The sequence below is a fragment of the Humulus lupulus genome, chromosome 3, assembly GCF_963169125.1.
Source record: "Humulus lupulus chromosome 3, drHumLupu1.1, whole genome shotgun sequence".
Classification (NCBI taxonomy): Eukaryota; Viridiplantae; Streptophyta; class Magnoliopsida; order Rosales; family Cannabaceae; genus Humulus; species Humulus lupulus.
In genome coordinates this window covers 30,949,555-31,021,643 of record NC_084795.1, presented here as the reverse complement: position 1 = coordinate 31,021,643, position 72,089 = coordinate 30,949,555, and the positions used below count along the sequence as shown (strand labels likewise).

The following is a 72,089-nucleotide window of genomic DNA, read 5'->3' as shown; positions in this document are numbered from 1 at the left end:
ATAATAGATCTTGATTGCAACATTTCGTAGCAATAAACATTAAAATTGCTTTAATTACTATATCTGCAAAGAGTAGGGACTTATTTAAATTGTTAACCAATCACATTATCTAATGTTTAGGTGCATATTTCAATTATATACATATCACTACTCATTTGCAAACCTTATGAAAACTCACGACTTCATTCTAGTAATTAGTACTATAGTGTACATACACATGTGTGCATGCATATACGCTGGCTAAGCTAGCTCTGTGAAATGCTATAGATTTTAATTGCCCAGGAAAAATCATGCATGACAAACTGAAATTAATCATATTTGTAACAAAATATATAGGAATAGTTTTGGAAATTAAGCACACAAAAAAAACACATGTTTATCAGTACAAATAGAATTATTTTGAAGTACGAACTGTTGTTCATAATTATTTGTGATTGTATAACAAAAGAATTCAATATGACAGATATGATTTAAGTATAGCACTAAACCCAGTTAGCTGCCATATTAGTTATTTTATATGGTTTGTGGATTAGATAAAAAAAGTAAAATAATAAAAGAAGTGTAATAATTTACATACTACGTACCACTAACTGATCTAGTACTAGTAGTATATATATCATATGATTAAACTAAGTGAATATATTATATATCTAGAGAGAGAGAGAGAGAGAGAGAGAGAGAATGGATTAAAAGGAAGTAGTGTAGATTTGCATCTGACTCAAGATATGCTCAAAGTTATCGGTTGACTTGTCGATGGTGTGGGAATGCATGCCTTCATAAGTAGTCACTACAATCCCTTCGTCTTTCGTTAACCTCTGCACTTGTTTCTTCACGTTACAACCTTGATGCGTGCACCTATAGTAGCTTCTGCATTATCATCACATAATTATATCATCCTTATAATCTCTCTCAAAGTTTAATGATCTATAGAAAAATATGAATGGGGTAATTAAGAAAAATTTAGATCATATTTTTAGTAACTTATTCTTAATGTTTAAATATTGCTAACACTCGACATTATATCTAAAATGTAAAACTTTGCATTCATATATATATCAAACAAATACTCATATTATTACTTTTCAATACCCTTATATCTTGTTCGGTAACACGCAAATAAACAGTTTTATGTTTATTATTTGAATAAAAACACAAGAACAAAATGTAAAAATACATTTGGTAAGTTTATTTCTTTTTTTTATTTTTCAATTAATTTTTATATAATTTCGAAACCAACTTTTTCTTTCCTTCCTCATCAGTTGTTTTGTATCAAACACATTTTTATTTTTTACCAAACAAAAACAAAAAAAAGTTACCAAACACATTTTTATTTTATAAAAATAATTAAAAAAGAATAAAACAAAAATATTATTTTTATTTTTGTGTTTAAATAATTAAATTTTTTTTTACCAACAGCAACCTTAATTAAATCTCTCTCAAGGAGATCTAATTGGGTAAGAAAATGTCTCCTGAATACATGCATAATAATAATTATTTTTCATTAATTTTATATTGAATATATTATTTTGGTCATTTCAGTTTTAGTTAAATATTAAAATTAGTTTTTATTTAAAAAAATTATAATAATAATATTTGTCTTACAAAATTTATTATAATTAATCTTTAGATTAATCAATTTTTATTTTTAATGACTATTGTATCTTGAAGTGTTATAGTAAAAAAAAAAACTTGATCCAAAATTTGAGTGTAGGGGTTAACTTTTATAGATTTTAGTGAAACAAAATATTGTTATTGAAATTTTATAACAAAAATTTAGGTATTATATTCAGCTAAGACTGCTGATCATGATGACATACAAAATTATACATTTTCCCTAATTTGCAACAAGTAACAATAGATATTATAAACAAAAATGAATTTATCATGAGGCTCATACTTGTATGCCATACATAGCTAGTTGCTAGCAAATTATTAAAGCAAAGAAACTATCTCATATAATACACTCTCACAGTACTTTATTCCAGCATTTTTAATTGTCCTTTAAAATCCTTAATTTGTTTACACAATACATGATATCTAGGATCAATGGAGTATGTAAATAGTAGCTAGATTACAGCTAGTTTAGCTAAATACAATCAATAACAAAAACCACAGTACATATCAAATTTTCCAGATATATATAATTAGAGGAATTTTTTAATAAAATCCTAAGAATAAGAATTCGGCACCAACGAAAGAATTCGGCCTGATCCACTATACCAATTAAATTTCATTAGTTTATAATTAATTAAATAGTGTTGTGAAATTATAATAAAAAATATTAAATTATTATTACCAAATTAATCAAAGTTCATTTGTGGTATGAAATCATTATTGCTTCATTCGATGGTATCATATCTGAATATAGCAGAAATTAGAAATACAACGCCCACTCTTACATGATTTCTTACCCTGTATATATATATGTCCCAATCAAATTCTTTTTTTACACCTAATTAACAATTATATTCCAAAATCATTGCCATATATATATATAATAATTAATAAAAAAAAAAGCAGAAAAATATGAACGTACCTTGGAAATTTGTTGTTCTTGACGGCCTTTTGGCCGTACTTCCTCCATCTATAGCCATCATCAAGTATATCAACTTGGCTTCTGGTCTGAAAAGCATACCTAGGCTTTCTTGCTTTCTTGTTATTACTATTATCTCCTTTTCTCTTCTCCGATTTCATAACCTGACCATTACTGTCGGAGCTCTGATCAATCTGAATCTGACGATGGCCATGATGATCATCATTATTGGAGCTAGCTGGGATCTCCATCTCTGACATCAGCCCCAAGAATCCAATATTCGATGAAGAAGACTTATTATTGTTACCTTGATTTTCTGTGTTGTTGTAACCTTGATTATTACTACTATTATGGAGATTAAAATCCACAGCTGGGCTTAATGACAGGGTTGAAGAAGAAGCTGGCGGTGAAGAATTTGATGCAAATGGAAGAAATTTAGATAGGTAATTCTCCATAATCTATATCTAAAGTATGGCTAGAGAGAGAGAGAGAGAGAGAGAGAGAGAGTATGAAGTAGTATGAATTATTTTTTATGTGGCGGTAGCTTAAGAAAGGGTGTCATATAGTTTTTTTTTAATTATTTAAAAAAAAATTAAATAGTAATAATAGTTATATATATATATATAAAGATAATATGATAGGGGTATGGTGGGGGAGATTTGATTGAAATTAAAGACAATAAGGCGGCGGCTTGGGGGGGCGATGGCTAAACAATGGGGCCTATATTCCTTATCCTACACTCGATGTCGTAAACGGCACGTAAATTAGTGATATTAATATTAGTAATAGTAGATTATTATTAAGTGTACTTTATGGTAATTAAATTACAATAATTAAATTTTAGAGGTAATGAAATGAGCGACGAAGTTTTGGCTAATACAGTAATTGGATGCCCAATAATAATAATAACTAATTGGACGCTCGTCTATTATTATTATTATTATTATTCTTGGTTGGTTTTGACCAAACTTCAGATTTCGTACTGGTTATACTTTTCTTCTATAGTTGAATTATGGTTCTTAGCTAATTATTTTAATATATAATTTTGAAGACATTTATTTATGCTATGCTAGCCATATGGCCCATACACATATACACTCACTTTAACTTATATGTGCCACGTTGTAAAAACCAATTTGCTTTCATGTATATTTATATACATATACATATACATATACATATGGTATTATTATTATTGCAACAGTTTTGATCTTGGTCAAAGTTATACGTGTTTGCAATTATTCTTTTGCTTTCTTATCTTGAATTTTTTATACAAGTGTTTATATTTCATGTACAATCTTTTTGTTCTTTCTAGTTTGTATAAATATTATTATACATAGATTGTGTACGTAGGTACTTATACGTACACATCCCATGTATATAAATTTACTTCATTATTTTTGCCTATATAATGTTTTCATGGGCTCAAAAGTTTTCTTTATTCTTTTCTTAGCGAACATGTTTTCAAGTACGCATGTTATGTTATATGCTGGTCAAATATATATACATATATATAATTATATATTATATATGTATGTAATTATGATTATTTTATTCGATTTATAAGAGATTCAGTGTATGTGGAAAATGTTGCTGCAAAAAAAAGATTTTGTGGAAAATATACAAGCCACATATGCAACTGTTTCTAGTCCATGCAATTTGACTAATATGCAGAGAGAGAAAGTTTATATCATTTTTCTAAAATCTATGAAATAATAATAATACATACATACATACAGTAACTATTGTTTTATTTTATTTTGTATAAATTTATTGATAATTAAGTCTGGTCAGAGTAAGTTTTACTAGGAAACAATTATTTCAATGCATGTGTTTCAACTAATACATATGATTTTGGAGAGAAAGAGATAGAGAGCAGAGAATTCAACATGTTGGGTTTGAATATTGTGAAGAAGCAGCTGGGAAATTTAAAAAAGAACACATGTTATTAGCATAAGGTTTGAACGGGTTGGTAGTGGTCGTCTCTCACCAATTAAAAATAAAAACCACTTAAATTCATCTGGTACTATATTTCTCTCTCCCTCTCTAGATCTAAATAAATTTATATGTTTATATAAGGTATCAAAAGTAAAGACTAGTCTTATTGAATACCTACTAAACATTATATATAGTAACGTAGTATTATATTTTTAAAATAATAGATCTTAATTTTAATAAATATAATTGATTAAGATAAATTATCGTGTGAGTATCTATTTGTGTAATATTTATGTGCATATAGTTATTTTGAATCCAAATATCACTGCTCATATATTATTACTAATGTGGCAGTTAACTTGTGTAAACGTAAATATATGCATAATTAAGTACAGAATTATGTATCTATGATATCTCAATATGTTTAATGATATGCTTTCTGTCGGTACCACTCCTACCATTTGGAAAGAAAAAAAAATGGAGAAGGGTTGATCTGGTTATTATAAAAAAATAAGCAAGCACACAAGTTTGACCACGTGTGCATGAGCATGTACAAATTTGACCCAAAGACTGCACCTGAATCAGATACCATACATTCGTTTAGTTGTTTATTTTTACAACCAATTCCCTGAATTTGAAAAACAGTATGTGAAATAATTAGTTGTAGCACGAACTGAGTGTGTATATAAATATAGTCAAATTAAAATTTAAAAGATTGGATCACATGCAAAAAAAAAAAAAATCTACTTACTTTTTACTGGATTGAAGAAAATTTTGTATTGCAATGATAAAAAATAATTTTAGTGATAATTATGAAGTATAAAATTAAAAATAATGAAACGTTGATGGCCGCCCTATCATAATTAAGCTTCTCTTCGTTATAATTAGTAGACAAATTAATGATTTATATCTTAGAGTGTAAGTGTGTGTAAATCATTTGTTCCAATAATTATATCCTTTCTATAAATATTACATTGCTTGATTATTTGATTAGTACAAACATGGATGGATAAAAACTTTGGACAAAGAATTTCCATTTTTTCCCATGTCCTTTTCAATGTAAAATTACGTTTTTAGTAATTACCAAATTATTAAACTATGCGAATTAATTAAGCTGCAGAATGGTAATTAAATATTGAAACAGAATTCAGATCTGTTGGAACAAAATCCGAACTTGTCACGACAGAAATTGAACACAATAAAACCAGTTCAAAAACAGAAAAGAACACAATAGATTTTTACAAGGTTCAGAAACCCTTTCAGATAACCTACTCCTTGGGGCCACGCCCAGAGAATATAAAACCAATTAATAAAAAATCACAAGTACAAAATATTGCCTTAAACAAAACAAGACTCCCTCTTAAGATTTGCCGCAACTTTGTTGTACTTCTCTACACTAATCTGATTGTGATTGAAACACTCAACCACTTGAACTCCCTTCAATGGCCAACGAGTGCTTGCATCCTCCCAACACAAGACTTGTAAAAATCCTCTCCCAAAGACTATAAAAGTTGTGTTCAAATTACAATGTGTATTCACTCATGAACATGGTATAAACTCACCACAAATACTAAACACTCATTTTTCTACAAAGATCACGTGAATACTATGATCTTGAATACAAATAAGGAACTCTCACAAATATTACAATACACTCACAAATTATGCACCAACGAGTTCACTTTTTCTCAATGCCTTAGAAGCCTATTTATATAGTCAATTTCGTGCTCAGAAAGGCTGAGAAAGAATCTCCTAATAAAGGCAAGAATAATTGAAGATATTCTTGATTGATGAAAAATTGCCTTTTCTAGAAGATTCGGATCCAACAGATTCGAATTCGGTGGGGACAACTAATACCTATGTCAGATCAAATATCTCAAGATAGAAATACCATTAATTACTTCAAAGATTTAGTTTCCTGAAGTTTATTACCTTTAGCTGCACGAAAAATAAAAGACAAATATTCCATAAATGATTTTGAGTAAGTACAAAATATTTTCTTTATATAACTAAGATACAACTTCCTTTTATAATCACATTGTGATAAAATCAAGCTAAATAAGGAATAATATGAAACTTAATATTCCGAAAATCAAAAGAATGGGAAAGTAATATTTCAAAAATTACAACAATGAGAAAGTAAAATTATCTTTTAAAGAAAAAGATATTTCTATAAAATTTGCCAATTTTAGGATTTACAATCTTCCCCTTTGGCAATTTTATAGACAAAGCATATCTATTTTTTTTTTAAAAGATCCTGCATAAAACAAGTGAGTGCTTAAATTCACAAGAGTCTCAAAATGACTCCCCTTGCCAAAAATAGCCAAAGCACATGACAAATACAATTAACGAAAACAATGAACAACTGCACGTAAAAAAACATAATCAAAGCACCAAAAATAGAGTACTCTCTTTCTCCCTCATTGTCTAAGAAAATTCCAAAGAACAAATGAAACGAAACAAAAAACAAAGACACATTTAGTGTTATTTTACATTTATCAAAAGAATATAAAACTAGATAGAAAGGAATGGTATGTTGGGGTTTTATGCCCTAATTAAAACGCAAATTCTTTGTAATCTCATTTTATTATCAATAAATGAATAGAAATCATTTTTTTACTTGGTCAATCACTTTGCTCACATGTTTTATTTTCATGATTATTTGTTTAATATAAACTTCTATTAAATCCCGAGCATATAGCTAATCATATTTATAGTGACGTAATCACAGTGGAATATAAATATGATTATATGTTTAAAATAAGTTAGTCCTAAGATTAGTCAGTGCACAAGATTTACAATGACTTGCCAATCTACGATATGATCTAATTACACATTACAGTATTATGTTCTTTCCAGAACATTAGCAAAGTAGATAAGATCGGATGTATTTGTTACATCGGACTAGACCGATATTGACAGTTGATAAGATAAGTAAACATACTGTTATTAATAATTCTAGTCATATCATATAGTTGACCATAAGTCAATTCAATCTCAATTCTGAGTGGTTAGTATTCTAACTGATTGTATTATTTGAGTTCTTTGACTTGTTCGTTACCAGCTTACCCTACGGACTAGCCCATACTTACATCTTGGGAACTCGGTAGTATAATTGAGTGGGAGTGTTAATCATAGATATGAACATTTATAGCTTCTGATGAAGAAGTGAAACGATGGTTTCTTTTTGGTTTGGTTCAAGGTGTTAAATTATAGAAATATCATTTCAGTAATTAAATTAGTTTACTGAAATATCATTTACAATGAACTAAGTGTCTTAAGGATAAAATACAATGAGGGGTAAAACGGTATTTTACTCCTATCTCATTGTAAACCGTCTATAGAGGATTGCGTAACAATTATGGTTGTAACAATGGATAATTAATAGCGTACCTATATTTGTTATAGAGTGTTCTATGAATTCAAGAGTGCAATTCCGAGTCTATAGTGGAGTCACGAGGAATTAATAAGTTAGTAAATTTATTTGTTAGATTTATTATAACTTATTGGAGCTTGATTTCATAGGCCCATGGTCCCCATTGTACCTTAGATAAAATCATCTAGATAGTCTCAATTAATTGATTTAATTATCAATTAGAACTATCAAAGTTGAACAGGTCAATTTTGGATAGTTTCATAGAGTTATGTAATTTAAAGAAGAAAAGATAAATTATGGCAGATTTATTAATTAAGATAAATTGGTATCTAAATTAATAAATAAGTTTAAATCAATGTTCAAATTATAAATAATTAATTTGATAAAGGATTTAAATAATTATTTAATTAATTAAATCAATAGAAAATAATATAGGCCTTGATTTTAAGTCCAATGGGCTTATAATCAAATGAGAAATTTCACGGGCCTAAAGCCCATGATAATTTCGACCTACGGCTTCATATTGGCTATTATTTTATTGATTTTTTAATTAAATTAAATGGCCTAATTGAGTCTATAAAAGGAGTGCTTAGAGAGAGTTGAAAACATAAGTCTAAACATAAGTTTAATCACTGGTTTTCTGATAGTTTTAGATTCTCTCTAAACACAAGTCCTTTTCTAAGCCTCTTTGATTATTTTCTCTTCTTCTCTCTGTATCTATCTCATGTGTTGAGAATTGCCCACACTAGTCTAGGTGATTCTAAGGATACATTGGAAGACTGTGAAGAAAATAGAAGATCGGTTCAGTTTCTTGATAATACTCTGCGACAGAAAGGATACAAGGGTTAGAGAAACTGAAGGAAGGACTCATTCATTCCGCTGCGTATACTGTAAGTATTCTTATCTTTGTTTCTCTTTGAATTCAATTTTAGAAACATGTTCTAGGTTATCTCATATTAATTTGTTTAATATTAGATCTACATGAAAATAAATAAAGATCATGTATAAGTTTTCCTAACACAGTAATCGTCATGGAGTTGGAGTGCTAGATGCATTGATGATTGCCAATGAATCCAGAATTTGGCGCTGAGTATCCTCCATGGCAGTGAACCGGTCGGAGAGACTTGCAATTCTTGTCTGGACAGAAGCGAGAATAGTCGAGACAGCAGGGGTGTTAGGCTCGAGATCTCTAGACCCAGAGCCAGCCAAGTTAATGCCTTTGACCTTATGAGCTGTGGTAGAAGCATTGTCATCTTTGATCTCTTTGACAGTGTATGTAGGTCCAACCAAATGAGAAATCAAGGTCTTGTGTGACTTCTTCAAAGGACGTTGAGATTCCAAACGTTTGTAAATGACTTACGGAAACATCAAGTGTTGACCCTTGCGTTTGGCACCACTCAAGGACATGATTTGATAAAAAATAGCAGCAGCAAGATCGACAATGACACTAGTCCCAATTTTAAACAATAGAAAGGCCATATCGTGAGTGATGGTCGATGAGTGAGTGGTAGGCATCCAATTAAACATTGCAAATTTGAAAAGTGCACCATAATAGTGAGTAAGGTCCGAGACACGAAGAGATGCACTTGGTTCCCATCCCATAGATTGGCATGTTGGGAATTGTGCCTTGAAAGCATATGTAGTAGACATTGTTTTATGAAATAAATATATGAATTGAATTTGTTATGAATATATTTTATGGACTATATTATTCTGTGATAATATTATGTAAATATCATAAAAAATTCCTAAGTTCATATATGTGATCTCAAACACGTATTGGTACGAGAGGATTGTGTTTGAGATAAATGAACTTGAATAGTTCGCAGTAAAATAAAGTTATGGAATCTTTAGATTAATTACTGCAAATACGGTCCACTAGTATTATGAATACATGTGATCTAGATCCGGATCACTAGTGTGGTAGGACACTTTAGTGGATGTGCTTTATATATTAGAGAATATATAGAACTGGACCAGATATGTTTATTAATACTTAGTTAAATACCGTTTTGAAGTATTAATTAAATATATCAACTGATAATCATATACAAATAGATCTTAATTCTGAAGTTACTATGAACTCCTGTTTATGTTATATGAGTTCTTTGATTCACTCGTTAGGGTCTGTCAGAATGATCAACCTAGAAACTTTTGTTTTGGGAACCCATTAATGTAGATGGTTGGGGACATAGTATACAGATGTGGAATCTATGCCTTCTCGCAAGAGATTGAATGATGGTTCTCTTAAGGGTTGACTTTTGGGACTGAAAGGTTATTGATCTCAAATTCATAATTTAGTTATGAATTAACATTCACTAGTAAAGTCAATAGTACTTAAGGAACCAAGAGATAATTAAAATGGTAAAACAGTAATTTTATTCCCGATTAATTATGAACAATTATTAGAGGGTCAATTTGTATGCAATGATTATATCAATGGACACTTTATAATTATAAAGTACTCAGTCAATGAATGTCTAGAATTACAAGAGTGCAGTCTTATATTTATAGTGGAATAATCATGAGATTAATAAATTAAGATTATTTAATTAAAGAGTTTAATTAATAATCTCAAATTTATTAGAGCTTAGAATTATAGGTCCATAGGTCCTTATAGCGACTTTATCAACACTATTCGAGGTAAGAGTTGATATGAAGGGAAAAATAGTTTAAAGACATATTTATGAAGAAATTTGTTCTTTAGGCCAAATATGCAATTATATGATAATAGTGATTAATTAATTAATTATAAATTAGTTATAGTTAAAAAAAAATAATTAATATTTAATTATTGTATAATTTTTGAAATTATATTAAATAATTAAATTAATTTTGAAATTTAATTAAATAATTAATCAATTATAATTTTCAAAATTATAATGAATTAAATATTTATTTTCGAAAATAATGGATTTAATTAATTAGTAGAATTAATTAAATATCTTTATTTGAGTGGGAGATAATAATCTGCTAAGTTCAAATTGGATTTGAATTTAAAAGATTAATATTTATTCAAATAATTAATTATATTTGATAATTAGTTAAAAAGATATTTACTTTAAATTTGAATTAGTTATCGGGTTGTTAGATATTATCTGATAAAATAGTTTGAATAATAATTAAATAAAAATTGAAAAAACCAACATCCCTAAAAATAGGGATGCTACACGTGCACACATAGTCCATGGACTGTGTGTGGCGTGTATTGCTATTTTCAGGGATATGATTTTTATTTTTACTTATTTAATTAATTAATGGATAATTCAAAAATTAGTTTTTGGATATTTTCATTAATAAAATAAATAATTAATTAAAAGGTAAATTGTAAGTTTGTTACAGATTTATTTTTTAAAATTTGAATATTTTCTTTTAAGTATGACTGATTAGAAAATATAAAAATAACCAATCTCAGAAAACTGAGTCTAAGATTCGCTCTGTGAAAAATAGAACGATAGTTTTCTCTCCCTGAAAAATAAAGAACCAATTTTCAGATCTATTATCTTGATCTCATGTGTTGAGTACATCAAGTAGAATCACAAATAAACTATCCTTCATTCTCTAAGTGCCCACACACTTCTTGAGGTGTAGAGAACGCTTTGGAAGATCTTGGTGTGAGTACCTGGGAGCGGCTTGGATAGGAAGATCGTTCTAAATATGAAAAGATAGCAAGGACACTTGATAAGCTTCAAGATGTATGAATTCTAATCTTAACTTGCTTATGATTAATGTATGTATATTAATGGATCCGCATATTTAAAGGTAGTTTAAATATGTTACAAAATTTTTGTTGTACACTGGGCCAACCCCATCACCATTCCGCTGCGTATTAGGAAACTCGTTCCTAACATGGACAACTAATTCAGACAAAACTTGATCATTTGCAAACTCAATAGAATCATCAATCTTAATAGGAACGAGATTGAGAGCCTTAGCAATTTCAGTAGCTATACCAATGACCCCTAACATAAACTTTATGAAACATAAAAGAAGTCTGATCTAACAACTCATCATTCAGATTTGCATAAAATTCCTTAACTACTCGAGGCACAAACCCATCAAAGCTAGACAAAGATCGTAACCAACCCCTTTCCTCTAAAGTAAGTAACACCCCAAAAACACGATGAAGAGCAAAAAGGAAATTACGTTCACTAATAAAGTGACGATGCTCATAAAATTGCATATTTTTCTCATTACCATTAAAACATAAAGTAAGAGAATGAGCTTTGAAAAAGGAACCTAAAGTACGGACATGGGCACCTTTTTGTTTAGTGTGTTTGGTAGTCAATTCGGGAAATGCCAATGGTGTGGTGCCCTATGGGTCAGATGCAATAGGAGTGGTTTCTGATGGGTCTTCTTCTGATTCAGTCTCCTCCTCCAAATCTTCATGAGGTTCTTTGGGAATTGGCTCGGTCAAGGAAGGGTCCAACTCAGGCAGTAAGTCTTCCGTTTCAGGAGAGACATCCTCCGAGGAGGTGCAAGGTGGTGGGTTAATTGTTGCCTTCAATTTGAATTTGAATAAAGGAGATGAATCGGAGATGGAGCTAGTACCTTTTGCTGGAGCCACTTTGACCTTCTTGGTTCTCCTTGATCCAGCAACTTTGGATTTGCGTTTGCCCTTTGCCTTGGGTGTTAACACATCAGGGGATAATGATGCTTTAGAGTCATGTTCAGACGGATCAAACACGATTTCAGTGGAGATAGAATGTGCAGGGCTTGTAGTCAAGGCAGGTTTGGATTTTACTTGACCTTCGAGTGAGGTGAGTGGAACCGCCGAGGCTTGGTTTTGTTGTGTATCAAGGTTGGGAAATGTCACTCCTTTACTCGTAGCCTCAATCAAGTGCGATCCTTCAGGACCCGGAAGAGCAAGGACTTTCTTCCTTGTTGTGGTTTTGGGTTGACGGTCTGTAGGAGGCGAGATAGCTAGTATTGATGCTGGAACAGGAGGAGAGGCAGAAGGAATCGTCTCAGGAACTGTCTCCTTCTGAGACTTTACAGGTTTGGAGGTAGATCCAAGGCCTCATGGCTGCTAGGAGAGAAACAAACAGAGACACACAAAGAACAAAACCCTAAACAACTTGGTTACAAGTGAGCAAGATAGAAAAACAAGAAAACACTTAGAATTAAACAGCCAAGGTGAATCCGAATATATAGAGAATTTGGTGCACAAATGAGACAAGTTTGAAAATGGGTAACCAAAAATGGGTAACTGAATTTAATGTGATAAATGTAAAAATAGCTTATTTTTAAAACAAATTCTTTCACACCTCAAAATTGAAAACTTTTGCATGATTTTGAATATAATGGGATAAAACAAATAAATTGCATCAATTATTTATCAAAATTGATTTTTTAGTACTCGGTCAAAAAGATTATTATTGTTTTTTTTTATTTAAAAGAAATTGTCGAAAATAAAAAGATAAATTGTCATACCATATGTGTCCATGAAAATTCCAAGTCCTGTTCAAGAGAAACAAGATAACCATTTTTTTTTTTGACAAATTAGAATAATGAATTATAATTAAAATACTAAGTGATAATGATAACCATAATTCGAAAAAGAATATACCAATCACAAAAAAATATTTTAATCAATTCACTATGTGTATGAGTCTTACAACATTCTTACACAGTCTAGTCAACAGGAATATGTGTGTGCATGTGTAATCAATTTGGCGTTTCTTTTCGGCCTTTTAAAGCTAGGGTCATTGCCCATTTTTGGCAATTGTAGCATTTTCAAATTGTAACCATACTGGAGGCTATAACTCTTATACTGATGGTAGCCATTTACACTGGTAGAATATCCTCCAATATAATTGCTAATTACCTGGTACCAACTTACTCAGGGTCAGCTTTCACACATGAGTATAGATAGCTATTTTCCAAGACGGAGCCTGAAAAAGAAACTGGATTACGGAATGCTCATACTAAAACAGACACAATGATTTGATCAAATATAAATTGGATGGTCTATAATTTTTCAAATATGTTTTTTTTTGTTTCTCACAAAGTATAAGAATTATAATGTTCATTTTCTAAAAATTGAAAAAATATGGTCATCAAATTTCTTCCAAACAGGACAAAAGATTTACACAATCACATATGCAGGGCAAGACAATCAATTATTGGCAATTTCAAATAAAACAAAACCCAATGATTTCCTGAGGGAATCAAATCTGACCGTGTCTAAAGCTTTAGTAAAAATATCTGCACTTTGTTTGTTAGTCTCAACATATTCTAAAATCATAATTTTGTTTTCAACAAGCTCCCTAATAAAATGATGACGAATGACAATATGTTTGGTGCGAGAGTGCTGAACAAGATTTTTGGAGATATTAATAGCACTTGTATTATCACAAAAAATGGTTAAAGTTTTAATATCAAACTCATAGTCTGCCAACATTTGTTTCATCCACAAAAGTTGAGTACAACAACTTCCAGCAGCTATGTACTCAGCTTCGGTTGTTGACAAGGAGATGGAGTTTTGTTTCTTACTATGCCAGGAGACCAAATTGTTTCCTAAGTAAAACAACCACCACTTGTACTTTTGCGGTCATCAGTGTTTCCTGTCCAATCTGCATCACTATAACAAACAATGTTAGAGTTTAGTTCTTTGGAGTAGCAAATACCTAAATCAAGAGTATTATTGATATAACGAATAATTCTTTTAACAGCAGTCACATGAGACTCCATGGGGTTCCCTTGGAAGCGAGCACACACTCCAACACTGTAACTGATGTCTGGGCGACTAGCAGTGAAGTATAGGAGACTGCCAATCATACTTCTGTAAAGAGTTGGATCGAATTTCTTCCCATTCTCATCTTTAGATAGTTTGACAGTGGATCCCATAGGAGTTTTAGCAGGTTTATATGCATCGAGCCCAAATCTCTTCACCAAATTTCTGGCATACTTGCTTTGTGAAATGAAAATTCCCTCGTCTGACTGCTTAACTTGGAGTCCTAAGAAAAAAATTAGCTCTCCCACCATGCTCATCTCAATCTCTTCCTGCATTTGTTTCACAAAGTCCTGTACTAGAGAGTCATCAGTAGAACCATACACTATATCATCAACATATATTTGAGCTATCATAATATTCGTATCAACATTTTTGATAAAAAGTGTTTTTCTACTCCCCATCTCTTGTACCCATTTGAGACAAAAAATGAGTTAGTCTCTCATACCAAGCCCGTGGGGCTTGTTTCAACCCATACAAAGTTTTTTGTAATTTAAAAACATGATTAGGACAGTAAGGGTCCTCAAACCCTTTGGGTTGCTCCACATAAGCTTCTTCATTCAAAAATCCATTTAACAAGCGGATTCGACATCCATTTGGAATAATTTAAAACCAAGAACACATGAAATAGCTAGCAATAATCTTATGGATTCAAGTCTTGCAAAAGGGGAAAATGTCTCATCAAAACCAATTCCTTCAACTTGAGTGTACCCTTGTGCAACTAACCTAGCTTTATTTCTTATTATGGGGCCAAATTCATCAGTTTTGTTTTTAAATATCCACTTTGTACCTATAACATTAATATGACTCGGTCTAGGGACAATGATCCATACCTCATTCCTTGTGAATTGTTCTAGCTCTTCTTGCATAACATTAATCCATGATTCATCATTTAAGGTTTCCTTCATGTTTTTTGGTTCCAATGTAGAAATAAAACAAACAAATTGAACCAAGTTTACATACCTCTTTCGAGTGACCATACTATCTTCAAGATTTTCCAAAATGAGATCCGAAGGGTGATTCCTTTTTACTCTGGTTGATGATTCGTTTTGAACGATGTTAGAAGAAATAACTGGATTTTCCTTCTCTGTTCGTTCAGTTGTTGTCGCGACAGAATCAGTGTCTGATACATCATCAGTAGCTGTTGTCGCTTCTGAAGGTTAATCTGTCAAATCTTATATCCCTTTATGTTGCTGAACATCAATGAACTTGTCAATTTCCTCCTCATGGGAGTACTCAGAAAAATCTTTTAGATCATCAACAACCACATTAACAGATTCCATAACAGTTTTGGTTCTCATGTTATAAACACGATAGTCCCTACTATTGGTAGAATATCCAAGAAAAACTCCCAAATCACTTTTGGCATCAAATTTACCCAGATTCTCACGATCTCTAAGAATATAACAAAGACACCCAAATACATGAAAATAATTGACATTGGGTTTTCTACCTTTCCAAATCTCATACAGAGTTTTATTTGTACCTGGACATAGAAAAACACGATTAATTGTACAGCAAGCAGTGTTAATTTCTGCATCCCACAATTTCTCTGTGAGTGTTTTGCTATTCAACATAACTCTGGCCATTTCCTGCAAGGTACGATTTTTCCGTTCCACTACCCCATTTTGTTCTGGGGTTTTGGGTGTAGAAAATTAATGCAAAATTTCAAAAGATTTGCAATATTCATCATAAACAGAATTTTCAAACTCCTTACCATGATCACTTCGTATTCTTACAAATTTTCCAATGTTACATTTTTTTTTCAACTCTTAGTCTTGTACAAAGAGTTTGAAAAGCTTCAAATGTATCTGATTTTTCTCTTAAGAAATCTACCAAAGTAAATCTAGAAAAATCATCCCCATATACAAAAATGTATCTCTTACCATTAATACTTTCTACCTGTATAGGACCCATGAGATCCATATGTAATAATTCCAACACAGTTGAAGTATTAATATCAGATAGTGCTTTATGGGAAACTTTCAACTGTTTTCCCAATTGACACGATTCACACTTACCAAGTGATTCTTTACCCAGCTTGGGTATACCATGGATGAGTCTTGCATTAGAAATCTTTTTCAAGTTTTTGAAATTTATGTGTCCAAGTTTTTCATGCCACAAATCAATATTATTAAAACTTGATGATGACGCATGACATGTGAATTTTTATGTGAGTGTGTAACAATTATCCAAAGAACGAGAGCCTTTAAGAACAATGTCACCACTTTAATTTACAACATTACACTCATCATGCGAAAAATTAACAAGAAAACCTTGATCACATATTTGACTTATGCTAATTAAGTTAGCTTTTAGCCCATCAACAAGAAGAACATTTTTCAGTTTTGGTAACCCTTCAATGTTTAAAGTACATTTACCTAAAATATTTCCTGTCATTCCATCCCCAAATGTTACTATACCACACTTCAAAGATTTGAAGTTGGTGAGTATGCTGGCATTGCCAGTCATATGTCTTGAACACCAACTATCAAAGTACCATGAACTAGATGCATGTATTTTATGACATGTAAAGGTAGCCAAGCAAACAAAGTTATTTTTCTTGACCCACATTGTTTTTATTTGGAATTTTTTTTGGCCAAGAATTGATTCATGCTACTAAAGTGTTTAACATAATTCTTTTAAAACAAATTCAACAGAGAAAAACACTTAGGTCTTATGTGTCCTTTCATACCACATAAATAACAAAATGGTACAAATTGTCCAATGTTTCTCTTTGGAGAAATTCTTTCATTGTAGATTTGTTGGAATAGATGACAACTGTGTGATCTCCGAAGAGTCACTTGTTCCTGCAAAACGGTTAGTTGTCACAACAGACGGATAATTCACAGATTTTACAAAAACCATGTTATTAGAAGATTCAGATCCATTAGATCCCAATCCACTGTAATCACCAACCTTTTTTCCTGCAGAGAGAATATCATCCAATATTACAGATCTTGGATTAAACATTTTGACATCTTTTTGCATAAGATCAATTTCTTTACTCAAAGAATTAATTTCATCATTTTTGGAAGCAATAATCATCTTAAGTTCTTTAATTTTTTCAACAAATTTTTTATTATTGCTAGCCATTAATCGATTCTTAGAGAAAACACTGATCATACATTATTTAATAAGAAACTTTCAATGACTCCTCATCTAAGTCAGAATCATCAGAGTCAGTATCAGATTTTTCATTATTTTGAACAAAACTATTAAGACATACCAAATCCTTGGAATCAACTGAAGAAAAAATCATACCTTTATGAACATAGGTTAAGGCAACACTATAGTCTTCCTCATCACTCTGTTCAGAGTCTTGATCACTCCAAGTGGCTGCCATGACTTTCTTTTTCTTTAAGGTATTTGCACACTCGGATTGAATGTGTCCAAATCCTTCACATTCCCTGCTTGGGAAAGCCATCTCATCGTCTTCATCATCCAAACTTTCCATCTTTTCTCTGGAAGATTTAAAGGCAATAGATTTCTCATTGATTTCTTCTACTTTACCTTTTTGTCTGATTTGTTGATTTAGTTCAAAAGTTCGAAGTGAACCCATCAATTCTTCTACTTTTATTTTATCCAGATCTTTTGCTTCTTCAATTGTAGTAAGCTTAGTTTGAAACCTGTCAGGGAGAACTCTAACAATTTTTTGAACCAAAACATTATCTTCAAGTTTCTCACCAAGAGCAAAATATTCGTTAGTAATATCTGACAATTTCTCATAAAATTCAGTGAATGTTTCATTTTCAAAATTTTCAAATTTTGTTGTGACCATAACAAGCCTAGAACGCTTGAAATCAGCAGTTACTTCAAATTAGGTTTGAAGGATTTTCCAAGCATCTTTGGCCGAAACACATGAAGAAATCAATTTAATGTAACCTTCACCAACACCATTAAAAATAGCATGTAATGCTTTATTATTGTAATCAGACAATTTATCTTCAACATTAGTCCAATCAAGTTCAGATTTTTCCTTAGTTACATCATTGCTTTCTGCTGGAGGAGTCCAACCACTAAAAACAACTCTCCAAGTCTTTCATCTTGAGATTTGATGAAGGCTCTCATTCTAACTTTTCAATATGAATAGTTAGAATCATTGAGTAAAGGGGGGCGAGTTATGGAACCTCCTTTTGTGAAAAAAGATATTGTAAGAACAAGGACAACAAGTGGAATAAACCAAGACCACACTCAGAAATGAGTGACCCCCTCTGATACCAATTGAAATTTCATTTTAGTAATTACAAAATTAATTAAACCATGTGAATTAATTAAGCTGCAGAATGGTAATTAAATGTTGAAACAGATTTCAGATCTGTCAGGACAGAATCCAAACTTGTCACAGCAGAAACTGAACACAATAAAAATAATGCAAAAACAATAAAGAACACAACAGATTTTTACAAGGTTCAGAAACCCTTTCGGATAACCTACTCCTTGGGGCCACTCCCAGAGAATAAAACCAATTAATAAAGAATCACAAGTACAAAATATTTACTTAAACAAAACTAGACCCCCTCTTGAGATTTGCCAAAACTTTGTTGTACTTCTCTTCACTAATCTGATCTTGATTGAAACGCTCAACCACTTGAACTCCCTTCAATGGTCAGTGAGTGCTTGCATCCTCCCGACGCAAGGCTTGTAAAAATCCTCTCCCGAAGACTATAAAAGTTGTGTTCAAATTATAATGTGTATTCACTCATGAACATGGTATAAAATCACTACAAAAACTAAACACTCATTTTTCTACAAGACCACGTGAATACTATGATCTTTAATACAAATAAGGAACTCTCACAAATATTACAATGCACTCACAAATTATGCACCAACGAGTTCACTTTTTCTCAGTGCCTTAGAAGCCTATTTATAGAGTCAATTTCGTGCTCAGAAAGGCTGAGAAAGAATCTCATAATAAAAATAAGAATAATTGAAGATATTCTTGATTGATGAAGAATTGCATTTTTTAGAATATTCGGATCCGACAGATACGAATTTGGTGGGGACAGCTAATACCTATGTTAGATCAAATATCTCAAGATAGAAATACCAATTAATTACTTCAAAAATTTAGTTTCCTGAAGTTTATTACCTTGAGCTGCACGAAAAATAAAAGACAAATATTCCATAAATTATTTTGAGTAAGTACATAATATTTGCATTATATAACTAAGATACAACTTCCCTTTATAATCATATTGTGATAAAATCAAGCTAAATAATAAATAATATGAAACTTAATATTCTGAAAATCACAATAATGTAAAAGTAATATTCCGAAAATGTAATGCCCCGAATTTCCTAATAAGGGTTAGGACCTTGATTAGGAGGCCGGGAGGGCCATAATTGATTTATTATGATACTTAATGATTATGTGCATGTTTATGTGAATTATATTATAATATGATGTTATATACATGCATGTGGGTCCACAACTGTTTATTAAACTGTTTTGGCAATTTGGGCCGTTTAGAGCATAATTGTGTATTTGGGTGCATTTTGTGATTAGTGAATGAGATCCCATCATTATGGAGATATGTTCAAGCCTTTCAGCAGGAGACGATCATGAAATGTAAGTGTTCGGTCTAGTCATAACGGGTTTAAGATCGGGGCTCGGGGTGAGTCTCGGGGTAGTTTTAATGATTAGAGCATTACCGGGAATTAAAGGGTAATGGGATATGGATTATTGGTGTTCGAGAATATTGAGAATATCGGGAATTGGAGATTGTTAATTATGATTAACGAAATAGGTTCGAAAGGACGGTTTTGCCCTAGGTGGCTGTTAAGGTTATATTTTAGACTTAAGGGCATTTAGGTCTTTTCCCCCTAAAGGATTTATATAAGCCATTAAGGCTGTAAAAGAGAAGAAAAAGCAGAGTATCCTTTCTCCTTTTCTCCTGATGGTCTTTTTCCTCCATTTTCTCTCTGGATTTTCAAGCTTTGCTTAAGGAATCAAGCCAAGGAATCAAGCCAGGATAAGCTAGCGTTATGCTCCACCATTGAAGAGGGTGTGTTGCTGAGATTGAGGTGAGTTTTTAGCCATTAGAACTAAAGTTTTTGCTCTGTTTTCTGAGTTAAGTTCCAGCTGGTTTTTGAGTTGGAAAGTTGGGTTTCAATGGGTGTTTTGGCTAGGGTTCTTGGGGTTGTGATGCTTGGGGCATGTGAGGATGGTTTTTAGGTTCATTTGGGACTGAATTTGATGTTTGGAAGCTTTTGATTTGGGTTGGAAATGGTAGAATCGAAGGAGGAACTTTATGGGTTGAAGTTGGCTGAAGGTAGCGCTACAGCGCCCAGTGTAGGGCGCTACAGCGCTACCTGCAGAGGAGGTTGGGCGGTTTTGGTTCTGTCTTGAGCGCTGGGGCGCTAGGAGGGCAGCGCTACCCTATTTCTTCAGAACCCTGTTTTAAGTGTTTTTAAGGGTTTTTGGCTCGGGGTTTCAATCCTTAAGGCTCGGGATCGAATCTACTCACCGTGTGGGCATGTTTCGAGGTCCCGAGAGTGGGGTTTAGACCAAGACCCTATCATTGTTGATTTTCATTAATTGGAGATTATATTTGGTTATGACTAGGTGACCGAGGGATTAAAGGATCAATCGTTCTCAAGGGTTGTTCTTGTTCTAACTCTCGCTCGAACCAGAGGTAAGAAAACTGCACCCCATGTGTGACATGCATGGTCATTCTTACTGCATGTTGGATGTTTAAATGTGAACATTGATAGCATATTGAATGCTTAGCAATCTTGCTCATTTGCATATGGTTATTGTTGAGGCATGCTGGATGATTAAGTGTGATGCATGTGATGCACGAGAAACATGTGATTAGGGCATGCCATGAATATTGACTGTGGGATTGATCAGAGCTTGATTCTCTGTGTTTGTGTATGATCATGATTATGCTAGCAACTGTTAGATAAGCATGTTGAATGTCCTACTCTTGGATAAATGACATATGATACATATTGATAGCATTGCTTACTTGTGCATGGTACTGACTCATTAGTCAGAATTGGCAAAGGTGTTAGTATCAACTGTGAAGCCGTGACTCATTAGTCAGGTTCGGCAGTGGTACTGGGCACTGGTCACACGGTGCTGACTCATAAGTCAGGACGGCCTTCGCGTGTTCAACGCAAGCCAACAAAGATTAGATCTGATGGACAATCTGCATTGAATGACTAAAAGAGCATTAATGCCGGACCGACCTCAAGTTCGATGAATATTATAAGCGCTTGTGTGACTTACCCATCAGTCACTCATCTGTTAAGTTAGAGACTTTCCCACCAGTTTCTCATCTGTTTAAGGCTAGTGGCTTACCCAGCAGCCACTCTTCTGTTTAAGCTAGTGACCACCCATCAGTTACTCATTTGGTTTGAGCCATTGCAGGAAAGCCCAGGTAACGGTGTCGTTACACGGCTATGGGCACTGAGCCCCTAGTGACTTGTTTGGCAGTCACTCATTATGGTTTAACAGGACCTCAAAGTGATATTCACTCATCTGATCAGAGCTATGAGCTCTATATGATCATTTTGATCATCATATGCATGGCTTTGGGTGCTAAGCCCCGTAGTGACTTGCTTGTTGGTCACTCAGCATGGTTTACCAGAACCTCAAGTGTCGAAACACTCATCTGATTAGGATTGACTTGATAGTCCTCCAATCAGAAGGGCAGAATTTCTTATCCTGGATACCCCAGCATTGTTTGAATTCATTTGCATGCCTGAATAAAGCTATGTTTGCTAGGCATGCTAGATATGATTTGATATCATGATATGATTGTTTATGAGCATATGAGTTTTCTTGTTGGGCTTCGGCTCACGGGTGCTTTGTGGTGCAGGTAAAGGCAAAAGGATGTTGGACCATCCTTGAGTTGAAGGGCTTAGGTGATGACATGTACATATGCAGCTGCTCGACCAATACTTGGACGAGGTTTGAAAGAGGAACTAGGGTTAAACCCTGTTTTGCCGCTTAGAATGTCCTGATGTAAATATTTTCTTGTAATAGACTCTGAAATTATATTTTTTTGGGATCCCAATGTATATAGTAAACGTTCTAATGAAACGTTATATCTTAACCGAAATTTTTAATTCCTAAACCGCTAATCATACTTAGTTACACATTTATGGCCAAATGACTCGATTAGCGAGTTTAGCACTGTTTGCAATGTGCACTGTAGCGGTCACTGGAATTGGGGCGTTATTACAATAATAAAAAAGTAAAATTATCTTTTAAAGAAACAAATATTTCTATAAAATTTGTCAATTTTAGGATTTACACAATAAATTATGATCAATAAATTAAGTCAAAGCCATTCTCGGTTGTTCATCTAGAATTGTCTATCTAAATCGTTGTCAATTGATATAGATCGTTTAATAAATTTATTTTACTATAATAAGTTTATATAATTTTTGCTCTTAGTAAAAGTTTAGATCCTTAATATATTTCAAGCAATTAAAGACAAGACAATCTATTTTGTACTTTGATAAAAAAGATGGCACAATCATCTCAAACTTTTGGACTCTTTTTTCGCACTTTTTCTTTCTCCTCTCCAATTAACAAAGTCATTTGGTATCCTATATTATACTTTATATTTCAAGCAATTAAAGACAAGAAATTAACAATGAAAATCCAAATTATTTATTATGGACAAAAATTTGAGTTGAGGTACCATTGTTTTTTACCAATTTACAAAACAAAGGATCATGTTTATAATTAATTAACAAACTCATTTGATATTCTATATTATAACAAAATATAATTACTTTGGTGCTCTATATTTTTTTATAATGATTATTGGATACCTTACAATTTAAAATTTTGTATAAAATGGTATACTCAAATGTTCTCGATAACAATCATCAAGTATCTTGTAATTTAAAAATCAGCATAAAATGCCTAGTGTATCATTTTATAACAGTTTTCAAATTACATCATATGTCTGATGACCAATAATGAGAACATATGGTAACAACAATATTTCATTTCATTAAAACAGAGGGTACTAAATAAAAGTATAATCTCTTGTAATTATTCAAAATTTATAATCCAAAAACTAATATATGAAAAAAAAGGTAAAAAATAATACCCTATACTGACCAAAATTTACCACTACGGATATACTTTATAATGTTGTGAACTTCTCTTTTCGTAGAAGAGCTGGAGGTTTGTTAAACCAACCGCGCGCCAATGCTTCATATGTTTTGGAAATAAGTGTAATAAATTTATAAGTTAAAGTTGAGCAAGATTAATAATTAATTCATTATTAGTGTGTCACTAGTGAATATTTTAATTGATAGGATCTATTAAGTTATGAAGAACGTTTATTTAATAATGAGCAAAGAAACTACATAAATTAGACATATACACATAATATGTAGACTATCTTATAATATGCATTCTACATATATTTGACATTTACTCTCATTTTGTTATTTATAATTATTATTGTGATAATTTATTTATTAAATAATATTTTTATTTAATTCTAAATATCATATATATATATATAATTTACTTTTTTACACGCACACACAATTAAATTAAATTAGAACAGTATATATTTTATTACTATAGTCATATATAATATTTGTCACATCTAATTATCATGTTATACGTATGTTGTGCCTTTAGTCGTGCATTGTATGCTTAATAATAAGACATGTCGTATTGGATTATAATATAGATGTATCATACACATAATGATTTTTTTTAGGTCCATCCATCCTATATTTGGATAATTTGACACACGTACGTGTATTTGCCATTTAATTTTTTTTTTCTTTTAACAAAGTAGCTACCATTGGATCAAGATCCTCTGTCCATAATTTGTGTACGTGTGTCCAATAGTTTTGTGACAGATCATTTAATAATTTCTCCTATTAATTAAACTTAACACTTTACTGCTGTTTGTTATCATCCGATACTTTCCATCTAATTTTTTATTTAACTAATTACTTCACTACTGCCAACTTGTCTTATTCTATTTTTGTTTATATGTACATACAATTTATATATATTTGTAATCAATCTCATTTTTGTTTTCATAATCTTCTACATTTTTTTTTTGTTTCTTTTCTTTTTTTTAACTCAAGGATATATCTTTTTATATAGTTTTAACGATTTTTTTTTGGTTAATTTTAATAAAATATTTTAAATATTTAACCAAATATATTTTTAAAATTAATTAAAAATAAATATTTATTAATTATATTAATATAAATTTAAATATTATATTTAATAATTGTATTAATATAAATTCTGGATAGAGTAACTTGATCAGCTACGGATGAATTTATCTTAATACAAAGATAACTTGAAAGTGTCTTTTCCAACACACGTAGTGAATAATAATAATGATGGAATTTACTATATATAGCGTATTAGGATTACACGTTAATACAATATGAATGAATGTGAATGGAATTAATATATTTTGTATCGTTGAATTGACGGATTCTAATTAAAATTCTACACATCGATTTATCTTCTACAATATGTTGAAAGTAAACAACAAGCTATGTTGAAAGTAACAACAAGCTGACACCATATACGACGACAAGACAATACAAGCTTCAATTTTGCTTCACAGCGATATATGTGTATATAAATTTCAATTATTTTTCCAAAAAACAAAAAATATATATATGTCAAAGATGCTCAAATAGTTCTCTCTCTCTGAAAAAAAAAAGCTCAAATATAGTACGTAATATAAAAATATATATAACCAAATAACAGTCAGATAATATTAATTAATTAAAAAAATTACCAAAAATTTTGTCGAAAAAAAAAATAATATACTGCCTAAATATTCGAAACATAATATGAGAGCGAAAGGTGACTATGATAATTGTGAAAATGTGACCAAATTTTCAAATTTGAAGGTACACAAAATAATCAGCCCGAGCGTGACGTCGCCACTCTCGCCAATTTACGTGCACCATGACGTTGCATGATGTTTACGTAATCCTAACCATTACTTTCTAAATAATTAATTATTATATTCACATCGTAAATATTAATTATTTCTATTTATATGCTTAAATAAAAAAGTTTTTAGAGGACTTAAATATATATTTTTTTCTCCACAAAAAAAAAAAAAAATTTATTCTGCTTTTATTCTTATGATACGACTTTTTTCATCTTTCTCTTTCTAGTTAATCTGATATCGTGTTGTATCGTAAACCTATAATTTTCGGAAAAAAAATACAAGCATAAGAACTTCTGCCAGCCACAATAATATTGCAAAGTAAATATGTCAAAAGTTATATAATTAGGGTTTTAATTTATCGTTTTGTGAAGAGCAACCCTAGTTGGAGACATACACTATTAATAATTTTGAAAATGAAATTTAAATTTTGGGTGAGGCTTGATCCGTGCCTACAGTTGGTTTTACTAAGATTTTGTTATTTATTTTTCATATTGTAAGAGTTAATTTTTTGATTGGAAAAATTATATAATTTATTAGAATTAATAATACATTAAATCAAATTAATTTTCTTATTAAAAAAAAGTAAAGAGAATGGAAATTTGAGGATATATATGTATATGCCAAATTTATCAATCATTACAAAATTATGCTCGAAAGTTTAATTCAGACAAAGTTGTATTTACCATTTTCACTTCTCCTTCTCTATCTCCTTTCTCCTTCCCTCTCATTCTGAACCCCTCTCCGACCACACCAAGGACTTTCATGCTAGATCCAATTAAAATCTTCAGTTAAAGACATCAAATTCGAAGCATTCGTCTGCCATTAACGTCCACTTTTTTTTTTTAATAATTTTAATGATTCAAAATTTAAAGCTTAAATCTACAAAAAAAAAAAAAATCACTTAAGACATTAATTTATATATTTTGAACATTTTTGTGCATGATTTTTTAGGTTTTGTTTGCATTTTTTATTTTCAAATTTAGAAATTTGAAATCTACAATTCGAACAATTTTGATGTAATTCGATGGTTCCATCGAAATTTGATTTTGGAAAACAAAATCAATTATGTAAGTAAATTTTGACTTTGGAGGACAAAACTGTTAGAGTATAACTATATTTTGTTAGGAGAGGTGTTATGACAGCCCTTGTACATAGCCTATATATACTCTACTTTATTATTGTACACATACACAATTAAAAATACAACAAATTCTTTCACATGTTTCTCAGTATTATTTATTTAGAATTCTCTTATTTATTTAGAATTCTCTTAAACTCAGTATCGTAACATGGTATCAGGGCCATCCATGGCGGGTGAGGTTGCTCCGGCATCGTCTCTAGCATCACCTCCAGCGGTTGCTTTTTCTTCCACAATTGTTCGTCTTGTGGCTTTCACTCATTCTTTCTCGATCAAGCTTGATGAATCGAATTACCTTCTTTGGTGTCAACAAGTCCTCTTCTCCATTCGTGGTCATTCTTTGCAGCGATTTATCTTTGAAGACTCACGGCCAGATCAATTTCTTTTCGATGACGATCGTGCTGCTCAGATCGTGAATCCCGAGTTTACTGCTTGTGAACAACAAGATCAACTTCTTTGTTCGTGGCTTTGTTCTTCGATGTCTAAATCTCTTTTGACTTGAATGGTTGTCTGTGAGAACTCTGCTCAAGTATGGAGTACTCTTGAGGCTTATTTTCAAGCCCAAACTGAAGCTAGGGTTTCTCAACTCACTACTTCTTTACATAACACTGGGAAGAATAATTTGTCTCTTAATGCTTATCTGTTGAAAATAAAATCGATTGTGGATCAACTACCGTCTGTTGGTCATCGTGTTTGACTGTTAAGGAACATGTACCTGCTAATTTTTGAGGTCTCCCTGCCTCTTACGATTCTTTTGTCATTTCTGCTAACACACAAACCCAAGCCTATACCATAGCTAAAATCGAGTCTCCTTGTATTTCTCAAGAGTCTCGCATCGAGACTCATCACACTGAACTTGATTCCGATGTTCCTAGTGCTAATCTTGTTTCGACAAATCACCAACCTAAAAAGAACTTCTATAATAATCCTCCAGTTAATCCTGGTTATGTTTCGTATGGTTCTCAGTACAATAATCGCACCCTTTACTTTGTCCAAAACCCTCATGTCTCTCACTATAATACTAGTCGAGGTCAACCTTTTTCAAGCAGATCTGCTGCTACTCGGGGTGGTAGGTCTTAGTGGAATTCTCCATGCCCTGTATGTCAGGTGTGTGGTAAGCAAGGCCACATTGGTGCTTACTGTTATCACAGGCATGATCCCAACAGGTCTGGTCCTACACCTACTCAGAGTGGTGCATCTTCCAGCACTTCTATGAATGTAAATTTGGCAATTATGTTTGCGACTCCTGAGTTAGTTCAGGATGCCACCTGGTATCCTGATTCTAGTGATACGAATCACTACACTAATAATATTGATAATCTAGTTGAGAAGGAGTCGTATCATGGTTCTGAGACTATTCAAACTGCAGATGGATCTGGCTTACCTATTGCTAACATTGGCCAGTCTACTTTTTCCACCCCTTATTCTTCTAAGTTCCTCACTTTGCATAATTTGTTTCATATTCCTTCTATCACTAAGAATCTGATGAATGTATCTCAGTGTGCTCGTGACAACAAAGTACTCTTTGAGTTTCATACTGAACACTGCTATGTTAAATATTAGGTCACGAAGGATACAATTTCGAAGGGCCATTTTAAAAAAAGGCTTGTATGTTTTTGATGGAGTTGATTTGGAGTTTCGTAGAGAAGGAGGTCCTCATTTTTCTGCTATGAATCATAAGACTTGTACTGCTTCTCTTAATAATGTACAAGCCGACATGGCTCATTTTACCTCTTCTACTCATTTGTGGCATATTAGATTAGGGCACCCTTTTGCTCGGGTTGTAAAAACAGTCCTTGATTTGTGTAAAGAACACTCTCATTGTAATAAAAGTGTTCCTGATTTCTGCAATGCTTGTTGTTTGGGGAAAATCCATAAGTTTCCTTTTCCTACTTCTACTACTGAATATACTCAGCCTTTACAGCTTGTGCATTCATATTTATGGGGTCATGCCCCTGTTATTTCTTCTAGTGGATATTGGTATTACATCTGTGTTTATTGATGCTTTTTCTAGATTCACTTGGGTTTATCTCTTGCGCAACAAATCTGGTGCACTCCTTACTTTTTCAAAATTTAAAAACTCACTTTGAATTGCAGCTTGATTACAAAGTTAAGGCTCTTCAAAGTGATTGGGGTGGAGAATATCAGGCTTTTACAACTTTCTTGACCACACATTGTAACGCCCTGGTTACCCTAGAACAGTTACGGTGAACGATGAACTATGAATTTAACTCGCTACCCGAGTTCTTTGGTTAAAAACGTGCTTCTAGGTGTTATTAATAGGTTAAGGTGGAAAACCAATCAAAAGGGAATGATATATTTTATTTAAAACATAAAACTGTTCATGGGCCCATCAAAACATTTACAAGTTATTTACAACTCGAAATGGTAATTACAGTTTAAATTTACAACCCGCCAACCTAAGTAGCAAAAATAGGGTAAACCCCCTAGTTCCTTTGAGAACTCCTTGGCTGTGGTGGTCAAGTGGCCGCATATGTACACAGCACCACCTAAGCTCTCCACTTAAGGCTGGGTGAGCTTTTCTTTCCCTTTACCTGCACCACATAGCACCCATGAGCCAAAGCCCAGCAAGAAAACACAATATCGTATGAATATAATATCAACAATGATCGTAATAATCATTCAAGACTTTCAGTCCAAAATAAAGGAGTGACAGTTGAAAAGTCACTATGGTGGGTTCCGTTCCCTCTAGCCATGCGACGATAGGGTCACCAGGGCTTTACAAATAAGTGATCCTTTCACTAGCTTATCAATATAGGTGTTCGATGAACTAGTCGCCGATATAACCTACCGCATGACCATAGAGTCATAACCATGGGATTCCGCTCCCTAGCCACGTGACAAGCAGTCACCTAGGCCTTAGGCCCTGGCTCTGAGTAACTAGTCTTAGACTAGTCAAGCGCTTATAATTTTCATCGACCTTAGGGTCGGTCTAGCATTAATGCTCCTAGAGTCATTCAACGCTGATATCGATTAGATCTAATCTTTTATCGGCCCTGCATTTAGGACGCTTATGTCGTTTTTGACTCTCAGGTCAGTAATACGCGACCAGTGCTGACCCCGACTAGTCAGTGCCATACACAAGTAAGCAATGCTACCAAACATATATCATATGTCAAATATCCGAATATAAGGCATTCAACATGCTTACTTAACAATTGCTAACATAATTAGGACCATGCATAAACACAGACACTCAAGCTCTGAACAATCTCATATTCCATATTCATAGCATGCCCTAATCACATGTTTCTCGTGCAACACACGCATCACATTTAATCACTTGACATGCCTCAACAATAACCATGCATGTCACATTTAAACATCCAACATGCATCAAGAATAACCATGTATGTTGTAATGCCCTGACTTCTCCGGTATGGCTTAATGGCAGGATTAGTAGGTCGGGAGGGCCATACTTGTTAAATTATGCTATTAAATGATATTATGCATGTATATGTGAATTATATTATGATATGATTTTATATGCGTGCATGTGGGTCCACATTTGAATAATTATGTTATTTTGATAATTTGGCCCATTGAGGGTGAATATGTGTATTTGGGTGCATAACTTGATTTGAGAATGAGATTCCATTATTATGGAGATATATTCGAGCTATTCGGCATGAGACAGTCATATATAATGGATTAGCGGTTTTGTCATAACGGGGTCAATTTTGGGGTAGTAGGAATGTTTGTTTGATGATAAATTGGGAATATTTGAGATCAGGGTGAAATTTCAGAGGTTTTGACTATAATGTCCCCGGGTGTATTTTTGGGACCCTGAGCATTAGGTTTTATTCGAGGTTACTTAAGCTTGAAGTAACTGTCAGATAGAACGTACAATTAGAAAACTTCTCGTTCTCCCTTTCGATAGACCGATTTACCGTTTGAGTATTTTTGAAGATATCTCGAGTTCTAGGAGTCGGAATCAAGCGAGGATTGAGGCATAGCAATCCTAGGAAAGATTAGAAGCTTCTTAACCGAAGGATTTGACAGAAAACAACCCAATCAAAGGTAATCTAAGTTTAAAGTTTTGAGTTTTCCGAGTTTCTAAGCTTTGAATTGGACTTTGTGAATTGTTGAGTTTTTGGTGAGTTTGAACCTTGGGTTTTGAGGGTTTTGGTGTTTTGGGAAGCTTGGGAACCTTGTTTTGATGATTGGGGATGGTTTGGTATGATTTTGGAAGCTTGGAGAAGTTGAAAACACGTTTGGGAATGGCCCAGGGTTGGGGGCCGCAGCTCTGTTCTTGGGCACCGCGGCCCTAGCTCAAGGTTGGGGGAGAGGTTCTGTTTGCGCTGGGCGCCGCGGCGCTTGCCTCTAGATTTTCTGGGGGTCGCGATCCATGGTGCCAGGGCCCCAGCCCTTGCCCTGTTTTCACCCCGTTTGCTTGTTTTGACCCCGGGAACTTAGCTATAGGCCTCGGGAGTGTTCCTACTACTGGGATTAGTTGGGATTGATCTTCCGGAGGTTAGATATTGGTGTGGGAACCTATGTTGATCGTTATTATTGATGATGTCCCATGTTTGGTTATGATTAGGTGACCGCTAAAGGACTAAAGGTTGATCGTTCTCACGGGTCGATCTTTTAATCTTTCTAGCTCAAATCTGAGGTAAGAAAACTGCACCCTGTGTATATATGACATGCGTGGTTATTATTGAGGCATGTTGATTGATAAATGTGGACTTGGATTGCATATTATATGCTAGCGAACGTGCTATACTTGTATATGTACTGACTAGTCAGGGATACTGACCTAAAGAGTCAGAAATGGCATAGCGTCATGAACGTCGAGCCAAATGAAGATTAGATCTAATCGATATCAGTGTTGAATGACTCATATGGAGTATTAATGCTGGACCGACCCTAAGGTCGATGAACTTATAAGCGCTTGTCTGGTCTAAGACCAGTTATTCAGAGCCAGGGCATATGGCCCCGGTGACTGTTTGTCACGTGGCTAGGGAACGCTGTTCCAAGGTTATGACTCTATGGTCATGAGAAAAGTTATGTTGGTGACCATTCACCATAGGCTTATCCTGTTCAAACTTATGAAAGGTTCACTTATTGGTTAAGCCTTGTGAACCTATCGTCACATAGCTAAAGGGTGATGTCCCCTTATTAGTGGTTTTTGCGACTGTCACCTATTTGCTAGGATTGTTGGTCCTGAAGGGTTATTATGATCATTGCTGATATTGTATCATGTTTTATTATGATTTTCTTGATGTGCCTTGGCTCATGGGTGCTATGTGGTGCAGGTAAATGGAAGGAAAAGCTCGCCCAGCCTTGAGTGGAGAGATTAGGTGGTGATGTGTACATATGCGGCCGCTTGACCACCACGGCCAAGGCGTTCTCAGAGGAACTAGGGGGTTTACCCTATTTTGCCGCTTAGGTCGGCGGGATTGTAAATTTGGAACCGTAATGACCATTTTGTACTGAGAACAATTTGTAAATGTTTAAATTAGCTCTACAGAGCGGTTTGTAATGAAAATATCCATTTCCTTTTTAATAGTTTTTCACCTTAACCTGTTAGTTACACTTAGGGCGCGTTTTTGACCAAAGGAATCGGGTAACGGGTCAAATTTCTGGTCTATCATTCACCATAACTGTTCTGGGGTAACCAGGGCGTTACACATGTCATATACACAGGGTGCAGTTTTCTTACCTCTGATTCGAGCGAGAGTTAATATAAGAACGACCCTTGAGAACGATCAATCTTTAAGTTCCTTAGCGGTCACCTAGTCAAAACCAAATATGGGACAATATCAATAAAATGAATAACAAAGGTTCCCGAACCAAGATCTAGCCTCCGGGACAACGAATCCCACTAATCCGAGAAGTAGGAGCGATCCCGAGGCCTAAAACTGAGTTCCCATGATCGAAACACCCAATTGGCCTCAAAACCACTCAAGAGTTGTAGCCCTAGAAGCTTGGGCCGCGAGCCCCAGCCACACAACGAGAAAGGGCGACGGTGCCCACTACTCAGTGCCGCGGCGCCCAGCACACCCAAAACTCCTCCTCCTGCTTCTTCGAGCTTGGGCTGCGGTGCCCAAGAACAGGGCTGCGGCCCCCACCCGAGAACCTGCCATAACCCCGATTTTCTTCATTTTAAACCTTCCAAAAACATACCTAAACACTTCCAAATCCAAAAATCAAAGTTCCCAAACATCCCAATGATCCAAAATCATCAAATCCCTAGGCTCAAACGAATCAAAAACTCATCGATTCAAAAATCCAATTCAAAGCTTAGAAACTCTAAAAACTCAAAACTTAGATTACCTTTGATTGGGTTGTTTTTTGTTAAATCCTTCGGTCAAGAAGCTTCTAATCTTTCCTAGGATCGATATGCCTCGATCCTCGCTTGATTCCGACTCCTAGAACTCAAGATTTCTTCGAAATTGCCACGAACGTCACAAAGGTTAACGGGAGAAAGAGAAAGGTGTTTTAAACGTACGGTTCTATCTAATGAACTACTTCAGGCTTAAGTAACCTCAAATAAAACCTAATCCTCGGGATCCCAAAAACACCCCCGGGGACATTCTCATTATCCAATATCCCAATAAATGACCCCGTTATGACAAAACCGCTAATTTACAATATAAGACCGTCTCATGTCGAATAGCTCGAATATATCCCCATAATAATGGGATCTCATCCATAAATCACATTATGCACCAAAATCCACAAATATGCCCCCAATGGGCCAAATTACCAAAATGCCCTAATAGTCAAATGTGGACCCACATGCATGCATTTAACATCATATTATAATATAATTCACATAAACATGCATATAATCATTTAATGGCATAATTAAACAATTATGGCCTTCCTGGCCTACTAATCCAGCCACTAAACTGTAATGCCCCAAATTTCCTAATAAGGTTTAGGACCTTGATTAGGAGGCCGAGAGGGCCATAATTGATTTATTATAATATTTAATGATTATATGCATGTTTACGTGAATTATATTATTATATGATGGTGAATGCATGCATATGGGCTCATATGTTAATTATGAGGGTAATATGGTAATTTGGCCACTGTGGGCGTAATTGTATATTTTGGGTGCATGGCTGTGATTAATGAATATAGCCACATTATAAGGTGGATTGGTTCGAGCTTTTCGACATGAGACGATCATGAGGTGTAAGTGTTCGGTCTAGTCATAACGGGTTTAAGTTTGGGGCTCGGGGTGAGTCTCGGGGTGAATTTAATGATTAGAACATTACCGGGAATAAAAGGGTAATGGGATATGGTTTATTGGTGTTTGAGAATATTGAGATTAGCGGGAATTGGGGAGCGTTAATTATGATTAACGGTGTAGGTGGAAAGTACCAATTTTACCCTTGGAATGGTTTAAGAAGCTTTAGATGGTTCAAGGGTAATTTGGTCATTTAAGGGTGGATATATATGATTTAAAAGGCTGCTGGCTATAGAAAGTGGTAGATTAAAACAGAGTTAAAACAGAGCCTATCCTCTCTTTCTCCCTTCCTTCCCGTACAAGTTCTCCTTCACCCTCTTCTTTAGGTTTTGAGAGCCTATCTTGAGGAAGCAAGTTAGGGAGTCAAGCTTGGGGAGGTTTAGCTTGAGTTCAGCCATTAAAGAGGATTCAAATTGTGTTTGAGGTAAGCTTCAACCATTAGTTTCTGGTTCATACTCTGTTTTGAGTTTTAGTTTTTAACTTGTGAATCACTTGTGGAAAGTTTGAATTAATGGAGGTTTGGATGATGTTTACTTTGGGTCTTGATGAGGGGAGGTTATGGGTGATGTCTAGGGGTTTGAATGAGTGTTTGGAAGAGGTTTTGGGCTAATTTGAGGGGCTGGTTCTAAGGGAAAATGCAGGGGACATTTTGGTGTGCGTGCTGGGTTTTCTGGGAAAAATTGGGTGTTGCGCCGCGGCATGGCCAGGGAGAGCTGCGGCCCTTGGAGGATGCTGGGTTTGGGCGCCTCTGTCTGAGGGGCAGGCCGCGGCATGGCCAAGGAGGGACGCGGCCCTTAGTGACCTTTTAGCCGAAAATTGTGTTTTAAGCTTGGGGATTCAAGCCTTAGGCCTCTGGGTTGAACCTAGTACCCGGTTAAGTGGGGATTGATGTCCCGGAGGCTAGATATTGGTTTGGGAACTTATGTTGATCATTTTTATTGATGATACCTTATATTTGGTTATGACTAGGTGACCGCTAAAGGACTAAAAGTTGATCGTTCTCAAGGGTCGTTCTTTTAATTGTTCTAGCTTGACTTTGAGGTAAGAAAACTGCACCCTGTGTATATGTGACATGCATGGCTTTTATGATGCATGTTTGTTGATTATTGAGTATGACATGCATGGATATTCTTGTTGCATGTTGGTTGGTTATTAAGCGTGACATGCATGACTGTTATTGGTGCATGTTGGATTGCTGGATATATTGCATATGATGCATGAGAAACATGTGATTAGGACATGCTTTGTATACTGAGTATGATATTGTTCAGAGCTTGAGCCTCTGTGTTTATGCATGGTCCTAAAGGTACTAATACCTGTTTAGTAAGCATGCCGAATACCTTGTTTATGGATATGGAACATGTGATATATGATTGGTGGCATGACTTTCTTGTGTATGACACTGACTAGTCAGGGACCGACTCTAAAGTCGAGAATTATGCATTGAATGGCTCTATGGCATTAATGCTAGACCGACCCTAAGGTCGATGAATCATGCATTGAATGGCTCCATGGCATTAATGCTGGACTAGCTCTAAAGTCGAGAATCGTGCGTTGAGTGGCTCTATGGCACTAATGCTAGACCGACCCTAAGGTCGATGATCACGCATTGAATGGCTCCATGGCATTAATGCGGGATCGACCCTAAGGTCGAAGAACTTATAAGCGCTTGCCTGGTCTATGACCAGATGTTTATAGCCAAGGTATATGACCCCGGTGACTGTTTGTCACATGGCTAGGGGACGCTGTCCATAGCACGACTCTAGAGTCGGGAGGAAGGTTATGTTAGTGACCATTCACCATGCACCTGTCCTGATCAAACTTATGAAAGAATCACTTATCAGTTAAGCCCTGGTGACCTTATCATCACATGGCTAGAGGGAGCGATGCTCATTATTGTGACTTTTGGCTATTGTTACCTATTTGCTTGGACTGATAGTTCTGAATGGTTATTATGACTGTTGTTGATATTATATCATGCTTTATTGTGTTTTCTTGCTGGGCTTTGGCTCACGGGTGCTACGTGGTGCAGGTAAAGGAAAGAGGAAGCTAGACCATCCTTGAGTTGGAGAGCTTAGGTGATGATGTGTACATATGCAGCTGCTCGTCCGCCACGGGCGAGGTTTAAAGTGGAACTAGGGTTGAACCCTGTTTTGCTGCTTAGAACGGCCTGTTGTAAATATTTTCTGTAATAAACTCTGTAATTATATTTTCGGGATCCCAATGTATATACTAAACGTTCTAGTGAAACGTTACATCCTAACCGATGTTTTTCATCCCTAAACCGCTAATCATACTTAGTTCACGATTTTGGCCAAATGACTCGATTAGCGAGTTTAGCACTGTTTACAAGGCACACCGTAACAGTCCCTGGAGTTGGGGCGTTACATAAACTGCATTAGGGATTTCGGGCATTACACACATGCATAAGGTGTCATGTCCTAGAACACATGACAGAATGGTGTGGCTGAACGAAAGCATCGCCACTTAGTGGAGACTGGTCTTACCCTCTTGGCTCAATCTCATATGCCCACTAAGTATTGGGATGAGGCTGTGCGCACTTCAACCTATCTCATCAATCGACTTCATACTGCTCAACTTCATGGCAAGTCTCCTTTAGAGATATTATTCAAACAGAAACCTCAATATGCTTTGATGAAAGTTTTTGGCTGCAGTTTGTTTTCTGAATCTCAGGCCTTATAATTCTAACAAGCTTCAGCCCTGCTGTGAAGAATGCACCTTTTTGGGATATAGTTTGAACCACAAAGGCTATAAGTGCTTAGCTCCATCTAGTCATATCTACCTTTCACGAGATGTGATCTTTAATGAGCATCACTTTCCTTTTGTTCATCTCTCGTCGCCTTCTACTCAGTCATCTAGCTCACCCATTTGTTCTCCTTCAGCATTTATTCCTTCTTCTATTACTGCACCAGCTCCTGTTTCGTCTTCTACTACACCAACTGCTGGTATGCCTCCTTCACCTACTGTTGGTATGCCTCCTATTCGCCTACTGCTTCTCAGCTGGTGCCTTCTCCATAGGTGCCTTCTAGTCCACCTATTTTGGTCTCAGCTTCTCCTGTCCACGATCATACTTCCCCTGCTGATATTGTTGATGTTGGTGTTCCTTTGAATGAGGTGTCTCTTCCTGCGGCTTCTCCTTCAGTCCCTCCTCCTCAAGACACTAATGTTCATCCGATGCTTATGAGATCTAAAGCTGGGATTTTCAAGCCTAAGTTGTTTCTTACTTCAAAAGAGCCTACCTCCTTTAAAGATGCTCTTCAAAACCAGCACTGGAAGGACGCTATGGTTGAGGAGTTTCTTGACCTTCTTCGTAACAATACATGGACTTTAGTGGAGCTCCCACCTGACCGTAAGCCTATTGGTTGTAAGTGGGTTTTCAAGGTCAAAGAGAACCCCAATGGCTTTATCTCTAAGTATAAGGCTTGCTTAGTGGCTAAGGGTTTTCATCAAAAAGCTAGGTTTGATTTTACCGAAACGTTTAGCCCCGTGGTCAAGCCTACTATGATTCGTATTGTCATTATTTTGGCTCTTGCTCGTGGCTGGTCCATTCGACAGTTGGATGTTATTAACTCCTCTTTATGGTCTTAAACAGGCTCCTCAGCCTTGGTTTGAGAAACTTAGTTCGGCTTTGCTACAGTTTGGGTTCTTTTTTTCTAAATCTGATCAGTCCTTATTTATCAATCATACACTTCACTCTACTATGGTTGTGCTTGTCTATGTGGATGATATTTTGGTGACTGGTAGTAATCCTGCTGATGTTCAATGTCTTATTCAGCATCTCCACACTTGTTTTGCTCTCAAAGACTTGGGTCTTCTCAGTTACTTTCCCAGCCCACGCTTGATTGCTTCTTACTCAGACTGAATATATCTATGATTTGCTCTGTAAAGTGAAGATGCAATTTGCTAATAGCCTTCCCACGCCTATGACTGGTTCTGAAAAACTACATTCTCATGGGAGTGATCCGGTCCAAGATGTCCAGCTTTATAGAAGTGTTATTGGGGCTCTAAAATGCGTCACTATCACCAGTCCAGAACTTGCTCATTCGGTCAATAAGGTTTGCCAATTTATGCAAACTCCTCTTGGAGCTCATTGGAAATCTGTCAAGAGGATTCTTTGATACCTTAAATGTACCTTACATCATGGTTTGCATCTTCGACAGTCCCCACAACTTAGATATCACTGGGTTTTGTGATACTGATTGGGCAATCTTGAAGACCGTCGTTATACTACTGGTTATTGTGTTTTCTTGGGTGCTAACTTGGTGTCCTGGAGTTCTAAGAAGCAGCCTACTATTTCTCGCAGTATCACTGAAGCTGAATATCAAAGTCTTGCTTCTTTGACAGTTGAAATTACTTGGGTGCAGTCCTTGCTTGGTGAATTGAATGTATCTTCTCCTAGGACTCCTCTGGTTTGGTGGGATAGTTTGAGCACGGTTCTTATGTTTGCTAACCCCGTTCTCCATGCTTTCACGAAGCATATTGGGTTGGACTTGTTTTTTGTTGGGAGAAAGTGCTTCGCAAGCAGCTTGAGGTTCGCCATATTGCCTCGTCTATTCAAACTGCGGATATTCTTACAAAGGTCGTTGCTCAGGCTCGGTTTCTTCTTTTGCAGGACAAATTAAGTGTTGAAGACTCCCTTCTCAGTTTGTGGGGGGATGTTACAAAAGCCCTTGTCCATAGCCTATATATATACTCTAGTTTATTACTATACAAATACACAAGCAAAAATGATGCACAAACAATGCAAAATCGATGGTGTAAGAAGAATTTGATTTTCAAAGACAAAATAATGCAAAAACGATGCAAGTTTGATGGTGCAAGTAAATAAAATATAGTTTAATAAAAGACTATGGTAATAAAGTTTGAAAATTACAAATAAAATCAAACAAAAATCTTTTGACGCTCCAAAAGTACTTCAAACTACGTTTTTAGATCTAAATCTGCACTGTGACACTACAACAATTAATGTGAGTAGCGGCATAGCTATTAGCGGCGGGCTAGGGGGTCCGTCGCTAATTAGGTGTGGTTATTTAAAAATATATAATTAATATGTATTAGCGGCGAACTTCCTATTATTAGCGACGGGTTATCCGCCGCTAATACAACAGAGGAAAATGCCCGGGAAACAAACGGTTCATTTTTTAAAGTGTTATTAGCGGCAGATAATCACCTTTTTTTAGAGGCGGATATCCGCCGCTAATAGTATTAGCGACGGAGTATATCATTTATTAGCGGCGGAGTCTCCGCCTCTAATAAAGTTATTAGCGACGGGCTATAGTAATAGCGGCGGTATCCCGCCGCTAATGATTATGTAGAGGTTACATATTGCACCGCACCTTTCTTCTTCGCATGCCTTCTCCGTTTCTCCTGCTTCTCCGTTTCTCCTACCTTCGCACAGCTTCTCCACACCGCACCGAGTAGGTACCAGACCCAAGGTGTTGCAGACCAAGCAAGTAGCAGCTTCTCCATTTCTCCTTCTCTATTCCGCCTCTTAAACTCTATTCTAACAATTTATTTCGTTGCAGACCCAAGGCGTTTCTTAAACAACCTATTCCGCCTCTTAAACTCCATTTCGTTGAAGGCATTGCAGACCCAAGGTGTTTCTAAGGTATATTGTAGAACAAAAACAAACCTTTTTCGTTTCTCCTGCCTATGAAATTCTGTACTATGTTATGTTACAAGTTTAGAGGTGCTTTTGTTTTAGCACCATCCCCATCCCCTGAATACGTAATTGATAACATGCACCTCTCACTAACTCATATATAGTTCACAAAGATTAGTAGTAGTTTGTAACCAATTATTTAAGAGAGATCCGTACGTTTTTATTTTATTTTCTTTATCAAATCAAGTTAAAAACAAATATATAATACGTAATAGATACTAGTTTCTTCGTAATTTTAAAAATACCAAATTACAACATTAGATTTTGTTTGAATACTCACTTACATCCATCTGATTTCAATATATAATACCAAATTATTACATCAATTTGTTTTGCTAGAAATACAAAATGCCTACTTGAACCAAGTCTTTGTCAAAATTAATTAGTCAGACAATAATACCGTCCATTTATTTACGTAAAATTACTTTTTTATTTTAAAATATTTTATAAAAATATTTAAGACTTTATTTAGATGAAATCGCATATTATTTTTCTGACTCCTTTCTCATGAAATTCTGGCCAGGTTGGTAGAGCTGGTAGGTTCGGCACGAAAGGGCTTGCCGTAACGTTTGTTTCTTCCAGAGCAGATTGATACTTCCACATAGAGTATGTTCTCTTTTTATTCTTGGTTTATGTCATTATGTCTAGGGTTGTTCATTCCAGCTTGTTTTGTTAGGCTAATATTAGGCTGCCATTTTAATTTATCTAATTATTTAAAAAAATAAATTATCCTTAAAGTCAAATAATAATTAATTTGTAAAATTATTATTATTATTACAGATTAAATAATTATGAATAAATAATAATTTATTTTTAATTATTTTTTACTAATTTAATTAATTAAATAATAAAAAATAATTAAATAGGTATAAATTACATAAATATAGAAATTGATAATTATATATATAATAAATTATTTTTTGATTAATTTTTAATAATTTAATGAATTAAATAATAAAAGTTTGATATAATATTATCTAAATAAATAATTTAATTTGTTTATTGAATAATATTGTTAAATATAAATTACATGAATATAGAAATTGATAATAGTATTTAATAAAAGTATAAAAAAATTAAGAATAAATAATAATTTAATTTTTGATTAATTTTTAATAATTTAATTTATTAAATTATAAAAGTTTGATATATTATTATTTAATTAAATAATTTAATTTAATTTGTTTATTGAATAATATTGTTTAATATAAATTACATTAATATAAAAATTGATAATTATATTTAATAAAATTTTAAAAATTTATGAATAAATAATAATTTATTTTTAATTATTTTTTATTAATTTAATTAATTAAATAATATCTAATTAAATTATATAATTTAATTTGTTTATTGAATAACATTATCCAATATTAAATAGTTATAAATTACATGAATATAGAAATTGATAATTATATTTAATAAAAGTATAAAAAATTATGAATAAATAATTATATAAATAATAACTTATTTTTTGATTAATTTTTAATAATTTAATGAATTAAATAATAAAAGTTTGATATAATATTATCTAAATAAATAATTTAATTTAATTTGTTTATTGAATAATATTGTTTAATATAAATTACATGAATATAGAAATTGATAATAATATTTAATAAAAGTATAAAAAATTAAGAATAAATAATAATTTATTTTTAATATTTTTTTATTAATTTAATTAATTAAATAATAAAAGTTTGATATAATATTATCTAATTAAATTATATAATTTAATTTGTTTATTGAATAATATTATCTAATATTAAATAGTTATAAATTACATGAATATAGAAATTGATAATAATATTTAATAAAAGTAGAAAAAATTAAGAATAAATAATTATATAAATAATAATTTAATTTTTGATTAATTTTTAATAATTTAATGAATTAAATAATAAAAGTTTGATATAATATTATCTAAATAAATAATTTAATTTAATTTTTTTATTTAATAATATTATCTAATAAAACATCATAAAATAGCATAAGATATTATAATATTGCATAAGATTTCAAAAATGATAAAAAATCTCCATTGTTATCAATTTCTATTCATGTCGAGTTTTTATTTCATATATTTGTTGGTAGCTTTCATTTATATCAGCAATAATAAATTTCTTTATTTTTTTTTATGTAACTTATCCATATCATATTTTATACTTTCATAAACTTAATTCCTAGAATTTAGTTACTCAATGTAATTGATTTTATTATTTTAATTTAAATCAAACAAGTGCATGCATTTTAAGCACTTGCAAAAGTTAGATTAATAAATTGACTAAAATAAATATACTTGTGTATGTCATTGTTGTAAGTGGTATAGAAACACTTGTTTTATACTAGCTACTTTTGTGCTCTCTGCTTTAATCATCTTCAATGGTGAATAATGGTGTATTTTATACTTATTTGCAATGTAATGCCTAACCAACATATTGCATTTTTTTTATACTTAGTTTTATATTATTTTGGTTTGAATTTTTTTCGTGTATCTTTTGGTATTAATTTTTTTTTTATCAGGACAGCGACACACCCACGACCCCGACACACACACGACCTTGGCACACCCTCAACATGTGTGGATATATTTTTTGTAATTAATATCTTTTGTATTTTTTGAATAATTTATTTTGTATTTGTTTAGTGTATAATATTTGAGTTTTGAGTCCTTTAGTTAGTATCCTTGGTATGTAAATCTTGACATCTATTGTTAAGATATATGTGTTTGTTCTTACTTTATTTTGTAATCTTGGTATGTAAATAATTATAGGATTGTTTTGGTTAAAAACAAAATTTAAGTGATAATTTAAATTAATTTATAAAATATAATAATAGATGATTTAGTATTAAGTAAAATATAGTGTTTTTGTTAATATTGAATAAAGAGGATTTAAACTTGATCAATCAGATTATTAGCACCTATATTTTCTTTATCACCATTTTCTTAATTATATAATATTAATTAAACTAAGTGCTAGAAAAATATACAAATTCAATTAAAATTAATTTAAATTTTAAAATATTTTTTTAATGTTTGAATCATTTTTAAATTTTAGTAATAAATTTTTAATTATTTTTTATTTTAAAAAAATTTTTAATTATTTTTTAAATTAAAATTGAAACAAACTAATTATATCACGTCTGTATTACTCCATTGCCATTATTAGCGGCCACACCAATTTTTTTGAACTACTTATTAATTTTTGTCAAAAAAAAAAAGTATTTAGTCAAATAAGTGAAAGCTTTTATACTACTAACTAACTTTCACCGCAACTTGATATTTTTAATAGGGAAACTAATTTTGTTTGGATTGTGAAATTTTTTGAAACAAATTTAAGATAGTTTATTTAATAAAAAAAGTGAGTATAGAAAAAAAAAAAAAAACAAGTGCATATTATCATGTTATTTTGTTCTTTTTTCTCCTTTTTGCTTGAACATATATTATTATTATTATTATTATTATTATTATAATTTGTAAAAATAGAACAAAAAAATTAATTAGTAGTTAATTTATTTTCTTAGTCTCGGTATGTTTGTGATTGATGGTTGTTGACTACAACCATCAATTACATGGATATCGGCACATAAATGATAAGTTTAAAATATTATTAATAAAATTTATCTAATTATTTAAAAATATAAATTAGTCTTAAAGACAAATAATAATTAATTTATAAAATTATTATTATTATTATTACAAATTAAAAAATTATGAATAAATAATAATTTATAAATTACATGAATATAGAAATTGATAATTATATTTAATAAAAGTTTAAAAAATTAAGAATAAATAATAATTTATTTTTTAATTAATTTATAATAATGTAATTAATTAAATAATAAAAGTTAGATATAATATTTAATAAATAATAAATTAGTTTAGGAAAAAAAGTTAATTTGTTTATAAATAACATTATCAAATAAAACATCATAAAATAGCATAAGATATTATAATATTGCATAAGATTTCAAAAATGATAACAAATCTCCTTTGTTATCCATTTCTATTCACATTACTAAAACTCACATTCTCATAACACTTTAGATGGCGATTGACAAGACTTGGACAACATTGAGAAATCGTGGTTGTCAAGAATATTGGAATGGTCTGCAAGCTTTTTTGAGGATGGCGTGGGAACATAAAGATTCTGATGGAAGAATTAGGTGCCCGTGTGTGAGATGCAATAATAATATATTTGAATCTTTGGATGTAGTTCGGGCACACGTATCCGATAGGGGTTTTCATCAAGCTTATGATAAGTGGATTTTTCATGGTGAGGTGGAAGAAATTGTTGCTGATGAGGTGGTTGATGAGAGTGAAGACGATGAGATGATTCAAGTAGTGGAAGACTTCCTTTTACCGACAACTGAGGAAGTAGAAAGGGATCCCGGTGGGAGTCAGTATTATGACGAGTTATTTGAGGAGATTGAAGCGGAGTTGTATCCTGGCTGTGATTGGATTTCATCCCTGAACTTTTTAGCAAAGTTATTGCATCTAAAAGTTAGAGGGAAGATGCCTAACAACATATTTGATGAATTGCTGAAGTTGTTAAAGCTTGCATTTCCTAAGGAGAACAAAATCCCCGGATCGTACTACGAGGCGAAAAAGAGATTGAAAAAATTAGGATTGGGATACAAGTCCATTCATGTGTGTCAGTATGATTGCTGCTTATTTTACAATGAGCATGCATCTAAAGAGACATATCCAGTATGCGGAAGTAGTAGATGGATTACTTCCGAAATGACGAAAGGAAAAAAAGTGCCACACAAGGTGATGCGTTACTTTCCGTTGACCCCTCGGTTGAAAAGATTATACAGTTCAAGGATTACAGCAAAACACATGATATGGCATCACGCTGGGAAATCAAAAGATGAAGGGGTGATGCGACACCCGGTGGACGGCTCTGCGTGGAAGGACTTTGATGCCAAGCATCCTGATTTTTCAAGGGATCCCAGAAATGTTCGTCTGGGCTTAGCTGCTGATGGATTTAATCCATTTGGCAACATGAATCTTGCATACAGCATGTGGCCTGTAGTGTTGGCAAACTATAATCTGCCACCTTGGTTGTGCATGAAAGACAATTATTTCATGTTGACCCTCCTTATTCCTGGGCCAAAATAACCTGGTAAGGACATGGATGTATTTCTGAGACCATTGGTGGATGAGTTGAAGGATCTGTGGGTTAACGGAGTTGATACAAGAGATAGTATGACCAACAGGATGTTCAAGATGCGGGCAGCCCTTTTGTGGACAGTGAACGATTTTCCAGCTCGCAGTAGTTTGTCTGGATGGAGTGGTCAGGGATACAAAGCTTGTCCTACGTGTAATGAGGACACAACTTCCATCCGAGTGATCGGTAAGACATCTTACGTTGGTCACAGAAGATTCTTGCCAAGTACTCATCGAATGAGAAGAGACAAAGAGTTCGATGGAGAAGTTGAGAGAAGACGTCCTCCGAGACGGTTTACTTGTGAGGATATACTAGAACAAGTTAATGCTCTTGCAGCGCAAGTTCCAGGAAAACATGTCCAGTTTGGGGGTGTGAAACGTAAAAGAGGAGTAGATGAAGGTAATTGGAGGAAAAAAAGTATTTTTTACGAGCTTGAGTATTGGTGTACAAACAAATTAAAACACAATATAGATGTCATGCATGTTGAGAAGACTGTGTGTGATAGTCTCCTTGGCACCATCTTAGACAGTGATAAATCTAAGGACACCACTAATGCCAGACATGATTTGAAAAAGATGGGTGTGAGAGAATCATTGTGGATTTATGAAGATGAGAATGGGAAGCTAATGAAGCCGCACGCTCCTTATGTGTTAACTCCAGCGCAGAGGCAACAGTTTTGTCAGTTTATAAAAGGAGTTAGATTTCCAGATGGCTTTTGTTCAAATTTGAAGAAGAAAGTGTCCGAGAATGATAAAAATATTCTTGGGTTGAAGTCACACGATTTTCATGTGATAATGCAACGATTACTTTCTCTCGGTGTTCGCAAGTTTCTTCCAAAATCTATATCGACCACTATTGCAGAATTGTGCAATTTCTTCAGGCAAATATGTTCGAGGACTTTAAATGTTAAAGATATGGAGGAAGCACAAAATGATCTTATTCAGATATTGTGCAAGATGGAGTTGATTTTTCCTCCAGCTTTTTTTGACATAATGATTCATTTGGTATTACATTTGCCAGAAGAAGCAATATTGGGTGGTCCGGTATTTATGAGGTGGATGTATCCTTTTGAAAGGTACATGAAAAAATTAAAGAATTATGTGGGAAATAAAGCTCGCCCTGAAGGGTCGATCGCCGAAGGCTATGTTGCAGACGAGGCTTTGACCTTTTGTTCAATGTATTTCAAAGGCATTGAAACAAGATTTAACCGTCTTGATCGAAATGAAGATGCAACTTATATCCCACGAAATCTTGCAGTTTTCCAATCTCAATGTCGTCCACTCACAAAGGGAACTTTGAAGACTCTCAATCATAAGACTCGTGAAATAGCTGAGTGGTTCATACTTGAGAATTCTCCTGAAATTGAGCCTTATTTAGAGTAAGTTTATTCTCTTATAAATTAGAACATGTGTGGTTATTATCAGTTTTTTGTTATCAAGAATCGTAACACTATTCTAATTAACAGCGAACACCTACAAGAGATTAAACAAAAATACCCAGATGGTGATCATGATCGTTTGCATAGGAAAAATTTCCGTTCGTGGTTTCATAAAAAGGTAGCTTTGAACTTTGAACTTTGAACAGTGATTTTATTAATGATATATTTTGTGAATCTAATATCATTCTATGTATTTTATGACCTGCACAAGCTTGGGTCTTTGGATAACGGTGATAAACTGTTAGCTTTAGCATCTGGGTCAGATCATTTGTCAACCTTTTACCAAGGTTGTATAGTCAATGGTGTTCGATTTATTGCACACGATCGAGACAAAAAGCGCACCACACAGAATAGTGGAGTGTCTGCTGCCGGAACAGAAGGTTTTAATTTTTACGGCACGCTTGAAGAAGTGGTGATACTTTCTTTCACTGGTGCATATTCAGTGGCATTATTTCGGTGCAAATGGTTTAATACAAATCCAAGAATGAAGAAAACAGTCATTGAAAATAATGTCACCAGTATAAACGTCAATGGCGAATGGTACAAAGATGAGCCGTACATACTTGCTACTCAAGCTAAGCAAGTTTTCTATCTCGATGATTTACTTAGAGGTCGTGATTGGAAAGTTGTAGAAGATGTGAATCATCGACAGATTTGGGACATTAAGGACAATTTTGATGAGGTTAATGATGTTATTGATGTTGTACATGAAACAAGTTCATCAAATTTTTTGTTGACTGTGGACCTCGGAGAGTTGATTATGCAATCTGATCAACCTGCTGCTTATGTTGGAGCTGATGAAGATGGTGACGACGAAGCTGATATGTCAGAACATGAGGACGTTGTAGATGCAGAAGATGAATTGGTTGTTGAACTTTGTGAAGATGAAAATGTGTCTCCGATTACTGATGGAAATGATAGTGATTACTCTGTTTAGTTTTTTTCTATTTGTGTAACAGAACTATGTATTTAAATATAATGAAGTGTTTTTTTGTAATTATAATATAAGATATTTGAGCTTTGTGAAGATGAAAATGTATCTCCGATTACTGATGGAAATGATAGTGATTACTCTGTTTAGTTTTTTCTATTTGTGTAACAGAACTATATATTTAAATATAATGAAGTTTTTTTTGTAATTATTATTATTATGAATTCAATGTGATATACTTCTATTTAATGCTAATTACTAACTAATAAATTTTAAACTGAAGTATAATCTCAGCTGATATAGCTACTTATCATGGCGGAGATGGTGGGGGTCAAGACCCGCCAGATCCTTCTAGGGTACCAACATCTTGTGAGTCAGGTTAAATATTGCACATCAAAATTATTTTTAGAAATTATATTGTTAGATAAATATAACATCAATACTAATACTGATTATTGTTAATAAATTTTAAAGCCCCATCGACGAGAAGAAAAGGTTGTGGCCCTGCTAGTAATAATGTTCTTGAAGAACGAAGGAAAAAAGCTGGGAAACCATTGGATCTAGAGCTTGATCCTGTGACCAACAAAGTGGTTGGACAGGAGGATCAAGCTTTTATTCGCATGTTGGGAACTCTAGTTTCCATGTTGTGTCCGGGGCATTATTTGGATTTTGCTGATGTACCTCAACAGTTTAAGGATCAAGTGCTTGATCGTATGAGGGTAAAAAAATTACAAATCTTGTACTTTTCATTATTTAATTCCATTATTTACAAGTTATCTAATATTTTTTTTCCTAATGCAGTATTACTATAATATAGACGGTCATCCACAACGTGAGTCAGTTCTGGCAACTCTCAACAAGGAGATGGGGGAAAGATATCGCGAGAGAAAGAACTATAGACATAGACACTTCAAAAATCATTATGCTGGACCAGAAGATTTGGAGAATGTCCTCTCTAAGCCACCTAACCATTGCACTAAGGAGGCTTGGCAGCTTATTTGTGAAATGTTTTTGAGCGAAAGATTTTTGGCTCGTTCCGCTAAAAATCAAGCAAACAGAAGACAAATGAAGTATGTAACAACACAAGGCACAAAGTCGTTGGCAGCTAAGCGTCACGAATATGTAAGTGAAGATGTTAATTTAATTTTATAAAATAACACATTCTGAAACATTTTGTTTACATTTGTATAGGAGAACCCGGATGCACATGTTGTTGATACTTGGAGGGATGCTCATATGAGAAAATCGACAAAATCTTTTGTCAATGAGGCAGCTCAACAAGATTATGTAAGTGAATAGTATTGTTTTCTTGTTTCTAATGTTTATAATGTTTCTAATTTTTGTTTATAATGTTATCTTTATACAGGAAAAAATGGCGGCTGAGGTTGAGAGGTCACAGAATGAGAGGCAAAGTCAACAGCAGAGTGAGGCATCTCTAAATGTATCTGGTGTTGATTCGTCCCCGGTCGATCAATACGAGATACTAAGTAAAGTACTCGGGGAGAGATCTGACTACCAAAGAGGAGTGGGTTATAGGGCGAAAGGGAAGGCAAAAAAGACATCCTCTAGCTCTACAGATCAAAGTCAGTCCCAAGCAAATACTGCTGCTTCGCCCTATGAAGATATGAGAGTTATGGCTTTGCTGGTGAAGGCAATTCGTGAGACGTTTGAGACTTCGACAACTGTGCATCCCAGTAAACTGTATAACCCAATGTTTGACAGTTTTCTGCAGAGGCATTTGCCACCACAATCCGAAGGTGGTTCGTCTTCTCAGTCTCCGTCACAGCAGTATCAGCCTCCATCACAGCAGTATCAGCCTCCTTCACAGCAGTATCAGCCTCCTTCACATCAGCAGTATCAGCCTCCTTCACAGCAGCAGTTCCAGCCTCCTTCACAGTATCCGCCGCAGCAGCTGTACCAGCCTCATCCAATGTATCCGCCACATATGTCGTCGCAACAACCTCCTCAGTATCAAAACCAATACATTTTTGGACCCCATTCTCAGTCTCCTCCACAATATTTTAGTTTTACCGATTTTTCAGGAGGATCGATGCAGCCTCCGCCACAGCCACAACCTCGAGATCTGTTTGGGGACCTCACGCTCGGACGATCATCACAACCACCATATATTCCTTCACCGCCACCGCCACGGCCGCCACAGCCACCGCCATCGCCATCGTCCTCACAGCCAGACCAAAATGTTGAAGATGAGGACAATTTCAATATTAATCTTAATGACTTTCTTTAGTTACTAGTTTATATATTTGGACTGAATTAATACTTTATTTATTTTTAATGACTATAGTGATATTTACTAGATTGATAAATATTAAAACTATTTATATTAATTTTAATGTTAGTTATGTTTAAATTAATTAAATGTTTATTTTTATTAAATTATATTATAAATTATTTTTAAAAATAATTAAATTTAATAAATATTAATTTATTTAAAATTTAATTTTAAAAAAATTATAAATACAATAATAGCGGCGGACCCCGCGGCTAATATTAATGCCTCGGACATAGTTATTAGCGGCGGGTTCCGCCGCTAATGTCCGCTACTAATAATTGCTTATTAGCTGCGGGTGTGTCAGTCCGCCGCTAATAATCATTATTAGCGACACTTTTTTAGGTGCGGGGTATTAGCGGCGGACGTGGCATTTATTAGCGGCGGAGTCCCCCGCCGCTAATAATGAAATTTGTTGTAGTGTGACGAGTTCCATCCAATATAGTGTGCAAATCTCTAACAATCTTCAAATTAATAAGTCGCAAGTCCCGTAGTTCTTCTCAAGTCAAAAGTTATGGACATTTAAAATGGGCTTCCATGCAAACGTCTATCAAACCACTCCAAAAACTCAAGGCGCCTATACGAATCAAGTTTTGCTTACACCATCCATGTTGCATCATTTTTTCATTATTTTTTTCTTCCAAAATCAATTTGTGCTTACACCATCAATTTTTCAAATCATTCTGCACTCCAAAATCAAGTTTTTCTTGCACCATCTATTTGAGATTATTTTTCATTTTGAAATTAAGTTTTTCTTTTGTCATTGATTTTGCATCATTTTGTCCTCCAAAACCAAGTTTCGGTTGCACCATTTATTTTACATCATTTTTCAATTGATTTTGCCTTCCAAAATCAAGTTTTGCTTGCACCCTCAATTTTGCATAATTTTGTCTTCCAAATTAAGTTTTGCTTGTACTATTAATTTTGCATCGTTTTATCCTCCAAAATCAAATTTTGATTGCACCATTGATTTTACATTGTTTTCTCTTCTAAAATCAAGTTTTGCTTTAACTATCAATTTCGTTTTCTAAATTAAGTTTTGATCAAACCATTTGAATTGCATTTATTTTGTATCAAAATTATTTATTTTCTTCTAGTCATATTCAAACTATATAGGGGGATTTTATAATAAGAAAAAGTATATTAAAAAAATGTATTTAACTTATATATTAATTAAAGGGGGAAAATGTAATATAATTAATAAAAGCTATATTTAGGCATATTTTTGTTTGTTTTTTTAAAAGAAAAAATTTACATTTTCATTAATATAAATCCTCAAGTACAGTAGTGATAATACATGATGGACCATATAAACTCATTTTTTTTTATCATAAATACATGCTTGATTAGTCCATAAACAACATTGTTACAAAAACATAACACATAAACAAGAGTAGTAACGCCTGAAAATATAGTTAAAAAAAGTTCTAATATCTCTAAAAGTAAATTTCTAAGAGAAGAAACAAAGTGTTGAGACAGAATTGAACCCATCACTACTTTCTACTTACAGAGACTATTTAACCTAGATCAGAAGTCCAAATCAAGCTAAAGGAAGAAGCCTTCCATCTCTTGCTATAACTAGGCAGTTTTAGTTGTGAAAACTACCATTATTATTTTTCAATGCCATTATATGCATGTTATATTATTATAAGGTTAGGTATATATGGCTGCTCTTACAAAAATTCCTCCAATGTCGTCAAAATTATATATATTTCAAATATATATGTCATCTCGAAGATTATGTGTATGCATATGGTTGATATTATTTAATTAAATAATCAATCTTATATATAAAAAAAATATATTTATATAATCATATCGACATTGCTTACAACATCAAACAGAATAGCACGTAATATATCTCACATGTTCATCCAAATTCTTAGCTTAGATTATTCTTTTATGTATATTAATATAATATTTGATTATTTCATTTTATTTCGCAGCAGTCAAATCAAGTTTGCTAAAAGCTTCAAGTTTAAATTATGGGAACACGTTGTTTGGTTGGTGGTCAAGACTCAAGCTTGGAAAGTTTGGTTCATGGCGTCATCTGATTCTAAATAACCCTTGTTCAAATACCAAATCGATGTATTGAAGTAACTGGTAAAATAAATAAATAAAAGCCTCAATATTATAAATATTTATAGAGGAATTCTATAGTGGAACAACAATTTTACCTTTATTAGAGGAGTTTATGGTTTCGGCACATGGAGAATTTATAACTCAAAATTTTTATATGACAATGTACTTTGTAATTATAGCAGTTACTCTATCAGTTTTTGAGAAATTCTGAATAATTTATAATATCGAAAACAAAGTTTAAAATAGTCCATTGTATGTGTATAAAAAAATGGACACACATGCAATTGACAATTTAAATCCTCTTTTCCGCATTATAAGTTATTCAAAATTTCTAGAAAATTAGTAAGATGTATACATGCAACTGCTATAATTACAATAATGTACACCGTCATATAAACAAATTCGGGTTATAATTTCATCACGTGTCGAAAACAGAAACGTCTCTACCAGTAAAGGGTAAAAGTGGTGTCCCCACCATAGAATTTTCTATATTTATATAAATATAGGGAGTTTCTTATATAGGGGTTCAATTTTTGCCTCTACTGGTAAGGGCGTCTTTGTTTTCGCCACGTGAAAATATTATAGTCTAATTTTTTTTATATATATATATAACGATGTACATTTTAGTTATAGTAGATATTCCAACCAATTTTTGAGAAATTATGAATAATTTTCATGTCGAAAACATGAATCAAATTGTCTTACACGTATATATTAAAAAAAAAAAACACACGTGCAATTGACTGTTTGAACCATATTTTTGGCATCATAAATTATTTGAAATTTTTCGAAAGTTGGTGGAATGTCTGCTATAACTACAATGTACACCGTCATAAAAAAATTAGATTATAATTTCTCCACATACCGAAACACTACGAAAATGGAAGATTTTGCCGACGCAAATTTGCGCTGGAAAAAGTACCCATATTGCGCCGGCAAAGGTCAAAAACATTTTGTCGGCGCAGTTTAGCACCGGAAAAAGTTGTCGATGATATTTCATCGGTGAATCACCCTTTGTCGGTGCTGTACTAATTGCATTGGTAAAGTATGTTTTACCAGCGGTTTTAAACACCGGAAAAAGTCAACGAGCCGGCAAAAGTGCGTCGAATTTTGCATCAACGACCCTTTTCCATCGGCAGTTGGGCCACTTTTACCGGAGAACAATGTCGCCAATGAAAGTTGCATAGAAATACTTTTGCCGACACTTTGTAGAGTGTCGACAAAAGTCCCCCCAATTTTTGTTTTAGAAATTATATCATTTATTTTTCCATATTTATTAATGAATATAATTATAATTGTTTATATTTATTTATTAATTGATAATTATTTTAAATTAAAATCAAAATAAATAATACTTAATAAACATTAAGAATTCAAAAGTTTACATATTAATTGTTCAGTACAGACATTTAAACACAATAATTAATAAGTTTAGTACAGATACTTAAACACAATAATTAAGAAATTCAGTACAAACAAACAACACACAACAAGCAAGAAGTTCAATATAGAAAATTAAACTTATAATTATCAAGTTCAACACAAATAAGAAATATACTAGAGCCTAGAGTCGAGTGGGTACCAGCATCATCATTATCAAAATCATCCTGAGTAGGAGGTGGCAGAGTTGGTGCCTGAAAGAACTGTGGAGGATACTAGGGAAGCGAGGGCGCGAGTTGTCCAGGGTTCTGCTATGACCCCAAATTAGCCATTTGAGCCATCCATGCTTGTTGTGTTTGAAAATAACTCTGAAATTGCCCCTGTTCTTTCCTTCGTTGTTCCCCTTGTTGCCTCCGCCATTCCTCATGTTGCCTCTGTTGTTCCTCAAGTTGCATGCAAAATTGAGTAATTTCTTCTGGGTTATATTATGTCTGACTGGAACTCGAACCATAAGAGATACTAGTCACTCGTTTTCCACCAATAGCCTTCAGTCTTGGTTATTGGCTATATCCTCTCGTGTGACGAGATTGCTGACCTAGTACCTCTGTCATAAGGTGTAGGTCTCGAGGAGCAGAGGTTGGTGAAGCATCACAAGAAGAAGCAGACTCAGTAGTCGGCGCTGGCTGGGAATTATGAATTCGACACATCTCCTCCTAGTAGTCAAAATAAAATTTGAAATCAAGTTAGAAATATACATAAATAATATATTAACTTACTAAAAATGAATTTTAACTTACATATTTATTCTTCGTAAACTCATTTCGCCAATTTTCACCTTTGTGATGATTTTTTTAAAGGTGTCAATGATACTTGGAAGCTCCCAGTCTCCGAATCAACCTAGTTAATAAATAGTGTAATTATAAAAATAATATTATATTTAATTATTTAAAATAAATGATATTTTAATAATTTACCTGATCATGAAGGTGAGCTACAATAGACTTTGATCGACATCCTCCTTTTATTGGCATTTTGCTCTAATTTGTAGCAATTTGATTAGAAAGTTTCTTCAAAACAGTATTATACAATTTATTGAGGCTTTGATTTTAAGAGATAATTTAGTGGAATTTACATTTTTTGTTTAGACTTATTTGTACCTGATGCTTTTCGGTCGTCTAGTATGTGATCAGAAATTTCCAATCCTCCTCGGTAACTCCTATGGCCAGACTCTTACTTGCTATCTCAGCACCCACATCCTTAAATTTTTCTTCCATACCTTCTTCAAATTGGCCCTATAACATTGTATTTTGGATAAATAAATTTGGTCTGCAAAACATTTAAACATTGAAAAAATATCATAATTGTTAAGAATATAATATGATTAATTTTGTGAACTTTGCAATGAATATAATAGATTGATTACGTCTAATATGTCCAACACTGCATGGATGTCTGTTGCAGGCACTTGTTTCCATTCAAGACACTGAGGTGACATAGTAGTTCGAACGATGAATTTGCAGAAGTTTATGAACATCTTCCCATGTTTATGGATAGGCATCCCAGTGTCTTCGCTGAACTCAAGAGTTAAATGAGTAACCTACAACTTACGTAGTTCCTCCTCAATTACCCGGCCAGTGTAGGCCTCTCTCACCCCCTTTTTCTTGTTACTGGCGTTACTTGCACCCCCTGAAGAACTAGGAGCAGACATACTACAAACACAATGTATTTATTAAAATATGGCATTGAATTAACAAGGAAATATGCATTGAATTAACAAGGAAATATGCATTGAATTAACAAGGAAAATCAATAATTCATTTCAAAACATGAGTTCAAAATTACAAGTCAACATCATCGATTTCATCATTAACCAATACACAATTGTTATCATTATCAGTCTCTACATCCGCTAATTCTTCACTAGAATCCTCATATACCCCTAGCATTTCATCTTCAAAGTCATCATCATCAACCAAAAAGTCATCTAAAATTTCTCTTTCACTCATGGGAATTACATCATAAATTTCATGAACTTCGGTTGGGGCGACATCCTCATGAGTCCAAATTTTCTAAGTGTGGAAGTTGTACAACTAATTGAATTCCTGATGAGTTGTTTTCTTGGACTATTGGAATAGTGTCCTCCGCTTCATCTGGGAAATCCCAAACATTGCGCGGGATGTAAGTGTTTACGAGCCTCCAATCATCGCCATTTTTCAAATCATTGATGTAATATAGATCAACTTTTCTTGTGATGCAAGTATAAACGGTTCATTTTGAAATCATTCATGATTGACACGAACGCTAGTAAAAACAGAATCACTTTCAATCCTACTGCTGCTGACATTTGTGTTAAACCACTTACACTTGAACAGTAAAACACTACATTCTTTCAAATAACTCAATTCAATCACTTCTTGAAGGACACCATAAAAATTGATATCATCTTCACCAGGCACCATAACACCGCTATTATGCATTTTACGATTTATATCTCTGCTCTCAACGAGAAATTTGACACCGCTGACGATGCATTCGGGATAGGAAAACACAGCAGCACTTGCTGCATTCGCAATGGCATACAACTCATCATACACTTGATACAGACTATTTTGCCGAAGTTGATTAATCTACAAAGTGAAAATTGAGGGGTTAGGGAAGTTGATTTATTTGTAAACATGTAAAAGATTATTGGAATGTAATTTATGTACTTACTCGATTCTTGAACGAATCGGGGAACTCATTTTCTTTCCTTTTGTCAAGATTAGAATCGCCCCTTGTTCTGAGCTCATTCATATGCTCACTACAAGAACAATTTCAAACTATAAGATATCGACTCTCAACATATAAAAAATATAAAAACTTCAAATGCAACAAGGCTTACTTGACATAATTCTCGATTTCTGCACAATTGTTCAATATGTACCACTGCGCTTAATGCTTCAAATCTATTGGCATTGTATAAATTTTTTTGGCACCAATAGGTCGTCCCACATGCTTAAATATGGAGAACTTGCGATTCAGCTTGTTTACGATGACATCATAATTTCGTTCTGGTCGATTAACCCCACTGTCACATTTCTTGGTTTGGCTGCAAAAAAGGGATATATGTTATCAAATTGTTTTAATTCTTCACCATCCGTAGGATGCCTAAGCACACCATTTTCTTTGGGTCTCTTAGAGTAATGCCACCGCATATCTTCTGCTAAATGTCTACAATTGTAGAGCCTCTTCAATCTCGGGGTGACCAAAAAGTACCGCAACAATTTATGAGGAATCTTTTTGTCTTTACCGTTGTTGTTTTGCCATATGCTTTCCCACAAACAGAACATACATCCTTCTTCTCGTTCTCCTTCCAAAAAAGTACACAATCATGCTTGCATGCATGAATTGAGTCGTAACCTAAACCAAGATTACGCAACTTCATCTTTGACTCAGAATGAGACTTCGGTAATTTTGTTCCCACAGGAAATAGTTCAATCAATATACTAAGAAGTTGATCGAAAGAATGATTAGTCCACCTATTCAGAACTTTGTAATGCATCTGCTTCACCAACACATTGAGGGCCAATTTCGAGGAACCGGGGTAAAATTCAGTGCCCATTTCCTTAAACAGATCATCATACTTCTCATTTTGGGTACTATCATCGATGGGGGGATCATGAAAAGATCGATAAGATGTGTTGGTTGATTCATCAAAACTTGGATCTTGTCTTAATAAATCTACCAACACATCTGCCATCTCTTCTTCGTCATTCTCTACAACCTCCTCGACCAGGTTTGAAAAAGACTCCCCATGATAAAACCAAACTATGTACGATGGTTGAATTCCATTTACAAACAAATGGATCTTAATTGTTTGTGGAGTATGAAATTTAGCATTGAGACACTTCTTACAAGGGCATTGAGTAACTCTAGAAGAATTAAGGTGAGCTTCAGCGACTCCAACAAATTCATCCACGCCTCTCCTAAAATCTACAGACCGTTTGTTTGCAGTCATCCAACTTCGATCGTTTGACATAGTTTTCTATATAACAATTAATCGAAGATAAAAAATTAGAAAAATGTGCATGTGTCCTAATCCACCTAGTCACTCCATCACTATCAGGTTCACAAACCTAAAAAAAATTGGACAGAGTTTCCTCTGTTTCTATAACATTTCCCAATTTTACAAGTACCTATTAATTCAACAAACAACAAGCACAGAATTTAAATTATAATAAATTTTCTCCTTATATCTCCCAACAGACAAACAAGCCCAGAACCTACTTCACTATAACACACAAGTTATAAACATTCCGTTATCATCGTAACACACAATATTTAATCTCAGAACCTACTTAACTACAGATGAATATTTAAGATATTCAAATTCTTCTAACAATTGAATAATATTATTAAACAAAGAATAATATTCATATTCTTATTTCTAAAGTCAAATAAGATTAAGACATTCATAAATAAAAAAGATATATTTCTTAAAACTTTATTGTAAACCTAATCTATCTCATGCTATTAATTTACCTATTATTATACTGACATGATATCACATATTCATATTACCTATCTCATGCTATTCATATTACCTATGATCATGCGATTCATATTACCTATCTCATGTTATTCATATTACTTACCTCCTGCAATTCATATTAACATTTCATATAGGAATTTCAATTCAACACAATAATAAAAATATATTATACATATAGAAACATACTTTTCCACAAATGAAATTTGCAAATACTCCAAATCCAATGCAAGTTTTTTTTCCTTTTTATGAAAAATAAATCTGAAAAAAATGTCTAATCAAATTTAAACAAAAACAAATAAATAAATTAAACCACAAATTCAATTCTAACCACAATCTCCTTTTTGACAAATAAAAAATAAATTTTAGGAAAACAAAATCTATCAATATTATTAATTTATTCTATCAATATATCAACCTAATCTATCAATATATCACATTTAACAAAATAAAACAAACTATATTGATTTTTAACAAAAAATAACATACTATATTGACTTTTAACAAAAAATTATAAACTATATTAATATTTAACAAATATTATAAAAAATGTAATACCTAAGAGTAGGGGCGGAGATTGGCGGCAACAAGGTTGGAATGGTGAGGAAAACTCAACTATGGTGAGGAAAAAAAAACCCAAAAAAGGTGGCCCCAAACAATTTTCTGCATAAAAAAATTTGTTAAAGAGATTTATAAACAAATAAAAACAAAGAAAGAGAGATTTAGAGGAGAAAAACTCAAAAAATAGCATTTAGAGGGACATACCCGTGGGTGGAGGCGGAGGTTTTCGCACCAGTGGAGAGAGAAAGAGAAAAGAGAAGAGGGGTTGAAGAAAAGAGCTCGGGTTGGGGATTTATTATGAGAGACTTTAGCCGGCGCATTTCACTGTGCTGGCAAAAGCTAACAATGCATCGTCAAAAGTCCCCACTTAAAAAATAAGTGGAAACGCAGCATTTCGTGCGCGACACACTTTTGCTAGCGCAATAAATTGCGCCGGAAAAACCTTTTCCACCAAATGTTTGGCTCCATTTTTTAGCACGCGGGAAATTTCCCCTCAAAAATTTTGCCGGCACAAACGCAAAATGTTAGATTTCCCACCAAAATTTTGCACGTGCTGGTGGGAAATTTTTCCAACCTTTTTCGACGGGTGACTGGGAAGGCACCAGCAAAGGTCAACATCGTTAAAAAGAAAGATCGAAAGAGATCAAATTTGACATGATAACTCAACTTGTTCTTAATAGGGTTATTTGCGGCAAAAATATTCAATGTTTGCCGAATGTAACATTTAAATACCCAAACATTTTTTTTCTGGGAAAAATACTCAAATTTTTAAAATGTAGCATTTAAATACCCAAACTTTTTTTACAGAAAAAATACTCCAAGTTGTTAAAACGTTGCACATTTACTACCCAAATAGTTACACAAAATTATTACAAATGTTTTGAAAGTTATAAAAAATCATTAAAATTATATAATAATTTAAAAATAGCCTAAATTAATTCTAAAATTAAAGAATAATTTTATTTAATGAAAATAATAAATAAATATTCTTTTTATTATATTAATATTTTTTACTAAAAAAAAATCTCTTTTAATAGTTTTTTAGTTATTGATTTTTCTTTTAACTATTTTCAATAAAAAGATGTTTTTTTTATTAAATACTTTTTTTTTTAATTTTAGAACTAATTTAGGTTATTGTTGTATATTTTTATATGATTTTAATAATTTTTATAACTTAAAATACATTCATATTAATCTTTTTTAACTATTTGGTAGTAAAAGTACAGTGTTTTAGCAACTTTGGGTATTTTTGTCGCCAACAAAAAAGTTTGGGCATTTAAATGCTACATTTTAATAACTTTGGGTACTTTTCCCGTAAAAAAATAAGTTTGGATATTTAAATGTTACATTCAGTATACAATGGGTATTTTTTCCGCAAATATCACATCTTAATATAACTCAATTATATGAGTTATTAGCTGTGATGATGCCATAATTTATTCGTATGGACAATGTTTTTAGAAAAAATTGCGGTGAAAAATTATAGTAACTAGTCTAAAAAGTTGTACTTAAGTCACTAAATATTTTTTTTTTACAATAAAAGTAGTTAGTCACATTTTACACAAATTTTGTATCTATTTTAGTTAATTAATGAAAACCTAAAAATATATATTTTTAACATTGAAAAATCATTTAAAATATGTTTTAAAAATAAAAAATATTTTAAAAGTTCTAACTTGACAAAATAATTTAATTTTAATTAGATTAAGTTTTATATTTTAAATAATTATTTTAATGTTAGAATTATATATTTTTAGATGCTTATTAATTAATTAAAATTTAGATAAATCAGTGTAAGATGTGCAACAAAAAAATTAATTAGTGACTTAAGTGCAACATTTTAGACTACTTTTTTTATTTTTGCCACAAAAAAAAAATTGCTTAGTGACTTAATTGCAACTTTTTAGACTATTTACTAACTTTTTTCACCAAAGAAACTATTTCGTGCCTTTCTTTTGGAAAAAAACTAGTTGTAGAACTATATGCTTGGGCAAAAGAAAAATTAAGAAAAAATAGTGAAAGTGATACAAATATAACTTAGAAAACTTACAACACCACACCACATGTACTTTTTTTTTTTTGAAATATCTTTATATTAAAACTTGAATGTTTAGTTTGTATATTAAATCGTATCTAAACATTTATATATGATTTTTTTTTGTCATCTTTGATATACAACATTGTAAATAAGGAACACAACAGTACTATATTCCATAAATATTTTAATAACCATAGGCAATAAATAACTTTAATATGCCAAAGAACAAAAACCAAACATACCATTTTGAAAAGAATGGAACACAAATATACCTTAGCTACCACATATGGACTTACTCAAATGGAGAACAATATAGAGCTTGATTGTGATATCTTTTACTTTTGGACACGAGAAGAATAGAAGTAAAAGTTTAAGCTTTTAAATCAGTGTTTGGATTTATGTTTTAAAAGAGCTTTTTTTTTCCCATTAAAGAGCTTTTCAAAGTGTTTGGTAAGTACAATATAAAAGCTCTTACAAAATAATATATGTCAATTTTGTCCATGATAATAACAATAATAATATTTTTTTGCAATCATAAAAAGTAAAAATAATAATATAAGCAAAATTAACCATGTGCATAAAAATTACATAAAATAAATTAATACTCATGTTTATCTAAGCATGAGTTCAGCTGCGATTTTATCATGAATAACTCCAATTTCACTCTCATCTCTTACTAAGTTAATATTTGAGTCATCGTCATTTACAAAATCATCATTTGATTCATCACATTAATGGTCTCCCTCCTCATAAAATTATGTAAAGCCATTGAAGCGGTAACAATAACTACTTGTTTATTAATCGTACAATTTGGCATTCGATGCAAAATTTCCCATCGTTCTTTCCATACACCAAAACAACGTTCAATAACACTCCGCAATGAAGAATGAGCATGGTTAAATACTTCTTTAGAGACACTAGGTTGACTACCTTGTTGAAATTGAGGAAGATGGCATCTTTGCCCTTTATATGGAGCTAAATAACCTTTCATATTTGGATACCCTGCATCAACTAAGTAATACTTACCTGCAAAAAAAAATTATCAAAAAATTTTAAATCATATTCACAAAAATAATATAAATGATTACAACATACCATTGGGTGTTTTAGGAAAATTAAGATGTGTATTTCTTAATGCTTCAAGAAATATACGAGTATCATGTGCTGTTCTTTCCCAACCCGCCCATACAAATATGAATAACCTATCAAATCCACATACAGCCATAATATTTTGTGTAGGACAACCCTTTCTTCCAATGTATGGTATTTGTTTATCTACTGGAAGTGAAACTCGAACATGTGTTCTGTCTATTGCTCCAATACAATCTTATTAATAACAATTTGATAAAAATTATAAAATCAAAATCTACATAGGGAGTTAATATATATATATATATGCATATGGAGATGACGTATTCATACCTTAAAGTATGGCCAATATCTAGGATTGTTTCGTATATAATATGAGACTTCATCAAAATTTTCATGTGGTCTAATTTCATCCAAAGCAAGCATACTCATTCTTTCCAATATATTTGAAAATTGTCTACTAACAGTTTCACCTGAATGCTGAAAATGCTCTTGAATCATTCTATTTCCTGCACCATGTCCTAAAATTATCATAAACATACCAACTAACTCTTCTAGTCTCACACCTTTAGTAGATTTTAGTCCATAACTTCTCAATCTATCACACAGTTTACAAAAAAACATGTTTTTCCATTCGAAACATCTCATGACATCGTCGACCATTTCCATCCGGGATTTCTATCATAAATTTCCAGCCAGTGTGAGGTGAATTTCTACATGGTTCCTTAACCAAAAAATTATTATGATAATATATCGATGTTCTTGCAACAATAAGGACAAGTTCATCAATTTTCATTTCTTCTGCTATGACTTGTTGTATATATTCTTCATTCATGTCTTCTGAATTTGTGACACTATCCATTCTGTATTTGAAAAAAATGTACATAATTTTTATTTATAAGATAAATGTGTGTGATATAATACACTTTAAAAAAGATAAACATGTAAACATATAATATGAAATTGTATTATTTTGGATTATATAAAATAAAAAAGATAATTAAAAAATTAAAAAAAAACACATATTGTGTCTTTCATAAATATTAAATTCAAGAAACAAAACAAACCACGTTGTTCAAGAAATAAACAAACTACGTTGTTCAAGAAATAAACAAACCACAATGTTCAACAAGAAAAAAAAAAATTAAATCTAACTTAGAAATCGAACTCTTGTTCTTTCAACCATTCAATTCGATATTTAGGCTCCTTCAAAGCTACAAAAATTTTCCTATTTGCTTTCTTTGTGAACAAAGAAGTACCAAGTTTGAAAAGAGGGTTGATTGGCTCACAACCTGGAAGTGTAACTAACTTATCGATATTTTCTTGAACACTACATCCCGGTGGATCGGTACGTGCGTATGAACTCCTATTTTTGATTGCCTCACAAATCTCATCAAGTTGTTTAGAGAACTTTGATGTTGTAGAATTATTATTTCTTCTCTTCTTAAATTGCTTCCTATTTGGACCAAGTAATTTAGTCTCTTTTTCATTGGATCACCCACTCCCTCATGATCACTTTCCTCCAAATTCTCATCAATCTCTATATCATTATGATCATCGGTGTATAAAAGAGGTAGTGAACTAGAGGTTGGTGCCCAAGCTCTAGCTCCTGTAGCAATAACATCTCTAAACAAATCATCCAGTTTGAAAGAATGTTCTAAACCTCTCACTCAAAATTTGGCAGCATCTGTTGATGATTTATTAATTAGGAAAAAAAATATATAGTAAGATTATTAATTATAAAAAAAATCATAATTATAAGAGCTTTGTACAGAAACCTACTTGTAACTTGGCATCCCACCATTCAACTGGAGCATCAATTGTTTGCCTCTGTATGCCCCAACCAAGTCCAGTCTCTCCTCTAAGTAATGAATCCCATAGTTGCCACTCTTTTTTAACATTATCCCAATGATTTTTCATTTTCTTTCAATCATCTTTTCTTTTTGTTGCAAGATTAAATTTTTCAATAAAAAATTTCCAACCTAATTTCCTCAAATGTGATCCATTTCTATTACCTGCTCTCACTTGTTCTACAGCTAAATCAATCCATTTCTCGTGTGTTGGTGGATCCCATATGGCTTTTGATTTTCCTTGTGTTACCTCACCCTCACTCGCCATTCTATTTTAAAAAAAAAGTTTCATATAAGAAATGCAAACTAACATAAAATAATAATATACACACATAATATTTTGTTTTCTCAAAATGGGAGCAATAATTATTGATAATGTGAAATTTCACTAAAAAAAATTAAGTACAATAAATTGACATCTAAAAATTAAAGGAGAAGTAAAATAATGGATAGAAAATAAAACCAAAAAAGAGCTGATTTAAATGACATATATAGAAATCGATTCTCATACAATTGATTAATTTATATATATATGTGTGTGTGTGTGAAAAATGTCTCTCCTCCATGATAGAGGCTAAAGACAAAAAGATTAATTGAAACACTACTTATCAAGAGTCATTAAGACAACAAATTAATCACAAGGAATGGAAGAGAAATTGGATCACTCAGAGATCATATTAAGGATCACATTGTAGAGAAGCAAGCAAAGGAGATACTTTCAATATATGAATCAAATTTAATTATATCACTATATTGTATTATTCAAACAATTTCATCCCTAAGCATGCATGTTTTATCTTTTTCAAATTTAGTAATAAATAAAAGTCAATGGTCTAGGGTAGTTTTTTAATAATAGATATAAAATAATAATAACAATAATTAATAACAACATAAATGATATATTTGGCCAACAAAAAAAAGGTTTTGTTATATATCCGTATATGTCAAAAAGAATAATAAGGCAATAGTGATTTAAAAGCACCAAAATCTAATATAAAAAAGTGTTGGAAATCTCTTGTTCATGTATTTAATGATGGTCAATTGATGGGACTTGAAAAATGCGATTCAAATAAATATTTTTTTACATAATTATAACTCTACAATTTACATATATCCATTTAGGTTAGAATACATACACACTCATATATATTTTTGTAAGTAAAAAATATATATAATTTTGTTCTTGAACTAATTACATATATTAATGTAAGGAAATATAAGTATACATATTTGACACAACTAATAATTAACAACGATCATTTCTATTTCTTGAAAAAAAAAAGAGAATCGTTTCATTAAAAAATACACTAATAATGATGATCATGATTAAATATTCTGACAATTATTAAGAAATAAATATCATCCAATTTAAATCTTAGGTTAATGTACAATGTCTCTGAAAAGTTACACTCATTATAACCAATTGGTATATATATATATATATTTAAATGTGTTATGTGAATAAAAGTTATGATAACCTTTATATTTAATACAAAAAAAAAATAACGTAACAATAATAATGAATATGTGTAAAAAATTAGTCTCATACACAAAAGTGTAAAAATGACAGTAATGAAAAAGCACATCATACTTCTATAAAACGAAATAAATATTTGATTATAATACAACAAGATCTAAACAAAAATGAACAACCAAAATTTCAAATAGAATATTATAATACAAAAAAAATCTAAATATGGTTAGGAAATTAATTTCTATTTATAAAATAAAAAAAATTAAACAAATAATAAAAGCTACGATTTGTTTAAAATTTAAACTTAAAAATGATTTTTAGAAAAACAATCGTAGTTTAATAAGAACTTTGAATACGGTTAGCAGAAAAAATAAATAAAAAAATTACTAACCTTGAATTTATTTCGATAAAAAAATTAGTGAGATTGTTTGAAAATGGTTGCTAAAAAAATAAAAAGTAGAGAAAATTATATTATATTCTTCACGAAGAAACTAGACAAAATAGATCAAAGAAATTACTCACCTTCAATTTTTTCTTGATGAAGAAATGACTATTGATTTCTTTTTTTTTTTTTTTTTAATAAAAATGGTTGCTAGGTTTTCATTGTGAGATGAATGAAAGATGTGTGTAATATATCGTAATATATAATTATGGATAAGGATGTAATTAAAAAAATTTCTTTCATAAAAAAAAGGGTAAAATAGGAATTATGAAAGTTTTATTAAAACAATAAAATAACTTCCCGTGTTAGAAGTCCTTCCTAGAAAAGTTGGCGAGTCATTACTTCTCTAGAAAGCTCTTCTAAATTAAAGAAGCTCTTTTCATGTATCATCCAAACACACTAGAAAGTTACTTTGAGATCCCAAAAGCTCTTTTAAAGTCATGCCAAACAGGGCCATTGTATCACTACTACAAAAATAGGCCTTAACTGGTTTTATACATAGAATTGTTGGGAAATACATAAAAAGCGAAGTTAAAGCTTTTAACAGACTTTTAACTTCATTTTTGGTTTGACACTCATAGGAATTAAGTTATTACTTCGGTCTTAAAAAAAATGAAGTTAAAGGTCTTTAAAACCCTTTTCCACCTGGACGTCACCTCATTCTGAAACGCAAAACAGACATAAAAACCTCCATTACCACCGTGAGAGACCAAAGGGTTTCGTCTATTTTCCATCATTTTTCTTGTTTTCTTCCAATTTCTTCCATCATTTTTGCTAAAAAAAAAACTCATCTAGATCATATAAAATTGGTTATATTTAGTTTTGAGAGGAAAAAGTTGTTCATTTTATAATGGGTATGGGTTGTGGTCGAAAATACCCATTGTTTTGGGTTTTGAATGGATATTCAACATCCAAACACGTTTTTGAGCTTTGAAATAGGTACCGATCGTTAAATATTTGTCCGTATGATTTTTTATATATTTTTTTGCTTATTATTTCAGATGTATTATATTTTTTTATAGTATATTGATAATGTATAGGTTTTTAAGATTGATAATCTTGATTTGGAGTTGCATTTAACTATTTAAAATGTATGAATCTTCCAAATATATTTTTATGAAAATTTTCTTTATTAATCTGAATTTAATATTATTATATTAATAAATTTATAATTTTTTGTTATTTTATAAAATATTATTATTTATAATAATTATTTGGTGTATTAATCAAGTTAATATTTTGTTGTTGAAAAAAAAAATTAATATGTTGTTGTTGTAAAAAAAATCAAATTAATGTTTTGTTCAAAGATTCATTTGTATTAAATATTAAATATGTTTGGTACTAGTTATATATATATATACTCAATAATTTTAATACTTTATTTTTGTTTAAACTTTTTAGGACGATTATTGTTTTGGCAGTATTTTGGTTTTGAATTGGCGGTTACTAACTTAAAAATTCCTTTAAAGGTGAGTAAGTATTTTAGTTTTATTTATTACTATTGCACATATTTATAGAATTATAGTTAAATCATGTTGAATTTAATGGAAATTAAGTTTGAAGATCAGTAAAGTAGGTTCTGTAAAATTTGTGTGTTGCGGTGGTATAATGATGAAATTATGCATGTTGATTGTTGTGTTTCTTTGTATTGAGTTAATAGGTACTTATGAAATTGGAATGTGTTATAAAAACTGAGGAAACTCTACCCAATTTTTTTAGGAATTATTAATTGAACATGTTTTTAAATATGTAATATTTATTTAAAGATTTATAATTTAAACTTTTTGGGTTTGGGGGTAGGTTTTGAATAAGATATCAAAAATTTGTGTACTGCGGTGATAACCATAAGTCCCTAGTTGGAAGTAACCTTATCATGCCTCTTGACTGGATAAAGTTACTTTGAACTACGGGGCCTATGAAAACCGTCAAAATTCAAGGCAAGCATTCAAGATGGAAAATTGATTAACATGAGTTATATTGTAAATGGAGAATAAGCTTTGCTTTTTGGTATGAGGTATCCCTTCAATTTCTAATAAACTTGACTTGATTATGCTTATCTGCTCTGTGAACTGTTGCAAACTTTAGTTGTAAATTGAATGTCAACAAGTTTGGGTAGTCCTATTTATAGGGGAATTACTGCTAAACTTTTTGAAAAATATTTAATACTTAAGAAATTTCAATATTTTAAATAATTACTTAGGTGAACTTCACATGTTTAGTTGTATGAACACTTTAGATATTTATGTGGTACTTAACTTTTATTTATATATGAATGCGTATATATATGTACATTAAGTCCATATAGTTTGTGAGTTTTATTTTATTTTAAGTTTATTGGAATGTTCAAATATATTTATTAATATTAAAATAATTACAAATTAGAATTACAAAAATAATTATTAAAATGTTTTATAAAAAACCAAAATAATAATACAAATAAAATAAATATATTTTTTTTAGGAAAAAATACCTTTAGCTTCGGTTTTTAAATACTTTTAACTTCGCTTGGATTAACTTCGGTTAATATTTCTGTGAGATCTGAAGAATAACAAGCGAAAAACCTGAAGTTAAAACCTATTTTTGTATTAGTGTATGTAGATAGATTAGAGAATACTTCAATACACAAGTGAGCCTTCTCTTGTGATAAAATCTAATCGGCCTAATCTTTCATTTTTTTGTGTGGGTGCATAAACGCCCCTCATGAGAGGAGCAAGAGAGCTAATAACATTAAACAGAAAGAAAAGAACATCCGAGGCTGTTGGGAACAAAAGGAGAACAGAAACTCCCCACAAATCCCGCTAGACATAAGCCCAAAGGCACTAAAAAAAGAAACTAAACTCTAAAAAAAAAAGAACTAGTCCAAACAAGAATCAGAAAACACACGTCTGAAGGAAAAACATGGACCTTACTACAAAATTAAACAACCACCTAAACAAAGAAAAAGCAACCATAGATAAAGAGATCACATGACATGGAGCACTTCAAAGCACTAGACTAGCATTAGCCAGGGTCAAACGGCTATTGCAGTATGTTTGGAGGCAGGTCTGATTGATCATGGAGGCCTTCCCTGCATGTGTTGTTTGCCTCTTTTTCCAACTCATGCGCCACTATATTTGAAGTGCTGTCAATCTTTTGAAGCTACCAGTGGGAGAATCCTCTTGCAATGGTCGAAAATTCTTCCTTGAGTCGACAAATAGAGAATGTACACTCTTTATCCTGATTTTCCAAAAATTCAGTTTTCACATTTGTCGAGTCGATTCTAAAGATTACCTTGCTCCATCCCTTCTTTTTTGCCAGCTTCGCTGTTTTCAACAATGCTACATCTTCAACTACAGTTGGGTCTGTATGAACAACTTTACCTTCATAAAGACTCTCCTAATTTCCACTTATGTCCACTGTTGCCACTAAGTCGTTATGGCCAATTGAAACATCACTATAAATGGCTATCCAATCAAGGGGAGGGGAAGTTATGATGCTAGATGCTCGTGGCCTCCTTTGTTTGCTTGAAGTCAGCAATTTTGTACCAGTTAGAATATTTGGTCTGCATTAAACATCTGATCACATCAGCGAAGTTACATTTTTTCTTCTAGTCTTGTCTACCATTTCGCCAGATGAGTTTGCGTTTATTTATAGTATTTTTAAGTTTGATGATAGTTGTAAAACCCTCTATAAATAGACCTTATTATCTCAATTTTTGTAAGAGGAATAAGAATATATTTCATTTGTAAAGAATAGGAGCTATTTTAAGAGAGAGAGAGAGAGCTTGAGAGACAAACACTTGGGTCTTGGGTGAGAGATTTCTTTGTACATGGTCAAGTGTACTTGGGGTTTTGCTTGGGTTCAAGGCATTGTAATCCATCAAATGTAGAAGTTCTCAAGGGGTGACAAGTTGTAATCTCCATTGATGTTTCATAGTGCAGAGAAGAACATCCCCAGGGGAGTTCAAAGAGGATGTAGGCTTAAGTTTATTTGGGCTGAACCTCTATAATTCTTGGTGTTGATTTTATTGTTTTTCTTGCTGATTTTTTTTATAGAATTTGTGCATGTTGTGTCTATTGGATTGTTGATTTTGTATTTGTAGATGAAGCTGGCGTGAGGAATGTGAATTTCCTAACAATACCTTATAAGATTGATAAGCTTTGGCCCTTGCATAAACCACAAATTATGGAGTCTTGAGTTCCTTTGCCTCCAAATTGTCTCTACTATGATTGAGTCCATTAGAAAGAAATCATCAAAGGACATCCCTAAAGGCATGCTATCATTGTTAATGAAAAACTTGAACCACTCTATCCATGTGAAGCTTGGGAGATGGTGAGTCCTTAAGCCCCAAGAGATTCCAAACCAGATGGATTTTGTAAAATGACAGTGCCAAAACAAATGCATTGAAGTCTCTAACTCCTCTACACGCATCATACATTCATGAGTGTGAATGGGAAAGCATTCCGACATTCTGGCTCTAGTAAGGCCATTCCTAAGAATTAGCCACCACAAATGCTTGTGTCTATTATGGACCTTTGTATTCCAGAGCTTCTTCCATACGAGTTCTTCCTCCCCCGTGGCCCTATTGCTTGAGGTGAGGATCCTACAAGAAGATTTTGCGGTGAAGTTTCCCGATTTGTGCACTCCCTACATCCATTTGTCTTCTTCTGCATGTTGAGGTAGCACTATGTTTAAGATCCTTTTTGCATCAGACTCACTGAACCAACTTCTCACAATTTGGGCATTCCATTATTGTTGCTGAATAAAATAGGAAACCAAGGATACACCTTCAGTTGCATTCCGAATAGGAATTGGCCTAAACTCCCCACCCAAAACCCAAGAATGGAACCATATGGAAGTTGATTTTCCATCCCCAGTTATCATACACAACCCATTTTTAATGGGTCCCTGGCCTTCAGAACTGTTTCCAAAACAACGAGTCGCCTGACTTCCCTTGCTTATCAAGAAATTCTTTTTTCATGCACTACTACAAAAACATCTTTTTAGGACACTCACATATATGCGAGTCCTAAAAACAACTTCTGGACTTTTTAGGACTCGCAGATCGGCTCGACTATAGAACCCGGCATTGATAGCACTTCTGCTGCCAAGAACCCGCCCTCGGGCATTAGGGACGCCGTCTTCGGAGGTTCGGCTTGCTTCTCCCCCACCTTTTAGCGTTCTGGGTCCCTGAAAAAAGAAAGAAGAGACTTTGGGTTTTAAAAAAACACCTCCTGGACTTTTTAGGACTCGCAAAAGTTTAATTTTGGGTTTTAAAAAAACACCTCCTGGACTTTTTAGGACTCACATTGGAGTCCTTAAAGAATCTTTTTAGGACTCGCATTGCGAGTCCTAAAAACTTATATGTCTCCTAAAAATTAAGGACTCGCGAGTCCAGGAGGTGTTTTTTGAAAACCCAAAATCAAACTTTTTTAGGACTCGCATTGCGAGTCCTAAAAACTTATATGTCTCCTATAAATTTGAATTTTAAAAAATCACAAATTCCCTCCAATTTCCTAAACTTTTTAGGACTTGCGTTGAGAGTCCTTAAAGAATTTCTTTTAGGACTCGCAACGCGAGTCCTAAAAACTAATGTGTGTCCTAAAAAAAATTAAAGTTTTATAAATAACTAAATTAAAAAAAAAACCCACACTTATCAGCCCCCTCTTCTTTCTCTCTCCTCTCTCTCCTTCCCTCTCTCTCGCCTGAAAGTTTGCCAAGCCCGACCGCCGCCTTCCCCACCGCCACCTGCAACACGCGCCGGCCAGGGAGCTTCAGAGGCCACCGAAGCTTCGACCCTCATGAGCTCGAGCCCTCACGCGCCTCCTAAGATGGACAACAGAGAAGATCTCGGTGTTGGGTTTTCCCAAAGTTTCCGACGAGATTCCGACCACCTTGGGTCATTGTGAGTTGAGCCACCACCACCATCGTACTCAACACTTTCATGCGAGCAAACCCAACCAAGGATCGGGTTAGAAGTCGCCGGATTTCATTTTTGGTGTTCGTTGGAATCTATGGAGTCTGAAACCTTTTACCTCAAATCTGGCCACCACATTCTGTTCCACGAAGAACCACCACCACCACGACGTTCCCCGAGCCTTAGGCTTCGAAATCCAATCATTGTTTTCATGAACCACCGTCGCCGGTGGTGGCGCCGCCGCTGTTGCCGGAGCTCCGGCGGGAGCTTTGGCCACCAATTCATTTTTTAAAAATTAATAATAAAACTTTTTAGAACTCGCGTAGTTTTTAAGGGCTCTCAAATAGAGGACTCGCGCCCCGCGAGTCCTAAAAACTTTTTTAGGACTCGCAATGCTAGTCCTAAAAACCCTTTTTTGTAGTAGTGATGTAAATATTTCGAGCACATGATATCCTTCCACAATGATTTCTTGTTATCCACCATTCTCCATGCCCATTTCATCATGAATTCCATATTCAGATTTGTTGTATTGCTAAACCCCAAGCCTCCTTCTGACTTTGCCTTACACATAGAGTTCCAAGAGACAATGTGCTTTCTTTTTTTATTTTCCACATCTCCCCACAAAAAATCCCTTAGTGTTCTATCAATGGCTTATGCAGTTGTCTTTGTAATCACGTCCGCTGATGCCGCATCAGAAGCTATCGTCGAGCCCACTGATTGAATTAAATTTTCTTTTCCAGCTTTTGAAAGTAGATTACCTTTCCAACTACCATTGCCTTTCCAACTACCTAGTCTTTTTGCAAATTTTTCTACCAAGAACTTCATGTCTTTATTCCTAGCTTTGGAGTGAATGAGAGGCAACCCCAAATGGAAGGTGTCTTGCTTCTTTCTTTTCATTCCCAATTTTTCTGCAAACTTTATGGCCTTTTGAGCCTTAAATTCATAGCTTGACCTTAAATATTGCAATACTCCTGAATACATTGGAGGATGAAGGATATTTCCTTTGTCGTAGCTTCCCCAAAAAGAATAACATCATCAACGAACATAACCCGATTAATGGATTGGCCATTTCTTGAGAACTTGAATCCTTTTAACTCTCTTGCATATTCTCTATAGATGAGAATCATGGATAACACTTCAGAGCCAAGTATAAAGAGAGAGGGAGATAGCAGATCTCCTTGTCGTAACCCCGTGTCGGATGCACAAACCCACATTTGGACCTATTGAGCATGATATTGATCTTATTAACAAAGATGCATCTTTGTATCTATGAGTGTCATATTTTCTGTTGTTTTTATTTTGGAAATATTATGATCCATCTGTTGTTTTGCCAATTGTTTCTGGAAGTTCGTTGTAGTCCTAACG

At 33.0% G+C, this 72,089-nt stretch overlaps 2 protein-coding genes across 2 annotated transcripts; one reads left to right on the top strand and one right to left on the bottom strand.

The window, feature by feature from the left end:
* Positions 1 to 394: 394 nt before the first annotated feature.
* LOC133822452 (probable WRKY transcription factor 75) lies at positions 395 to 3,068 on the bottom strand. The gene is made up of 2 exons (XM_062254791.1): positions 2,537 to 3,068; positions 395 to 867 (listed from the first exon to the last, which is right to left on the bottom strand). The coding sequence occupies exons 1-2, from the start codon at positions 2,986 to 2,988 to the stop codon at positions 687 to 689; spliced, it is 633 nt and encodes a 210-aa protein (XP_062110775.1). The 5' UTR covers positions 2,989 to 3,068; the 3' UTR covers positions 395 to 686.
* Positions 3,069 to 47,698: 44,630 nt separating this feature from the next.
* Positions 47,699 to 52,653, top strand: LOC133823855 (uncharacterized). The gene is made up of 5 exons (XM_062256704.1): positions 47,699 to 47,813; positions 47,896 to 48,216; positions 48,286 to 48,381; positions 48,461 to 48,542; positions 52,526 to 52,653. The coding sequence occupies exons 1-5, from the start codon at positions 47,715 to 47,717 to the stop codon at positions 52,651 to 52,653; spliced, it is 726 nt and encodes a 241-aa protein (XP_062112688.1). The 5' UTR covers positions 47,699 to 47,714.
* Positions 52,654 to 72,089: the final 19,436 nt, after the last annotated feature.

Bases quoted from the DNA above. Each gene is read 5' to 3' on its own strand.
- LOC133822452 (XM_062254791.1), bottom strand. From the start codon at position 2,988: ATGGAGAATTACCTATCTAAATTTCTTCCATTTGCATCAAATTCTTCA. The intron at 868-2,536 runs GTACGTTCATAT...ATGATAATGCAG, and splicing joins AAGAACAACAAATTTCCAAG to AAGCTACTATAGGTGCACGC.
- LOC133823855 (XM_062256704.1), top strand. From the start codon at position 47,715: ATGTTGGGAACTCTAGTTTCCATGTTGTGTCCGGGGCATTATTTGGAT. The intron at 48,382-48,460 runs GTAAGTGAATAG...ATCTTTATACAG, and splicing joins AGGCAGCTCAACAAGATTAT to GAAAAAATGGCGGCTGAGGT. The intron at 48,543-52,525 runs GTGTTGATTCGT...ATGTTTTACCAG, and splicing joins GGCATCTCTAAATGTATCTG to CGGTTTTAAACACCGGAAAA.